The 69,980-nt window shown below is 45.8% G+C and overlaps 5 protein-coding genes, 2 non-coding genes and 1 pseudogene across 11 annotated transcripts in view; 3 read left to right on the plus strand and 5 right to left on the minus strand.

Annotated features, from left to right (window-relative positions):
* Positions 1 to 14,225: 14,225 nt before the first annotated feature.
* On the minus strand, positions 14,226 to 17,320 carry LOC100191979 (uncharacterized). The gene is made up of 2 exons (NM_001137403.1): positions 17,181 to 17,320; positions 14,226 to 15,818 (listed from the first exon to the last, which is right to left on the minus strand). Exon 2 carries the CDS (start codon positions 15,795 to 15,797, stop codon positions 14,514 to 14,516), a length of 1,284 nt encoding a protein of 427 aa, NP_001130875.1. The 5' UTR covers positions 15,798 to 15,818; positions 17,181 to 17,320; the 3' UTR covers positions 14,226 to 14,513.
* An 11,755-nt stretch (positions 17,321 to 29,075) lies between these two features.
* Positions 29,076 to 29,156, minus strand: TRNAL-AAG (transfer RNA leucine (anticodon AAG)). The gene has a single exon. It is a non-coding gene; the product is annotated as a tRNA-Leu (tRNA).
* Positions 29,157 to 31,403: 2,247 nt separating this feature from the next.
* Positions 31,404 to 31,484, minus strand: TRNAL-AAG (transfer RNA leucine (anticodon AAG)). The gene has a single exon. It is a non-coding gene; the product is annotated as a tRNA-Leu (tRNA).
* A 49-nt stretch (positions 31,485 to 31,533) lies between these two features.
* Positions 31,534 to 33,258, plus strand: LOC100285350 (FK506 binding protein). The gene is made up of 8 exons (NM_001158242.2): positions 31,534 to 31,674; positions 31,785 to 31,964; positions 32,060 to 32,094; positions 32,208 to 32,301; positions 32,414 to 32,474; positions 32,582 to 32,627; positions 32,705 to 32,775; positions 32,879 to 33,258. Exons 1-8 carry the CDS (start codon positions 31,622 to 31,624, stop codon positions 32,954 to 32,956), a joined length of 618 nt encoding a protein of 205 aa, NP_001151714.1. The 5' UTR covers positions 31,534 to 31,621; the 3' UTR covers positions 32,957 to 33,258.
* Positions 33,259 to 33,640: 382 nt separating this feature from the next.
* LOC100192505 (50S ribosomal protein L7/L12-like) lies at positions 33,641 to 35,399 on the plus strand. The gene is made up of 2 exons (NM_001137725.2): positions 33,641 to 33,794; positions 34,418 to 35,399. The coding sequence occupies exon 2, from the start codon at positions 34,461 to 34,463 to the stop codon at positions 35,034 to 35,036; it is 576 nt and encodes a 191-aa protein (NP_001131197.2). The 5' UTR covers positions 33,641 to 33,794; positions 34,418 to 34,460; the 3' UTR covers positions 35,037 to 35,399.
* Positions 35,399 to 36,927, minus strand: LOC100193252 (uncharacterized). Of its 2 annotated transcripts, XM_008678314.3 has the most exons (2): positions 36,795 to 36,927; positions 35,399 to 36,664 (listed from the first exon to the last, which is right to left on the minus strand). In XM_008678314.3, exon 2 carries the CDS (start codon positions 36,505 to 36,507, stop codon positions 35,578 to 35,580), a length of 930 nt encoding a protein of 309 aa, XP_008676536.1. In that variant the 5' UTR covers positions 36,508 to 36,664; positions 36,795 to 36,927; the 3' UTR covers positions 35,399 to 35,577. The 2 variants fall into 2 exon arrangements, with proteins under 2 accessions (XP_008676536.1, NP_001131873.1); NM_001138401.1 differs by lacking the exon at positions 36,795 to 36,927 and having other exon boundaries at positions 35,400 to 36,713.
* A 10,944-nt stretch (positions 36,928 to 47,871) lies between these two features.
* On the plus strand, positions 47,872 to 53,432 carry LOC103655997 (subtilisin-like protease SBT5.3; annotated as a pseudogene).
* Positions 53,433 to 65,326: 11,894 nt separating this feature from the next.
* LOC103654835 (protein DNA-DAMAGE INDUCIBLE 1) overlaps positions 65,327 to 69,980 on the minus strand; it is a 6,413-nt gene continuing 1,759 nt past the window's right edge. The window contains exons 5-16 of one of the 4 annotated variants that reach the window (XR_004857978.1): positions 69,930 to 69,980; positions 69,516 to 69,581; positions 69,068 to 69,130; positions 68,900 to 68,944; positions 68,547 to 68,608; positions 66,903 to 66,996; positions 66,490 to 66,582; positions 66,342 to 66,411; positions 66,129 to 66,202; positions 65,980 to 66,034; positions 65,819 to 65,890; positions 65,327 to 65,715 (exon numbers count right to left, since the gene is read on the minus strand). The exon at positions 69,930 to 69,980 is cut by the window's right edge and continues 66 nt beyond it. Coding sequence is in view for 2 of the 4 variants with exons in the window: in XM_008681657.4 (XP_008679879.1) it covers positions 65,587 to 65,718; positions 65,819 to 65,844; positions 65,980 to 66,034; positions 66,129 to 66,202; positions 66,342 to 66,411; positions 66,490 to 66,582; positions 66,903 to 66,996; positions 68,547 to 68,608; positions 68,900 to 68,944; positions 69,068 to 69,130; positions 69,516 to 69,581; positions 69,930 to 69,980 (831 nt within the window). In the remaining 2 variants the exon portion in view is untranslated. Of the gene's footprint in view, positions 65,719 to 65,818; positions 65,891 to 65,979; positions 66,035 to 66,128; positions 66,203 to 66,341; positions 66,412 to 66,489; positions 66,583 to 66,902; positions 66,997 to 68,546; positions 68,609 to 68,899; positions 68,945 to 69,067; positions 69,131 to 69,515; positions 69,582 to 69,929 lie in introns of all 4 variants that reach the window. The other 3 variants (XR_004857979.1, XM_008681658.4, XM_008681657.4) reach the window with 3 other exon arrangements.

Consider the following 69,980-nt stretch of genomic DNA (forward strand, 5'->3'; position numbering starts at 1 on the left):
CGAGCTTCCCGGTGCCGCCATTAATGGCGCACAGCGCCGCCGAGGGGACGCTACGGCGGGGCAGTACTGGCGAGGACGCTGGTCAAGGGGAGGAGGACGGAGCGGTGCCAAACTTCCCTGTGCGGCGAGGAGACGGCGATGAAGAGACGGCGGTGAAGGACGGCGGTGAAGGGACGGCGGGGCGTCGTATGCGGGGAGGATGACGAAGCGGCTGACTGGTGGGGCCGGTCTGCCAGTGAGAGAGGTCCGCGCGCGCGAGAGAGGGGCGGGGCGCTGACGGGCGGGGTCGGGCTGTCAGCGGGCAGGAGTGGCGCGCGGTTTGGGCCGCCTGGGCCGGAAAGAGAGGGGAGGGAGGCGGGCGCGCGCGAGCTGGGCTGGAAGTCGGCCCAGCCGCGAGAGGGGAGAGGGATTTCCTTTTTCTTTTCTTTTTCTAATTATTTCCTTTTTCTTTTCTACTTTTGTGTCATTTTGTTTCTTTTTCTCTTAACAAAAATTCTCTAAATGAACTTGGTGATACATGTGGTCTATGTGAGGTGCTTCAAATCAGTTTAAGTATATGCAAATGATTGGGTGACCTAGGGGTAGGGTTAGGGAGAAGAATAAAACCAAAGGGGGGATTAGGGGGGGTTAGGGTTTCAAACCTGGGTTGGGATTTTGGGATGTTACAAACCTACCCCACTTAAAAGAATCTCGCCCTCGAGATTTAGACTGGGCTTGAGAAAAGGTAAGGGTATTCCTTCCTCAGAGAGTCCTCACTTTCCCAGGTGGCTTCCTCTTCCCCATCCCTGCTCCACTGAACCTTACAGAGCTTCACTTCTGAATTGCGGGTCCTTCTGACTGCTGAGTCGAGAATCTTCACTGGCTTTTCCCGGTACTGGAGATCTTTTTGAATCTGAATTGCTTCTGCCTCGATACGGGTTTCTGGTACTTTTAGACATTTGCGGAGTTGAGACACATGGAACACATTGTGAATATCTGACATGGATTCTGGTAGCTCAAGACGGTATGCCACAGGTCCTATTCGGGAAATGACAGGGTAAGGACCGACGAAACGGGGTGCTAGCTTTCCTTTCATCTGAAACCTTTTGACACCACGCATCGGGGAAACTTTGAGATAAACAAAATCTCCTTCCTCAAATCTGAGCTCCCTTCGCCTATTGTCCGCGTAACTCTTCTGTCGACTCTGAGCTTCTAGTAACCTTCTGCGGATCAAGGCAACTTTTTCTTCGGCTTCTTTAACAAAGTCGGGTCCTTCTAATGTTCTTTCCCCTACATTGGACCACATTAGGGGAGTCTGGCATTTTCTTCCATACAGCGCTTCGAATGGTGACATTTTGATGCTGGACTGATGGCTGTTGTTGTATGAGAACTCGGCGTATGGTAAACTAGACTCCCAATCTCTGTCGAAGGCTAAAAACGCAGACTCTGAGTAAATCTTCAAGGACCTTGTTGACTCTTTCCGTTTGACCATCTGACTGGGGGTGATAAGCAGTGCTGAAATCCAGTTTGGTGCCTAATGCTTGCTGAAGGCCCTTCCAAAATTTTGAAGTGAACTGCGTTCCTCTATCTGATACTATCTTCCGTGGAATGCCATGCAGCCTGACTATCTCCTTAAGGTATAATCGGGCGAGGGCTGCTCCTCCAAAAGTGGTCTTTACTGGAATGAAATGGGCCACCTTGGTGAGGCGGTCGATGATTACCCATATGGAGTCATTTCCTCTTTGTGATCTGGGCAGTCCGGTGACGAAATCCATGCCTATTTCTTCCCACTTCCATTCGGGTATTGGGAGGGGTTGAAGCAGGCCTGCAGGCTTCTGATGTTCGGTCTTTGTTCGCTGGCAGGTGTCACATCGGGCCACATACTGTGCTATCTCCCTTTTCATCCCTTTCCACCAATACCTGGTCTTAAGGTCTAAGTACATCTTGGTGGTCCCTGGGTGGATAGAGTAAGCTGAGTTGTGGGCTTCATCGAGCAGGGTCTCTCGTGTTTCTCCTACTGGCACGCACAGGCGATCCTTGAACCAGAGGGCTCCTTGATTATCTGTCCTGAGGTCCGGGAGTTGCTCCTTTCGTGCTCTTTCCATAAGCTTGGTTGTTTCTGTGTCCAGGCGTTGGGCCTTGCATATGAGATCTTCTAGATTTGGCTTGACTTCCAGGCTACCGTTGTCTCCCAGACATGCATTTAGCTGAGCTGATTCTTTCTTCCAATCTTCCAGAAAGTTTGCTCCTTTAACCCCGAAGGGTTTTCTGCTGAGGGCATCTGCTACCACGTTGGCCTTTCCGGGGTGGTAGTGGATTTCGAGGTCATAGTCTTTGATCAATTTGAGCCACCTTCTTTGACGGAGGTTGAGGTCCGGCTGCGTGAAGATGTACTTTAGACTCTTGTGATCAGTGAAGATGTGGCATTTGTTCCCAATCAGATAATGCCTCCAAATTTTTAGGGCGTGCACTATGGCTGCCAATTCCAGATCGTGGGTAGGATAGTTCTGCTCGTGCGGCTTGAGCAACCGGGATGCATAAGCAATGACTTTCTCATTTTGCATTAAGACACATCCTAAGCCTTGCTTGGAAGCATCACAAAAGATGACGAAATCCTGGTGTATGTCTGGTAGGGTCAGGACTGGTGCAGTTGTAAGTTTCTCCTTGATGATTTGGAAACTTTCTTCACATTTGGGAGTCCATACAAACTTATTGTCCTTTTTGAGGAGTTCCGTCATGGGCTTTGCTATGCTGGAGAATCCTTTGATGAAGCGGCGATAATACCCTGCCATTCCCAGAAAGCTTCGAACTTCACTGACGTTGGATGGTTGCTTCCAATTTGAAACAGCTTCTACCTTAGATGGGTCCACTTCTATCCCTTCAGCAGTCAAGATATGCCCTAGGAAGGCTATCTTTTCTAACCAGAACTCACATTTGCTGAGCTTAGCATAAAGTTGATGTGCTCTGAGTCTTCCGAGGACGGTTCGAAGGTGCTGCTCGTGGTCCTTGCGACTCTTGGAATAGATGAGGATGTCGTCGATAAAAACCACGACAAACTTATCCAATTCTTCCATAAATACCTTATTCATGAGGTTCATGAAAAAGGCGGGTGCGTTGGTAAGTCCAAAAGGCATTACTGTGAATTCATATTGCCCGTATCTGGTGACGAATGCAGTTTTCTGAATGTCTGCTTCCTTAATCCTGAGTTGGTGATATCCTGACCTGAGATCTATCTTGGAGAAGTACTTGGCTCCTTGCAGTTGGTCGAATAGATCATCGATCCGGGGAAGAGGGTACTTATTCTTGATTGTAACCTCGTTCAAGGACCGATAATCAATACACATCCTCATACTCCCATCCTTTTTGGTAACGAAAAGAACGGGTGCTCCCCAGGGAGACGAACTGGGACAGATGTACCCTTTTTGTTGTAGTTCTGAAATCTGAAGCTTCAATTCTGCCAACTCAGTGGGGGCCATGCGGTATGGTCTCTTTGCGATGGGTGCGGTGCCGGGAATGAGATCTATATAGAACTCTACTTCTCTTTCTGGTGGCATCCCGGGTAACTCTTCTGGGAATACATCTTCAAACTCCTTGATTACAGACATGCTTTCTACTGCCAGATTAAATATCATTGGATCATTTGCGGGCGGTTGGGCTTGACAGGAAACTGCCTTTCCTTGGTGATCTATGAGAAGAATAGTCTTGCTTGCGCAGCTGATAACACCCTTGTGCCTAGCTAGCCAATCCATTCCTAGAATTACATCAATTCCTTGGGATGGCAAGATGGTTAAGTCTGCCAGGAACACTACCCCACTTAAAAGAATTCTGACCTGGGAACACCTGAGTTTGCACAGGAGGTCTGATCCCGGGGTTTGGGTGACCAAGGGGATAGCTAGAGGTGTAGAGGGTATGCCATGCTTTTCCACAAACTTAGCGGCTATAAATGAATGGGATGCTCCTGAATCAAAAAGCACAGAAGCGGGAGTAAATTCGACTAGGAACTCACCGAGCACTACTCCCGGGGCTTGCTGGGCTTCCTGAGCGTCGACGTGGTTGACCCGGGCCCTGCCCTGGTACTGAGCCCTGCTCTATTGGCTGCTGGAAGGAAACGCCTTGGGGGTGGGTGCTAATGGAACCTTGGGGCCATTCACCGAGTTGGAGTAAGTTGGTCCTGGTGCCTTCAACTAGGGGCAGTTGTTCTTGAAATGATTGGGGTCCCCGCAGTGCCAACAGGCATTTGCAGGCGGCTGGTTGCTTGCAACGGAGGGTGCCTGATGGGAGCTCTGACTCTGCTGACTGAAGCGTGATGGAGAGGGTCCAGATTGTTTATGAAAGCTTGGACCCCTGGGTGGGAGCCCAAAGGGTCGAGCTCTCTGGTGACGTTCTTGCTGTTGTGCTCGGAGGACCTGGAACTTCCTCTTGATGTGCCCTTTTTCTTCCTCTTTTGCTCTCTCCACTTGAATAGCTTTGTTGGAAAGGTGAGAGAAGCTGTGGAAGTCCTGGCTGGCGAGGATGGTCTTAAGCTCGGGTCTTAACCCTCTCAGAAAACGAGCCATCTTTCTGGCCTCGGTGCTGACATCCTCGGGCGCGTAGCGGGCCAACTCTGTGAACTTGTGCACATATTCACTGACCGTTCTTCCGCCTTGGGTTAGCTCCCGGAACTCATCCTCCTTGAGTTGAACTATCCCCTGGGGTACGTGGTGCTCACGGAAGGCTGCTTCAAATTCTGCCCATGTAGCGTCTCTGATGGCCTCACTGAAAGTATCCCACCATGCTAAAGCCATTCCTGAAAGTTGATGAGCTGCCAGCTGAATACGTTGATTCTCAGGACAAGCGATGGCGTCCAACTTCCTCTTGATTGTGCGAAGCCAGTCATCCGCATCGAGGGGATTGCTGGACCCCGCGAACGTGGGCGGCTTCAGTCTCAGGAATTCTCCCATCCTGTCCTGGGGCCTTCCACCGCCTGGGCGCTGGTTTTCCAGGCTTCGAGTGAGGACTTCAATGAGTCTGGTTTGATTGGCCAGAATTTGGGCTAGGTCTAGTGGTAGTTCTGGAGGTGCGGGGAGGTGGGTCTCACCCCCTTCTCCGCCAGCCTCTCCCTCAGCTCCTAGGGGAAGTCTTGCTCCAATCCCGGAGGCGGTAGGCGTGGTTCTATCCGAAGCCATCTGCCATGGGAAGAGAGTCACTATTATGCACATGCCATTTTTTTAACTAGTTATTTTATTCATTACATCAAGCCATTACATTACATAGCATACCACTACCACAAGCTTGTCACACACGAGTGCTACCTAGGGTACCCCTGAAATCTTTCTCTAAAGTGTCCCCAAATTCCTTGAGAAGGTCATCAAGGCTGGCCAGGGACATGTCCTCGGTGTCGGACTGGTTTCTGGGAGGGTTTTCTTCCTGCTGCTCAGTCTGACATCCTTGGCTTTTGGTCTTCTTGCGGGTTTTCCTTGCGGGGGCGAGCTTCTTCAGTACCTTGTCGTAGTCCATTTTGAGGGTGCGGTAGGCTTCACGGGTGTTGGTCTCTTCGCCTTCAGCTAACGAGAGGCTCTCTTGGAGGGACGCTTTTTCTTCTGACAGTTCCCTGACTTTCTGCTCCAGACTTTCCACCTGGGAGGTTAGGGAGGTGCAGTGGAGGGCGAGGTCATCATATTGGTTATCAAGGGTATGAAGATATCCAGCCATGTAGACAATGGTGGGATCATTCTCAATAGGATCTCCTCCTGATAGGGCCTGAAGTCTTTTCCTCCAGGTGGGGGTATTCTTGTTGCTGGGTGGAAAGTAGCGAAGGGGGGTCTCAATGATTACTTTGTTGTAGTTCTGGCACAGCTGTCGGAGGGCTTTTCGGGCGACATTTTGGCAAGCATCTAGGAAATGGACTCCGGTAAAAGTGACTTGGAAGGAACGTTGGTTGGGATAGCTTTGGCTTTCCCCCAGGTAGACTGCCATAGAGCATCTTATCATTCCGCCCTCGAAATGTTCCGTCCAGACGTATTCCGGCTTCTTGCGGATTCCCATGCGGAGCGCACAGCTTCGCAAGAGGCGGGGGAACCCTTCCACTTCTGAGCAGTAGGATGACTTAATGGCCAGAGAGTCTTCCATCTGGAATAGGAAAAGAAGGGTCTTGTTAAAACCGGGGAAGGGAAGGAAAAAATTTTCCTGAGGTAAGGGGTATTTTCTTTCTAAGGTAAGTTTTAGGGTCAGGGCTGCGACCTACGGCCAGTCCTATGGGCTCTGATACCACCTGAGGCGTCCCGATCCTTTGGGACTCAAATGTGATACAATTACTAGTCCCAGGAGGCTAGTAAACACATTCCTTACTTCAAATAGTACAGAGTTTAGATAAATTTATTACAATACCGGGGTACAAGCTCGAGAGAGCCAAATAGAGAAGCGTAGTAGGAAAATACACTAGCCCAAGCCACAGGCAGAACTGGGTGCAGACACAGCCCCCTTTAATCAAGCATAGCATAAAAGAAGTCCTCGGCTGCTGAAAAACATAAATAAATCTGGGTGAATACACTAGGTATTCCGCAAGCCCACCCCGCTCCCGTATAGAGAAAGAGACCTATGATGTACATGCTCAATTTGGTGGAGTTGTAGTCACTCATCATTTTCTTAGAGAGAGGCAGTTGCTTGAAGGTTTTCCCATGATATTATAAGTAACCAAAAACTCAACCACCACTGAGCTTCCCGCTCCAGTGACTTTGTTTCTTCCTCAAAACCCATTTAAACACACCATTTTACCTTGTTAAGAAATTTAGAGAAAAAGTTCTAATTGTCATACCATACCAGACCCATCCATACCAGTGGACACGGACTATTCGAATAGATTTCAACTCTGCGCAGAGGGGTACACTTTACCCACTAGCCCGGTTTCTGCGATCTCACCGTCGCGAGACCCGAATGCCGGATCTCTTTCCTTACTCGTGCATCCTAACCTTAACGGTTATCCGGAAGGAGTCAGGCCACCACCATGCCCAAACCGGACAAAACTTTCCCCCTCCTTATCCTCCCGGTGCTCCCCAGCCTTCTTAACCCTGGGGTCGGACCACACGAGTTCGGATTGAGTGACTGCCCACACAGTCTCGAGTGGTTGTACGACAAAGGAGTACAGGTAGTGAAAATGACAAACCGGTCCTTATATGAGGGGACAATCCTTCTGCTCACGCCTAAACCAGCTGAGCCAACACCTTAGGCCCTCCCCTAAACCAGGGAGTCCCTGATCATCCCACTCCCAGGGTGATGAGGGTGAGCACCCTTCATCGCGAAACTTTTCAAGAAGAGACTTTATTAGGGGAAACACTTTGCCCTTCTTTCCAAACCACATTACGTACCCAGAAAGTATATGATAATGCGGGCCATCTCTCACTCACAATGCAATATTTTCCCGTGATTCCCGGCCTAGGCAGTAGTAGAGAGAATAGGTAATTTATGCATCAAGGGAAGGATGGACTTGCCTTCGTCGAAGCTTTCCTGGCACAGAAGTCCTACTTCCGGAAGTTCGGGCTCTGGTCCCTCTTCCGGGGCTACGGGTTCCGGATCAACGATCCCCGCTTCTTCTAGGAAAACAGGCAATAAAACAATACATCAACAGGGATTTACAAATTATAGTGTGTCATTTTCTAACATTAATGTTGTATGAGATCTTTAGAAATTATTTGGATAATTTTTGGTGCATAAAATATTGAAGAATACTAATTAAGTGGAAAAAGGGGTAGAAAAGAAAAAGGAGAAAGAATTTCCCCCTAACTGGGCCGGGGGCATGAATTTTGGCCCACCCCGGGCGCGAGCGCGCGCGCTGAGGCGCTTTCGGCCCAGCGGCGGCCCACGAGCGGGGGAACGGCGCGGCCGTGGGAGGGGGTGACGGCGTTGCGCGGGGCCCGCTTGTCAGCGAGAGGGGGGGGAGAAAGAACGGCGTTACGGCTGACGGGGGGGTGAACCGGCCGTCCGCGGGGGAGGACCGGCCGCCGGTGAGCTCGGCGGCGGTTCGCCGCCGGTGGCCCGGTTCTAGGACAATGCGCAGGTGACTTAGCACGGGGAGGGGATGGCGGACCTAGAGGTGGGCTTAATTTGGTCAGAGGAGGTCGGGAGGGGGCTGCCCGCGGGGAGGTGGCGGAGCTTCGCGGCGGGGTTGCCGCCGGTGAGCTCTGGGCGAGCCGTCGAGGTGGGGGAGGGGTGTATTGTGTTCGCGGCGAGGTGAGGAAGCTGCTAGGCTAACTCAATTGCTTGCTGGGCTAACCGAGAGGGAGAGAGAAGAGGGGGATGGACTCACCGGAGAGGGGGAAGATGGCGGCGCTTCGCGGCTTGGGCTCGGGCGAGGGGAGGAGGGTGGTGGTCGAGGCTGGTGCGAGGAAGAAGGGGCTCGGGGCGAGCTTTTTATAGGCGCGCGGGGGCGAGGGGAGCGGTGGAGCTCCCTGACTCCGGCGAGCTTCCCGGTGCCGCCATTAATGGCGCACAGCGCCGCCGAGGGGACGCTACGGCGGGGCAGTACTGGCGAGGACGCTGGTCAAGGGGAGGAGGACGGAGCGGTGCCAAACTTCCCTGTGCGGCGAGGAGACGGCGATGAAGAGACGGCGGTGAAGGACGGCGGTGAAGGGACGGCGGGGCGTCGTATGCGGGGAGGATGACGAAGCGGCTGACTGGTGGGGCCGGTCTGCCAGTGAGAGAGGTCCGCGCGCGCGAGAGAGGGGCGGGGCGCTGACGGGCGGGGTCGGGCTGTCAGCGGGCAGGAGTGGCGCGCGGTTTGGGCCGCCTGGGCCGGAAAGAGAGGGGAGGGAGGCGGGCGCGCGCGAGCTGGGCTGGAAGTCGGCCCAGCCGCGAGAGGGGAGAGGGATTTCCTTTTTCTTTTCTTTTTCTAATTATTTCCTTTTTCTTTTCTACTTTTGTGTCATTTTGTTTCTTTTTCTCTTAACAAAAATTCTCTAAATGAACTTGGTGATACATGTGGTCTATGTGAGGTGCTTCAAATCAGTTTAAGTATATGCAAATGATTGGGTGACCTAGGGGTAGGGTTAGGGAGAAGAATAAAACCAAAGGGGGGATTAGGGGGGGGTTAGGGTTTCAAACCTGGGTTGGGATTTTGGGATGTTACAGTTAGGTGGTCTGAGTAGCACTCCTCAGGTCCTGGGTTCGACTCCCCGTGGGAGCGAATTTCAGACTGTGGTTTAAAAAATCCCCTCGTCTGTCCCACGCCAAAGCACAGGTCTAAGGCTCAGCCCCAGCTGTGGTCGTTCTCACTTGGGCTTCGATGCCGCTGTGTATGGGTGGGGTAGGGATTCGGGGGTTTTCTTGACCTGTGTGAGAAGGTCTTCTTCTTAATACAGTGCCCGGGGGCTGTCTTACCCCCCGCAGGTCAAGTTTTTTTTACCACAAATCAGCTTTCCCCAATTTGATGGTCACCACCCCAAGATGTGGAAAGCTAAGTGCGAGTCTTATTTTGAGGTGTTTAACACTCCTAGTACGCTTTGGGTCAAACTTGCTTCTATGCACTTTGTGGGATCAACAGCTTTTTGGTGGCAATCAGTAGATCCAGGGGCTCGTCCTCCTTCTTGGCGGGAACTCTGTTCAGCAGTCTGTGCTCGTTTTGAGCGCGATCAGCACAATCATCTCATCCGTCAGTTTTTCCATATTAAACAAACTGATAGCGTGTCAGAGTATGTAGATGAGTTTGATTCCTTGATGCATCAGATTTTAGCACACGACCCCCTTTTCAATACTTCTGCAATTGTTAATCGTTTCGTGGATGGTTTACGTTCAGACATTAAAACTGTTGTATTCATTCATCGCCCGTTGGATTTGGATATTGTCGTCTCTCTCGCTTTGTTGCAGGAGGAATTGCTGACACCAAATATCATGACCAATTCCCAAAAGAGCTCTGATCAAGCGACAGCTAAGCAACACAACCGTTTCCAGTAGGGTGTGCCTGAACAGTCTAAACAGCACTCTGATCAAAGTAAAGCGACAGCTCTAATGGCGTATCGTCGTGCTAAAGGCCTGTGCTACAAATGTGGTTTACGATGGAGCCAAACTCACAAGTGTAGCACCACGGTACCCCTTCACATGGTGGAGGAATTGTGGCAATTGGTTAGTCCTTCTGATTCAGTGGATGAACAACAACCTTTGCAAGATGAGTCGAATCAAGACCTTATGATTCTGTCAGTTAATGCAGTTCTTGGCACTGAGGCCCTGAAAATAGTAAAACTTCTAGCCACAATTTTCGCAAAAAAGGTAATCATGTTGGTTGATTCTGGAAGTTCGTCCTCCTTTATTTCTGACCGATTAGCAAAAGCACACCCAGCTCTAATTACCTTGCCTGCTCCTGTTCAAGTGAGAGTTGCCAACGACCAAGTTATTTCCTGTACTCAAGAACTGCCTAAATGCAAAATCCAAATCCAAGGCCACTGTTTCCACATTGATCTGAAGGTGCTACCTCTGAACTGCTATGATATCATCTTGGGTATGGACTGGTTATCTTCACATAGTCCCATGCAGATACATTGGCAGCACCAATGGTTGGCTTTTCAAGCTGAACATAAGAATGTGGTATTACAGGGAATAGTTTCTGATAATTCTACCTTGCAACCAATTTCAGTCCCTCAGCTATTTCATCTGCAACAGCACGAGCAGCTATGGTGTGTTCTCCACTTGCAGGCAGTGGATCAAATGGACTCATCACCACCTCAGAGCGCTCTCTCGGTGGAAATTCAGAGTTTAATTCAGGAGTTCGCCTCCCTGTTTGACAAACCAAGTGGTCTTCCTCCCCCCAGATCCCATTGTCACAATATTCCTCTTATTCAGGGAGCTACACCATTTCGGTTACGTCCATATCGCTACAACCCTGCTCAAAAAGATGAAATAGAGCGCCAAGTGGCAGGCCTTCTCCAATCAGGAATGATACAACCGAGCAGCAGTCCATTCACATCACCAATCATTTTAGCTCGTAAAAAGACTGGAGACTGGAGACTATGTGTCGATTACAGACGACTCAATGCCCTCACAGTGAAGAACAAATACCCGTTGCCGGTAATAGATGAACTTTTGGATGAGCTTCACGGGGCTGTCTGGTTCACAAGTCTGGATTTGAGCTCAGGATATCACCAAATCCGAATTGCACCTCAAGATATTCACAAAACTGCCTTCCAAACTCACAATGGACATTATGAATACAAGGTCATGCCTTATGGTGTCACGGGTGGTCTCGCAACTTTTCAATTGGCAATGAATTCAGTGTTGTCCCCATTTCTCAGAAAGTGTGTAGTCATTTTTATTGACGACATACTAATCTACAGCTCAACTTGGACTGAACATTTGCACCAGTTAAGAGCAGTGTTCACTACCTTGGACCAGCATCATTTTAAAGTCAAACTTTCTAAGTGCTCTTTTGCTCAAACTCAGCTGCATTACCTGGGACACGTTATCAGCCAACAGGGTGTCGCTACAGACCCGGCTAAAGTGTCGGTCATTCAGTCCTGGTCGTCTCCTAAATCAGCCAAGGACATCTGCAGTTTTTTAGGCCTCGCAGGTTACTAAAGAAAGTTTGTAGCGAACTTTGGCATCCTAAGTCGACCCCTGACCAACCTATTAAAAAAGGGACAAGTGTTTGTGTGGCATTCAGAACATGAGCAAGCTTTTTTGGCATTAAAACAAGTTTTAATCAGTGCACCCGTGTTAGCTCTACCGGACTTCTCTCAGCAATTCGAGATTGAGACAAATGCGAGTGACAATGGAATTGGGGCTGTCTTACACCAGGCTGGTCATCCCATTGCATTTGTCAGTAAGGCTCTCGGTCCTCGTCATCAAGCACTGTCCACATATGAGAAGGAATGTTTAGCTATATTGATGGCAGTCGAGCACTGGAGATCCTACCTTATTAACATTGAGTTCATCATCCGAACTGACCACAAAAGCCTAATCCATTTGGATGACCAACGTCTTACCACTCCTTGCCTCCTTGGCAACAAAAAGCCCTGACCAAGTTGCTGGGCCTGCGTTACAAAATCAGCTATAAACAGGGACACACCAACAGAGTTGCCGATGCTCTATCTCGACTTCCTCATGACCAACTTTGTTCTGTCACTACTGTCCAACCTACTTGGTTGTCAAAAGTTGCTGATTCCTATGCTAATTATTTAGATATTGCACCAATTCTGAAATTGTTGGCAGCTCAGACTCCTTCCAATCACTACAGCCTGCACAATGGATTAATTATGTACAAGGACAGAGTGGTGCTCCCTGCACAATCTGAATTTCCCCAGAAAATATTCTCAAATTTCCACGACACACCAATTGGAGGTCATTCTAGATTCTTGGTAACCTACCAAAAGATCGAGAGGTTATTTAGCTGGACTGGTATGAAACAAATGATCAAAACTTGGTGCAGTCATTGTCCAGTCTGTCAGCAAGCTAAAGTTGAAAGAGTAAAATACCCCGGACTTCTCCAACCTCTGCCAATACCTGATGGTGCTTGGAAAATGATCACAATGGATTTTATCGAGGGTCTACCAACGTCTGATCACTCAAATTGCATTATGGTAGTGGTTGACAAATTCTCTAAATATAGTCACTTTGTTTCGCTTCGTCACCCTTTTACAGCATTGGGAGTGGCTCATCACTTCATGGACAACATTTTTAAACTTCATGGATTCCCTTCAACTATAATTACTGATCGTGATCGGATTTTCACCAGTGCATTGTGGAAAGAAATGTTCAAAATTGCAGGTGTGGAATTACGCTTCACAACAGCATATCATCCCCAATCTGATGGTCAAACGGAACGAGTCAATCAATGCCTTGAAACTTACCTTCGCTGTTTTGCTCAAGCGTGTCCTACTAGGTGGAAGAAATGGCTTTCTCTAGCTGAGTTTTGGTACAATACCAGCTATCACTCATCTTTGCAACTCACACCTTTTGAAGTATTGTATGGCTATCCTCCTAGACACTTAGGAGTGGACTTCAGAGCAGCCTGTGATGTTCCTTCTCTGCAAGTTTGGCTCGACGAAAGGAAAGTAGTAGTTCAATTGGTCCAGCAACAGCTAGCTCGTGCACAACTTCGTCAGAAAACACAAGCTGACAAACATCGTACTGAAAGAACCTTTCAGATAGGGGACTGGGTCTATTTAAAACTACAACCGTATGTGCAGGCATCCTTGGTTCGCAGAGCAAATCACAAACTGGCGTTCAAGTTCTTTGGTCCTTACCAAGTCATTGCAAAGATCGGCTCTGTTGCCTACAGGTTAAATCTTCCAGACTCTTGCCACATTCACCCGGTTTTCCATGTATCACTGCTCAAGAAAGCTGTGGGGTCCCATGATCAGGCTAGTTCTCCTCTCCCAGTTCTTTCTGATTTCTTACATGCGCCCGAAAAAGTGTTGCAGCGCAGGATACTTCGCCGTTCGACTGGAGACGTTCCTCAACTGCTGATCCAATGGTCCTCATGGCCAACTGAACTGGCGACATGGGAAGATGAGCTCACAATCAAGCAAAGGTTTCCGGATGCCACAGCTTGGGGACAAGCCGGAATTCAAGGGGAGGAGAATGTCACAGTACCTAAGGAGAACGTCAAGGTGGACAGGCCGACCAGAATTCGGAAGCCCAATAGTAAAGTTAGTGGGCCGGATTGGACCCAGTAGTTATCTCGTTTTTCTTTTTGTGGCTGTTCCGAGATTGAGTGGGGTATTTGAGGTGGGGTTTGGAGTCCGTAAAAAGTGACTTGGAGAAGAAGCTGGCCGGCTACGTCCGGAGAAGAGGCGGCTCGCCGTCGTGTAATAACTCCAGATACTTTTTATACCCTAAAGATCTTCGTGAGAGGATTTTATACCCTAAAGATCTTCGTGAGAGGAGACGAGTGCTGGGAGCGGTGCTCAACTCATCAGCAACCCAGCGGTGATCTTACAGCTTGGCACAGAAGCCAGCAGGGACGCGCGGCAGTGGCAGTTGGAGAAGACGATCCCGGTGCCGGGGCTGTCAGACCACCGGTCTCTCTGCCTCTGAGGCACAGCCAACGGATGCCTCATCATTGAAGTCAGCGAGGGCAAAAAAAAACGGTATCCATGACCAGCTCCGGAAGATCTGCCGGGCGCGGTGCGCCGGCAGTGCTGCTGGTGCTGGCCCTACTTCGGCTTCCCGCCAATGCTGTCCTTCCCACTGTGTGAGCGGAGCAGCATGATGCCACCGAAACAAAATTATGTTCAACTTCAGAGCCTTCAGTTTGTATGGTCTAACATGTCTGGGCAACACTTATACTCGTCCTGTTTGTTTACAAATTGCGACGCACACATACAGATACAGTTTATACAAGTACGAAGCAAACTACCACCAGACATTTACCAAAAGAGGGGTTATAGTCAAAGCCACCCCTTGATCTTGACATTTATTGATTGATTTCCTCTTGTATTCCCCGCCCCATTGCCATGGTTGCTTCCAGTGGTACCATAGCAATGAGCAAGTACAGCATTGCACCCACCTACAGAAAAAATTACAGCTGCTGTACAGTCTAGAGGGTAATCCATAGGCCATGCCAGGCGCTCCTAGATTGCTCTATGTTTCGATATCTTCCACTGCATGTTTGTCGTCCTCTTCGTTCTCTTGAAGGACTGCTCAAGGTCAGCTGAGGACCATCCGGTGAGACCAGAAGACCGTCCGCGGCTTGCCGAGGATGACCCTGCGCCACGGAAAGATGGCCCAGGGTCCGCCATGGACGGTTCAGCCAGACGAGAGCGGTCACCATATGACGCAGTCGAGCTCACCAGGCCTGTCGCGGCAGGCGCAAAGCTCTCCACAAACATGCCACAGGATATCAAAGTCTCACCGGAAGGCATGTTGATGTATGAAACCGTACCGTCCTGAAGATCTACGCAGAGGAGTCTCTTCTGGTTGCCGAAGAAGACCTTCGTCTTGAGCTGGAAAAACGGGCTTATGCCCAGATGCGTCAGGGGGATGATAGTCTGCAAGTGGATCCAGTCTTCACCAGCCAAGTCCGCTACCCAAATATCTGACACTATATTGCTAGATCCATCGGAATGTGTCGACAACAAACGGAGCTTTCCTTCCCCCTCGAATAGTTCCAACTTGTGGCTTTTTACAGCATCTGGGATGGCAATTTTTGAGAACCTCTCGTCTGTCAGGTTGAGCGTCAGGATTTCTCGAGACGAATAGGAGGAAGCCTCATCGAGAAGTAGCCAATACATGCCATCTTTAACAATGACTGCCTTCGTTGCCACTAGGAGCTCTGCAGATTCATGTATTGTCCTCCACGACGGTGTGCCAATAGTGCAGATTTCAAATGTCAAGAACCGCACATGGTGACGGATAGAGACCACCTTGTACTGTTTTGTGGAGTGCACGAATCCAACAAAATATTCAGAGTAAAGAGACCGTGACTTGAGTGCTGAATCTGGGAGCCTCAAATGCTTCCTTGTTGTGGGATTCAAGACCTCAGCATCGCCTTTTATATCATAGGCACACACCAAGCCGTTGCAGGGGGCTGACATGTTAAACCTACTTGAGAACACGAGCTCCACACTTCTGAAATTCATTGTGGCAGGATCGAATGTGTACATGTGGACTAGGCCATGATCAAGCGAGGTGAAACAAGCAATGGACTGGTGGTAGCGGCAAGCATTATTCAGGTGACGGTCCATAAAACTATGTTCTTCAACGCACTCTAGCCAGAACTTGCACACACTGCGGAGCTTGACAACATCCCTGCCAGGAAGAAAAGCAAGGATAACCCCTTGGGCATCTTGAGGAATGAATACTCGAGATCCCGTCACTTCATTCTGCTTATCAAGATCATCACTATTACAGTCCATGCTTAGGATGCAACTACAATTCTGTGCAAGGTAAAGGTTTTGTCAGTAATCACTATGCAACAAAAATAGCAAGACAGGGCTTGCCGATACAAAATTGTACTGAAATAAAAATATGACCTTTAGTATCCAACATAAATGTTTCCAGTTGAGCAATTAACATCATAATGGAATGGTTTAGGTACTGCTATGCGAATTCATTCATAAATGACTGGAAGTAAATGTACAGCACATATACAGAATCAAATGGGCACCAGTATGTTCTAATCTAACTAACATCAAAACCATTATGCTCCCACTTTAATGAAGTAATAAGGACTTTTATACTTGTGTCCTTCCAGAAATGGATATTGAGTACTACAGATGCAAGGCTCTATGAATCACAACAGGAAGAGAGACCCATTCATAGAGGAAAACAGTACTAGGCTACTCTGATAAGAGATTAAATAATTATGTATCGAAATCAATTCACCTTAGAGGTGGAAATGGTGAAAGGTGAACAAACATATCAAATTCACAAGTTCTAAATAAAAAAAAGGAAAACACGACACTCAAAGCATGGTATGCAACCAATATGCTTCGCTATCCCTCCTTACCATTTACAATGCACTATCAATCATTCGATGTTAGATATTAAACCCATCCAACCTTATCTCCAATTTTAGATCAGTGGACTACATCAAGGACAAATCAGCATTTTTTGAAAGCAAATACTTGCTATTTTAGCTTCCATCATGTATGCTAGTGTCCATCTCTCGTGCAGTTTTAATTCACCGTTCAATTCTACTCCAACTCCAAGTTAGCGATGCATTCCCTATATCTACATAGAAGTAGGAAAGTCCTAATGAAGTTTTCTCCCAATGAAAAAAGACTGCAGCGATAGCCTTTGCTTCACAAGTTGATAATAGAGGTTCAAGACTACGATCAATTCCGTCATCAGGATAACACTATGCAATTCCAATTCCATTGAGAGATAATTCTTATTCCCCATGATATATGCAGCCACCGGATCTAAACTGTTCGCCTATGGGTCTGACTAGAATGGTACCAATCATACCACGAACATCACACATCAACCAATGACACAAAGATCTGCCACTTTGTGGTTTGTGCTGCCAACCAAACTCCATTTCGCATGATATTTCAACGTGATCCCAGAGCATCTTCCCAGCGAAAAGCAGGGGCGGACCCAGTAAATAACATGGGTGTACATATGTACACACTAAATATATTTTTTTTTTGCAAAGTAGTCGAAGTTAATAGCCGTGATACATGCATATGCACTTGTAATTAGATCAGATCCGAATACATATAGACAAATAGTAAGTTAGGGTTTGGGTGCAGCGTCTCGCACAGCATGAAGGGGAGACTAAGGGGAGGGCGTACCTTCTCGTGCTCGGCGCCGGCGAAGGGGGGGCAGGAAGACCTGGGCACCGTAGGCGGCAGCGACGGCCGCCCCGGCGTCGCCACGAGAGAGAGAAAGAAATAAGCTGGGGGCGGCGATGGACGAAGAAAAAAAAGCAGACTGCACCGCTGCAGCGTACAGGCAGCTCGGGCCCGTGTATGGAAAATAGATGGACCCCTAGATGTCATTAGATTTTATACTATCTCTTATATGTTATTGAATGATATTTAGAAGATATTTTTTTATGTATATGACATAGAGATCTAAGGTCACATAACAACCCGATAAAAACTATATGAGCTATAATTATAGATGGAGACTCTAAACTTTAGAGTCAAAAAAAATTAAAGATCACTATAATTACGCTCTATTTCTGTTTAATTTAACTAAAATTGATTAAGAGCAAAAAAAATTGTGAAAATACAATTAGATCGTGATCTATTATAACCTATAGCCATATTTAAATTTTTTAAGTAACTCTCGATTTAGAATTTGGATGGTAAAGTAACAAAACTTAACTTTTAACAGTTTTATTTCACAATTCACGTGTCTACAAATTTAAATGTTGGTATTATAAAACAAGGTGCTTTCGAGGAAGTTTCACTCAATATTCTGACTTGTGAGGATGACAAAAACGTTATCGGTGGAGTTTTAATCAATTTCCAATATGCTGAAAAACGGTGCACGCTGTTCATCTCATCTCTCTTCTCGTATTTTTTGTGTAGCGTTGTTTTATTTTTACTAGTGCGTCACCTCATTAAATATAAATAATAATTTTAATAAAACTAGAATAAAATATTTGTAGCCAGCTGTCCTTTTTTATGGGCAATCATATGTATTCTCTACAAAAACTAGTAATAACTAATAACGTGAATTTCCCATGTCGAGAAAAAATGATAGGTTCATATGAGATTCAAAATAAGCAATGAAAATTCCATACGAATTTTAAAATGACTGACACTATATGGTTATGTGGTTCCATATGTTAATTGAAATGCCCAATTTAATGTCAAGAGGTACTGTGAATAGGTTCTACAAACTTTTTAACAAATAATAGTATTTAAAATATAATATTTAGCACACACAAGTAAACCTGGGCTTAGCAGGCCATTGGGTTGCGCTCATAATTTACAGCCCCGAAATTTTGCTTAGGGACAATTTGGATCTCAGTAGTTAAGTTAAATGTAACTAAAGTTTAGCAAACATAAAGAACTAAAAGTGACTAAAATGATATAAAAATATCCTTTCAACTATTTTTAGCTTATGAGGAGATTTAGTCTGTTAGTTTTAGCTCATGTAACCGAGCAGACCCTAGTTAGATTTGCTGATGTTTGAGGATTCATTGACTGACTTGATCTTGATTGATGATCCATCAACATGTGGCTTTACATGAAAGTCAGTGTAGTTGGTTTTTAACGGCTTGCCAAGCTATTGAGCAAAATCCAGCTTAATCAAGTGCATATATTAACTTAGATATTTATATTGAGCTTGCAGTGTTGGGGACTTGTTCTCAAATGCTATGAATTAAGAACAAGGCAACATAGAATGTTAAATGATACTGTCCTTCGTCCGCGAAGCATTATACCTTTGAGGATAATGGATCTTAGACGAAGGTTGATAAGCGTCTTATTACGAAGTTGAACCTTCGTAATAAATTTTCAATAAACGTTGTAGAATAATGCAAAGTAAAAGGTAAGAATGAATAAATGATCCACAGATGCATTATATAATATTCACTTAATATATTGAATCATAAAATACAATGATACCTATGCCTTGACAAAGGTTGTATTCCGAGAAATGCGATTGCAAAAATGTCAGAAAAAGCGTGAACAGTAACGGAATACTGTTCACTATTTATAGGCACAGGACGCAGCCTGTGAGGAATTACAAGTATGCCCCTTATAAGAACTTACAACGTTGACTCAGACCTTTATGGACTAAAAGGTCATTCTATCTTTAAGTCGGTTTGTAATGCCGAAGCTCTGCGAAAAGGCACCTTCGGCTATCTTGTGCGAACAGCTTCATCCGAGGATCACTTCTTTCTATAAGACCTTCGGCGACGAAGCATAGACCCAACAGTAGCCCCTTTCGCGGTGCTAGATCGTTTTTCGTAACGAGCTTGATCCGTGAAAAAAGTTTCTTAAGCTTCAGAGCGCCGAAGGTCTCAAAAAACACCTTCCCTGAGCTCGTTGTCGAGAAACGATTGGATTTCCCTGCGCGCAGCGGCCCCACCTTGCAGAGTTACTGTTCGGTCACTGCGGTCCACCGTACAGCGAGTGCGAGCGGGTGTCCGCCTGGTGTAAAACTCCTGGCGCTTCACCTTCTTACCTGCGGCACTATATAAACAGACGAGTAGGTGTGAAGTTACCACAGCATTTACTGTTATTTGCACTGTTTTGCTGCCAAAATTTTTAACCATCGCCGAAGCTTGTTTGTCAGATTTGAACGAAGCTCCATCTTGAAGCCTGCTTCGGAGAAAAAAGTATCAAAGTTTCACAAGTTCATAATTAAATGGCCAGAGTTCGCTCTACAGCTAGGGTTGAGCGTGAGGGGGACGAAACTGAAGCTTCGGAGACTGTGCCCATCTCCGAAGCGATGCAGCGCTCCGGACTGGTGACTGCGGAAGAAATGCCTGCTGCCGAAGCAAACCCGACAGCTGCCGAAGGAGAAGGGAACATTGAAGAAACCGACTCCGAAGATGACTACCGTATTGCCATGCCCAGCAAACCCAGCCACCTAGACTTCGGAAAATCGACTGTTTCAAAGGTTGATCTCGCCAAGATGGTGAAAGCAGGTTTTTTCAGTGAAGATCAGAAGAAGCTACTTCGCTTCGGGGGAGAAGAGACCACCCCGAAGCCAGAGAAGGACGAGGTTGTCATCTTCAAAAGCTTTTTAAAGGCTGGGCTAAGATTCCCTGTTCACGAGATTGTTGCGGAGATATTGAAGAGGTTTGGCATCTACCTTCACCAGTTAACTCCTAACGCTATCGTTAGGCTTAGCGTTTATATTTGGGCCCTCCGAAGCCAAGCAGTGGAGCCTTTTGCTGACAGTTTCTGTCGAGTTCATGAATTGCATTATCAAACAAAGGCCAGAAAAGATGGGCTTCATGAAAACTTCGGTTGCTACAATTTTGCCTACCGGAAAACCGCAAAGTTTCCTGTAATCAGCTACCGAAGCAAATGGCCGGCAGGCTGGAAATCAGAATGGTTCTATGTCAAGGTTGATGAGGACAAGGAGAAGCTTGTGCAAAGTCCACTCGAGCTAACTTTCGGAGAAACCCGACCCCACTGCAACATGACACCAGAGGGTCAAACTCAACGGGCAATGGATGAATTCAGAATCATTGCAGAGCATATTGGTACCAGGGATCTGGTTCAAGAATTCTTAGCATTCAAAGTCTTCCCTACTCTGAAAAAATGGGAAATGCCAAAGTTAAAGGGGGAGAAGAAGGAAGGGGATCTTGTCCGGCTTCCTTACCACTTCAAATTCAAGAAATATTTTAAGAAGCCCTGCCAAGAGTGGCTGGATACAGTTGAGGTGATGTCTAATGAAATTCTTGGAAATTATTCGAAAAAAGAAGATCAACTGATGACAGCAGCCTTCGGCACCCGTCCGAAGCGAAGGCTGAACCGAGTGCTTGATGCACTGGGTTTCGAATATCCTGATTATGCGCAGCTGAACAAGGGTGCTGAGGGCCAGAGAAGAAAAAGAGCGGCCGAAGCTTTAAACAAGGATGAAGAACAACCACCAAAAAAGAAGAAAATTGTCAAGAGAAAAATATCAACTCCAAAGCGAAAACTATCCGAAGAAGAGGGGACCCCCACACCACCTTCTACTAGCGACGTGGAGGAAATTCTAAAGGTAATGACTGAACCCATGCCCACGAAGCTAAGTCCATTAGGGCCTCGACTGACGAAGCTTTTTCAAAAGGTGGCGGAGCCGGAAAAAACGAAGATAGCCAAAGCGAAAAGGCAAAGAATTATTGCCGTAACAGAAGTTATTGACAAGACGCCACCGAGGGCGTCAATTCAGAAAACACCAGCTGTTGAGGGCACAGAAAATGTCGAAGTCGCACCTTCGGAGGTCGCGGCTACCGAAGCCGCTACAGCCGAAGATGCAAACTTAGAATCTACTATTGAAGACATCAACAAAATTTTAACAGACATGGCTGCAGAAGAAGCTGCCACCACTGCTGAAGAAACCATGGCCACAGTGCCTGGGAAAGGGAAAGAAATAGCCGAAGACACTTCGGACGACGAAGCCTACTCATTTCAAAATTTAGTCGGGCAAAAACTGTCGAAGGCCGAAAAAGAAGAGCTTAAGGAATACGCCAAATCTTGCGGATACAAGCCAGGAGCTCTTCTATTTGGAGGCATTGATGATGAAAAACTGGGCTGCATCCAGGACTCAGCTGGGGCTAAGGTCATCGGTACTCTATCAAAGAGTATCGGTTTTCCGAAACTAGAGACAGACATCAGCCGCTACCGACGACAACATATCGTCGGCAGCTTATTTTATTCAAATTTCAAGGTAAACATCCTTCTCTCTAACTTCTATTGTTTTTTAATAATGGCAATATTCTTTAACGAAGGTTGTTTATTTGCAGAGCATGCTTCTAAGCAAAGCTTTGAGGATGCAGCAAGATCTAGAAGATAAGAAGCACGAAGCTATAATTGAAAATTTAGAGAGCAAGATAAAAGAACAATCAGCTATTATTGAAAAGAAAGACTTCGAACTTCAATCAACCGAAGGCTTGCTGGCAGAGACTGAAGCCAAAGTAGCAGAATTGAATTCGAAGCTTCTCTGCCAATCAAAACAATTTGAACAAGAGAAGCTAGAACTTGATTCGAAACTTGAAGCCGAAGTCCAAGCCAACTCAAATTTGAAGAAATCATTAACAAGCCTTCAGGATAAATGTTTGAATTTTAGCAACAATTGTATCCAACAACTAAAGAAGATCTTTTACTCAGTTGGAGCCAGCAGCGGGAAATTTACCCCTTCGGATGAAGATTTACCAAAAGCCTTCGATCATATCGAAGCTGAAATTGAAGAACTTGACGAAGTTATAGCTGGGCACGGTGACTTCTGTGCCTGGGTAGCTTCTCGGGGTACTACTGCAGCATTCCTGAAGGCTGGCTGCGAGCATGGAAAGATTGTCAACAGGCCCAACTTCGCCCTGTCTCCATCAATTCTCGACGACATTCCTGACCTCGCCCGGAGCATCTCAAATAGATTCATAAAAATGATATGGACAAAAGGCGGGCGAGAGAAGGCTGGGGACGAAGCTCGAAGTCATCTTGAACCAGTAAGAAATCATACTTTGTACTTACCTTCTCCTTCACACTTGATTTTTACTCGGGATACCTTGATTCATGTAGGATGACGAAGCTGAAGGTGATACTTAAAGGATATGCCGCCGAAGCAGAAACCTGACGAAGATTAATAGGAGTAGACTAGAAAAAACTCAGGAGAATTTGTAACAACTTTTTGTAAATACAATTAATCTATTCTCAAGGAACTTTGTTCATACCTTGTAATATATTCTTACCCTTTTATTGAGACGCTTTGATGTGGACGAAATCAGTATTTTGAGCCGAAGGCGAAAAAACACCTTCCCTTCTTTTCGTACACAACGAAGCATAAAAGACCATTTCTTCTTTTTGCCAAAGCTTTTCTTTTTTGTACATGACGAAACATAAAAGACCGCTTCTTCCTCTTGCCGAAGCTTTTTCTTTTTTGTACATAACGGAACATAAAAGACCACTTCTTCCTTTTGCCGAAGCAACCACTTAGGAACACAAATGCTATGAATGAATGCTTATGAATGCAAATGCTATGATGTAATGTGCGAATGAATGTCCAAAGCATATAACCGAAGCCACACTCAACCATTATTTCCTTGGAATCAACCACACATCAGCTCTGCATTCCCTTAGGAACGACTTTGGAGCTTCCTCGTCTTTTACTTAGACGGTATAAACTCTGCATTCCCTTAGGAACGTCTTTGGAGTTTCTTCGCCTTTTACTTAGGCGGTATAAGCTCTGCATTCCCTTAGGAACGTCTTTGGAGCTTCTTCGTCTTTTACTTAGACGGTATAAACTCTGCATTCCCTTAGGAACGTCTTTGGAGTTTCTTCGCCTTTTACTTAGGCGGTATAAGCTCTGCATTCCCTTAGGAACGTCTTTGGAGCTTCTTCGTCTTTTACTTAGACGGTACCAGCGTTGACTTTTCGCTGAGAGCTCTGCATCCCCTTAGGGACGTCTTTGGAGCTTCTTCTCTTTTTTCTTTTTCAGTTTCTGCACTCGATGGTGCGTTCTCAGCTGTTACATTTACATTTTTTGGGGGATTTTGCTCTTATAAGACTAAAAAAGGAAATTACACATGATGGCCCCATTAAAAACCTTTCTCCCCCTTCGGAAAGGAAAAGGGTGCCATGAAAAAGAAAAGAAAAAACATAAAAAAAATTACATCATGTTATACATAGTATCGCCGAAGCTCATCCGCATTCCAAGACCTTGGAATTTCGTTGCCATCCATGTCCTTCAATCTGTACGATCCAGGCCTTGACGAAGATACTACTAAGAATGGTCCTTCCCATTTCAACTGTAGCTTACCCACTGTATCTGGGTTAGCCACTCTCCGAAGCACCAAGTGTCCCGGCTCAATATTTTTTAGCCGGACTTTTCTATCTCGCCATTTAACTGTTTCAGCCTGATATTTATTGATATTCTCCACGGCCTGAAGCCTGATCCCTTCTAAAGCATCCTTTTCCACAAGGCAAGCATCTTCGGGACCTGATTCTGCCGAAGCTACTACTCTTATTGATCCAGCTTTTGCTTCCTCCGGAGTTATTGCTTCGTCACCGAATAATAATTTGAATGGGGTAAAGCCTGTAGACCTTGATGTTGTTGTATTGTGGCTCCACACCACTTTGATTAACTGATCTGGCCACTTTCCCCTGGGTTGATTGAAGATTAACTTCATTATTCCTGTCATTATAATGCCGTTGGCCCTTTCAACGAGCCCATTTGACTCCGGATGCCTGACTGATGCAAAATGGATCTTCGTTCCAATTTGATCACAGAAATTTCTGAAAGCTTCGGAGTCAAACTGCGTTCCATTATCTACAGTGATTGCCTTCGGTACCCCGAAGCGACAGACAATATTCTGCCAGAAAAACTTTTGGACAGTGGCCGAAGTTATTGTGGCCAATGGCTTCGCCTCAATCCACTTGGAAAAATACTCCACAGCCACTATAACATATTTTAGATTCCCTTGAGCCGGTGGTAATGGACCCAACAAGTCAAGGCCCCACCTTTGCAATGGCCAGATGGGTTGTATCAGCTGTGTCAAAGACGAAGGTTGTTTTTGATCTCTTGCACATTTCTGACAACCTTCGCACTTTTGCACTAACTCCGCCGCATCCGAAGCTGCCTTCGGCCAATAAAACCCTTGGCGGAAGACTTTCCCAAGTAATGGCCTGGATCCGATGTGGGATCCACACAGGCCTGCATGTATCTCTTTCATCAACTCTATACCTTCGGCTCTAGATAAGCACTTGAGCAGCGGAGCGCAAACTCCATGTTTGTATAATTCCCCTTCTATCATGACATACGGACGAGCTCTTGCCTCTATTCTTTTATTGTAAGCTTCGTCATCTGAAAGGAACTTACCCTGAAGGTAAGAGATTATTTCAGTTCTCCAATCTTCGCTGTAAACAGGAGATATGTTGAGGACTGCTCTTTCAAGGAGCTCCACTGAAGGTGCCTTTATTGTTTCGAAGAACACATCCGAAGGTAACGGCAGCCCCTGTGCCGCAGACTTAGCTAGCAAATCAGCATGCTCATTTTGTCCTCGAGGAATATTCTTGACAGAGAATCCTTCGAAGGATGCTTCGATCCTTCGGACCGTATCTAGATATTTTTCAAGCTTCGGATCTTTAGCCTTGCAACTTTTGTCAACATGACCCGAAACCACCTGGGAATCAGTTTTAAGAATTGCCCTTCTGATTCCCATTGCCTTTAATTTCCGAAGGCCCAGAAGCAGGGCTTCGTACTCAGCAATATTGTTCGTGCAGCTGAAATCAAGTCTTGCTGCATAACAAGTTTTGACCTTGGATGGTGAAACCAACACAGCAGCTGCACCTGCTCCGAAGATTCCCCAAGAGCCATCACAAAACACTGTCCACACTTCGGCATCTTTATTTGCTTCTTCATCCTGAGCCCCTGGCGTCCAGTCGGCAATGAAATCTGCCAATGCTTGAGACTGGATCGAAGATCTATGCACATAATCAATGTAAAATTCGTTGAGCTCTGCAGCCCATTTCCCAATCCGTCCAGTAGCTTCTCTATTTCTCATTATATCCTTCAACGGCTGCGAAGAAGGAACAATGATATTGTATGCCTGAAAATAATGCCGAAGCTTCCTGGATGCCATTAAAACGGCATATAATACCTTCTCCAGCTCTGTATAATTTTTCTTTGAGACACTAAGGACCTCAGATACAAAATACACTGGAACTTGCTTCTTGAGCTGGCCATAAAGCTTCTCCTGGACAAGCGCCACACTTACTGCTGAGTGCGAAGCTGCCACATATAACAACAGAGGAGCCCCTGGCGTTGGCGGAGTTAATGTTGTGAGATCTATCAAGTATTGCTTCAACTCTTCGAAGGCTTTTTGTTGACTTGGGCCCCATTGAAAGACTTCGGCTGACTTCAGCACCTCGAAAAATGGTAAGTTTCTTTCTGCTGATCTGGATATAAATCTGTTGAGAGATGCCAGCCTTCCTGTCAATCTTTGGGCCCCTTTTCTTGTAGTTGGTGGCTCCATTCGAAGTATAGCTTCGATTTTATTTGGATTAGCTTCGATTCCCTTTGTTGAAACCAAGCATCCAAGAAATTTACCCTTCTTTACTCCGAAGACACATTTCTCTGGATTCAGCTTCAAACCAGCTTGTCTGAAGCTGGCGAAGGTCTCCTGCAGATCAACAATATGATTTTCCTGCTTCGTGCTTTTGACGATAATGTCATCAACATAGGTCAACACATTTCTGCCTATTCGAGACTGAAGAACCTTCGCAGTCATTCTGCTGAAACTTCCTCCAGCGTTTTTGAGCCCCTCAGGCATCCGAAGATAGCAATACGTGCCACTTGGAGTTATGAAGCTAGTTTTCGGCTCATCTTCCTTTTTCATCCAGATTTGATGATATCCTGAGTAACAGTCCAAGAGACTCATGAGCTCTGAAGAAGCTGCTGCATCGACTAGAGAGTCTATCCTTGGCAACGGGAATTCGTCCTTCGGACAAGCCTTGTTGAGATCTGTGAAATCGATACACATTCTCCACTTGCCATTGGCCTTCTTCACCATAACAGTGTTAGCTAGCCACTCTGGATACTTCACTTCTCTGATAACTCCTGCACTGAGGAGTCTTTTTACTTCATTGCGAGCCCCTTCGGCCTTGTCATCAGACATTTTCCGAAGCCTCTGCTTTCGGGGTCTGAAGGATGGGTCAACATTGAGCGAATGTTCAATAACATCCCGATTTACTCCACAGAGATCATTAGCCGACCATGCAAAAACATCTTTGTTGTTGAATAAAAACCTTATCAAGGTTTTCTCCTGGTCTTCAGATAATTGCGAGCCCAACAGCACCTTCTGCTCTGCTATGTCCTCACACAATAGCATGGGCTTCGGCTGATCTGCTGAAGCTGCCTTCTCCCTTCTGAATTTGTACTGTTCACAAGCTTCAGTTCCATCTATATTATGGATTGCCTTGGAGTCGGTCCAGCTTCCTTCGGCCCTTCTAGCAGCTTCCTGGCTTCCATGGATAGCAATAGGCCCTTGGTCCGAAGGTATCTTCATGCAAAGATAGGCAGGATGAAGGATTGCTTCGAAGGCATTAAGAGTACCACGACCAATAATTGCATTGTAAGGATATTCCATGTCAACAATGTCAAACACAACTTGCTCAGTTCTAGTGTTGTTGATGAATCCGAAGGTTACTGACATGGTGATCTTGCCCAGTGCTACAATCTGTCTTCCTCCGAAGCCACAAAGAGGATGTGTAGCATCATGAATCTTATCTTCTGGCTCTTGCATTTGTCTGAAGGCTTTAGCAAATATGATGTCAGCTGCACTGCCTGTATCGACCAAGACATTGTGAACCAGAAATCCTTTGATAACACAAGAGATAACCATGGCATCGTTGTGTGGGTAATCTTTGAGCTGAAGGTCCTCTTGAGAGAAGGTAATAGGAATGTGAGACCATCTTGATTTGATGAAGGGTCCTTGCACCCCAACATGCTGTACTCTTCTCTGCGCTTCCTTCTTCTGCTTCTTGTTAGCTGGCTCTGAGGACGAGCCACCTGTGATCGGGAGCACCAGCTTCGGGTCCGAAGCAACTCCAGCTTGATTGTTGAACGAAGCCATCAGCTCAGAAAAGTGGAAGTGAGTTCACCGGAGGTGGGCGCCAATGTTGGGGACTTGTTCTCAAATGCTATGAATTAAGAACAAGGCAACATAGAATGTTAAATGATACTGTCCTTCGTCCGCGAAGCATTATACCTTTGAGGATAATGGATCTTAGACGAAGGTTGATAAGCGTCTTATTACGAAGTTGAACCTTCGTAATAAATTTTCAATAAACGTTGTAGAATAATGCAAAGTAAAAGGTAAGAATGAATAAATGATCCACAGATGCATTATATAATATTCACTTAATATATTGAATCATAAAATACAATGATACCTATGCCTTGACAAAGGTTGTATTCCGAGAAATGCGATTGCAAAAATGTCAGAAAAAGCGTGAACAGTAACGGAATACTGTTCACTATTTATAGGCACAGGACGCAGCCTGTGAGGAATTACAAGTATGCCCCTTATAAGAACTTACAACGTTGACTCAGACCTTTATGGACTAAAAGGTCATTCTATCTTTAAGTCGGTTTGTAATGCCGAAGCTCTGCGAAAAGGCACCTTCGGCTATCTTGTGCGAACAGCTTCATCCGAGGATCACTTCTTTCTATAAGACCTTCGGCGACGAAGCATAGACCCAACATGCAGGTTTGTGATGTTTTTTCTCTAAGACCCACATTAGTTATTTTTTGAGGACAAACTATTAATTAAATGAGATCGATGACTAATCAAATATAAACAACATACCATAATGTAGCATGTACATTATATTTAAATGATATGATTAGGCGAACAATATTTTAGTTTCACGGGCATGTTTACTACTCTTTTTAAAGGATTGCATTCCTAGAGATGACAACTATAACGAGAGACGTTTTTTACGAAGTAACATGTTGAGGGATGCCTTAACTACAGGGAAATAGGTGGTAACTAAAATCAAAGAAGAAAATTACTAGAGGTCATATGAGAAATCCTTTTTAAAGAATTATATTCGTAGAAGTCATATATGCAAGGAGAATCAAAATTAGTATATAGAAAAACTTTTAAAGAATTACGTTCCTAAAAGTCATACCTACAAGGAGAAACAAAAAAAATAGTATATAGAAAATCTTTTAAAGAATTACGTTCATAGAAGTCATACCTACAAGGAGAAACAAAATTAGTATCTAAAATAAAAAGGTATATATTCCTGAAGGCCATATTAGGAGAAAACCCTATCCTGGAGGTCATATAAAAAAACTACAACGGAGGCCATATATAGGGGAAAACTCTATCCTGAATGTCATATACGAAAAAAATACAAAATGTCTTGAAAAACTCTATCCAGAAGGTCATACATGAAGAAAAAAAATTACTTCATGGAAAAAACTATAGCCTGAAGGTCATATATGAGAAAAAAAAATACAGAATGGCTTGAAAAACTATGCAGACGGTATATGAAAAAAACAAAATATTTTGATGAGAGTGGGATTTGAACCCACGCCCTTTCGGACCAGAACCTTAATCTGGCGCCTTAGACCAACTCGGCCATCTCATCGTGTTGGGTAAAACGTTCACGTACATTTATGTGTTTAAAGTCACGTCTCCTATTGTGCGAATGCATCGTTGTCCCTTTTCATCCTCCGGAACCGAGTTGGAGGTGGTAACGGGCCATTTAATTTAGTCTAGCAAATTTAAGGATCGAGTCAAGTTAGGACCGGATCATAAAACAATATAATTTTGAACTAACAAAATTAAGGGCCTTGTTAGTTTGTGAAGCAAGTATTAGGATCATGATCCATTACCGCCTGTCACACTATACCGTTCCTCAAAGCAAAGCTGCAAGAATAGAGTCCGCGTCGCTCACCTCACTCACAAGTCACCGGTCCATTCCGGTGCTCTGCCCCGTCTACATTGTAACGCGTAATGCCATCCGCTCCTCCAATCAAGACGAGAAAAAAAAAACCGTCTTCAATTTTCATAATCTATCTTGGTTCCGTTCCGGGAGCCCGTTGAACCACATGCCGGCGTCCATCGGACCCGAAGAAGAAGATCCGGCCGGCGCACCGCAGCAGGGCTCCGTATCTGAAGGCGACCTGCGCACTCTCCAGGCGGAGGGCAGTCTCAGACCTGGCGGTTAATCTCGGCGCCGTGGCCCTCTCCACGCCCACGCCAGCGCGAGCAGAGCAGCCTGACGTCGCGGCGGCACGAGTCGTCGTTGTCGTCGCAGACATACAGATTTCTCCGGTGGCCACACACAATATTATTTAAAACATAATATATAGCACACACAAGTTAACCCCCGAGTTAGCAAGTTTAGGGTTGCACTCATAATTTACAACGCCAAAATTTTGTTTATGCCACATTTAGATATAGATATTGAAGCAAAGAATTGAGAATTGAAATCAGATTTCCTAAATTTTATTGTTTGTTACACATGAAATTGCGATTTGAAATCAGAAACCTAATTCTCTGAAATTAGACTATAACTAGAAACTCTCTCTCTCCCAATACAAAGTCTCATCTCTCGGTATTGCGTGAAATTAGACCACACAATTCCAAACTATAATTATGTGATATCGAAACAATATAATTGAAATTACATCTCATTTTAATACCATGTCTAATTTGATATTCAAACCAATTCAATTCCATCCTCTACAATATCGACTTCCAAACAGAGCATTAGAGACAATTTGGATCTCAGTAACTAAGGAAAAAGTGGCTAAAGTTTAATCAATCCAGAAGTTAAAGATTCAAACAGGAACAACTAAAATTGACTAAAATGATGAGAAAAAAATCCTTCCAGTCATTTTTAGCTTATAAGTAGGAGCTAAAATTTAGTCAGCTTGTTTTAGCTCATGCAATGAGCAGGCCATAGTTAGATTTGCTGATGGTGGGGGATTCATTGATTGACTTGATCTTGATTGCCTTTACATGAAAGTCACTGAAGTTGGTTTTTAATATCTTGCCACGCTATTGAGCTAAATCCAGCTTACTCAAGTGCCTATCTTAACCTAGCTATTTATATTGAGCTTGTAGGTTTGTGATGTTTTTTCTCTCTAAGACCCACATTAGTTATTTATTCAGGATAAACTATTAATTAAATGAGATCAATGACTAATCATATAGAAAAAACATACCATAATCTAGCATTTACATTATATTTAAATATTTTAGTTATTTAAAGGATAACATTCCTAGAGATGATAACTACAAGGAAAAACGTTCTTTTTTTTACGAAGTAACAAGATGAGGGATGGCTTAACTATATAGGAGAAAACGTGGTAACTAAAATCAAAGAAGAGTATTCCTAAAGGTCATACGAAAAATCTTTTAAAGAATTATATTCCTAGAAGTCATCTGTACAAGGAGCAACAAAATCAGTATATAGAAAATCTTTTAAAGAATTACGTTCCTAGAAGCCATACCATACCTATAAGGAGAAACAAAATTAGTATCTAAAATAAAAAAGAATATTCCTGAAGGCCATATCAGGAAAAAACCGTATCCTGGAGGTCATATATAAAAAAAGTACAAAATGACTTTTATAGGGAATATTTCTGGAGGCCATATATAGGGAAAAATTCCATCCTGAAGGTCATATATGAAAAAAAAATACAAAACAGCTTGAAAAACTCTATCCAGAAGGTCGTACATGAAGAAAAAAACAAATTGACTTGACGGGAAACTGTAGCCTGAAGGTCGTATATGAAAAAAATACAGGATTTAGCCTGAACCCTGAAGGAGTGAAGGTCGTATATGAAAAAAAAACAGAGTGGTTTGAAAAAATAACAAAAAAATTTGACGAGAGTGGGATTTGAACCCACGCCCTTTCGGACCAGAACCTTAATCTGGCGCCTTAGACCAACTCGGCCATCTCGTCATCTTGCTTATTGTTTTTACATAAATGTTTTGTTGTATGCATCACTTCATTTGTAAAAGTATCGTTATCCCTTTACCTTCTCTCCAGCCCCACGCACAGGTTATGCAGTTCCTCAGAGGTTCCTGGAAGCTGCAACAATGGAGCTCAAGTCACTCGCCAATCCATTCCCGTACGCTTCCCCGTCTCCAATGTAATGCGGAACGCCGTCTCCACCTACAGTCAACATAAGAAAAAAAATCGAGTTCAGTTATCATAATTTTAATGTCGTGATGGTCCCGTTCCGGGAGCTCTTTGCATCAGATGCCGGCGTCCACCGGACCCGAAGAAGAAGATCCGGCCGGCGCGCCGCAGCAGGGCTCCGTATCTGAAGTCGACCTGCGCGCTCTCCAGGCGGAGGGCGGTCTCAGACATGGCGGTTGTCGGCGCAGTGGCCCTCTCCACGCCCACGCCGGCGCTAGCAGAGCAGCCTGACGTCACCAGGTAATGCGTCGTCGTCGTCGTCGCAGACATACAGATTTCTCCGGTGGCCACTTGCAACCACCTGACCTGCTGCTTCCGTTTCTCGAAGCTTTCAGGTACCGGAAGGTGGGGAGTGGAGTCATACTCGAAGGTATCGGTAGCGGTCGCAGAGACATACATGTTTCTCGCGGTTTTGAGCTGTGTTTCTGAATTCTGATGGCTCATGGAACGAACTGCGCTCGCTTCTTGATCTGAACTCTGAAGATGTCGTCGAGGGGGAGGGGCCCGAGGCGCGGGAGGGCGACCTGGTGCAGTTCAACTACGTGTGCCGCCGCGCGAACGGCTACTTCGTGCACAGGTGCGTGGTGGAGTTCCCAGATAGACGCCATAGCGTTGCTGTTCGGCGCGTCCAGTGGTATCCGGTGGTCTCAGTCTAGCTCACCGTGGTTTTCCTCTCTGCCGCAACTCAGCACGGTGGACCAGTTCAGCGGCGAGAGCAGGCCGGTGACGCTCGCGCTCGGCGGTGAAGAGGTCACAAGCTTCACTCCTGAATTTCTCTACCCACCCCACATTCTTCAGGCGTATAGATACCCTCTAGGTGCAGTTGTTTCTAGCTCTGTGAATTTGTTTGTGTTCAGATGATCCGAGGCCTGAGAGACGTCCTGATTGGGATGAAGTCCGGAGGTAATTTTGGACACCAGCTTAGCTCCTAGTCTGTTCAGTTTTTTTCATGATTGATGACTTGGTGTTGCGCTGTGCAGGCAAGAGGAGGGCTCTGATCCCTCCTGAAGCAGGCTACGTCAGCGAGACACTGAAGCCCATACCGGAGGAGGTGCAGTGCAGTTCTGCAGTTCTGATGCGTCTCTATCTATAACGACACGGCTGGCTCACCGTCGCTCTTTCTGCTTCTTCTTCTTCTTGGTTCCGAGTTGCAGTTTGGACCGAGGCGAAGCCTGCTGTCCCACGCCAAGGAGCCGCTGGTGTTCGAGGTTCAGTTGCTCAAGGTCCTGTGATGCTGCGTTCATGGTGCCATCGTCGTGGCCAGTTCGTTGTGAACTTAAATGTTCTTCCTTTGGAAACGAAATGCCGTTCACTTCAGAATGGTTCTGCTCTGGAATGGAAAAGCGAATGGTTTTTTTTTTTGTGTGGATTTCCTCATGACCATTTGCAGATACTGCCGAAAACCTGTCACTCGGCATAGATGTTCGTGGCACTGCAGCAGCCAGCAGCAGCAGCCGAATGTCTCCAGTGCTGGGGCCTGGAATGGATTTCCTACTTCTTAATTTAAGGCTCTCTTTTATATTGATAGTTTGATTTAATTTTTGTATCTCTGCTCTAGAGCAGCAGTTCTTAAATTAGGGGATCTTAAATAGTCACTGACATTTGAGACCCACTTGTCATGGTTGGATACTCTACCAACACACAGACGAACCGGAGCCACCATCGCGCGAGCTCTGACAGCTGAATTGAGGGGAGGGTTTCATTTCAGACATGAAAATGACTTTGTTTTCTTCCTACCAGTAGTTGTTTGCTTGAAAATTACTACGTATTAAATACTCAAACTAACCGCAGATATTTATTACAAGAAAAAGAGAAACAGAAAGTAGAAAATAAGGAAAACGGGCTGGTTATTTGCCACGGCCCACGAGTGCTCCTATCCGTACCTATTACTTCCAGGCTGGGCCTACTGGGCGCTGGCCGATCGAGTCCGCCTACGTCTCCCGTCGTTCACCTCCCGGCTCCCAGTCCCACTGCCTCTCTCGCTCTCTCGTGGCTTCCTGGCGGCGACTGGGCGAGCGCCGCCGCCCTCTTCGTCGGGCCCGCCCTTCACCGGCGACGTGCATCCCTCCGGTACGCCCTTCCGGTCTCTTCCCTCCCCGCTCTGTCCGAAACCGAGTAACCCAAACCCTAAACCTTAATCTCCGTGTATTGGGATCTGACGCAGTCGTATACGTACGTTTTGTATACACGCAGAAACTTCGTTTTTTTTTTGAGAAAAAAACTTTATCGGTTGCACATATGTCCACAGATGTCCTGTACTGGATCATCCCGTGCTCGTGAATAGATGACCTTGGGCAGTTTCGCTGTATTTGTTGCTCTCGCTGCACTGCATATCGGTGTGCTCCCGGTGCAGATTACAGAAAGTCAGAAACTGGGAGGTTGGGAAAAGGATGGGGAAATTTTGATATGAAAGAGATACATTTCTGGCGCAAGTTATTAACTTATTATGCTATTTATTGGTTTAAATGAGATACCTTAAAAACTTGTAAAATGGCGACTCCGATCCGGAACGTCACCTAGCGCTAGCAGTACTGGCTTTGTGACTTATATGTAGCTGATCCCTTTAAACTACCATGCCTATACATGCTTATATATGCATGCTACGAGATGTTCATGGATTCAGGGTGCAATCTGATCTGGAAGTTTTTCTTCAAAGTCTCATTTTGTACTGATTCTTGCTTGTTATGGTGCAGGAGAAGAATATTGCGCTCACATAACTGAATAACTGATATTAGGATGAGTCTCTGTACAATAGCACGACGGCTATGTCTTTCAAAACCATCCTCTGGCAGTCGTCTTTCAGCAATTTGGGCTCATCTATACAGCACTGAGGCTGCAAAGGACATGGGTGCTAAGAAGTACAAGTACCCCGATGTATACGACCCCTACGGGCCTATGCCGCCGCCTTCGGAGAAAGTCGTGGAACTAGCTGATCGCATCGCTGCTCTCCCTCCCGAGGAGATCAAACAGATTGCTCCAGCCCTTCTCCTCAGACTGAACCAGGAGCCGCCACAGGCGGTATCTGGCCAGGGTTTCGGTTTCGGTGCCCAGGTCGGCTCTGGGGCAGGTTCTGGAAAGGCTGAGAAGAAAGCCGAGAAGACAGTCTTCGACGTCAGGTTGGAGAAGTTCGACGCTGCTGCGAAGATCAAGATCATCAAGGAGATCAGGACGTTTACGGATCTGGGGCTGAAGGAGGCCAAGGAGCTGGTGGAGAAGGCCCCAGTCGTTCTGAAGCAATCGCTCACAAAGGAGGAAGCGGAAGCGATCATAGCAAAGATAAAGGCAGCTGGCGGTGTTGCTGTGATGGAGTGAATGATAGATGATCATCTAGACATCACGCCTTCTTTTTTGTTTCATATTTTTGTTGCCATGTTCAGGTATTTGAGATTGCACATTGCAGTGCCACTGTGCAGATGGAGGAAATAGACTAGTTCACAGCTACGTTGGTAACAAGGGAGAGATGGAGAGTAGAGATTAGTTGCTATGATGATAGTCATGACTTGTTCTAGAATAAGCAGTTCTTTGGGCTCTACACAGCTTTTCTGGTGGAGTGAATGTATGTGGCCATCAGGGCCAACGATATGAATCTTGTGCTCTTGTTGTATCTGCTATGAGTTATAAACACTTCGCAGTTGCTTACGTACCTGATATCTTACGTCAGTTCCATTGCAGTGTAAAAAGAAAGTTGTATATCTTGTGTGCTTGGATTAAATTTCCAGTGACAGAAACTTGGATTGACGAAGTGTTCCTGGTTACAAATTTGTAAAGCTGGATACGCTTTCAATGTCATTCACATCAACAGATCAGTAGCGCGAGGACAAGATCATTGCCTTGCCCTTCAAATTTCACCGCCTCATTCCGTCCTCCATGCCTGAAGGAAGAAGCAGAAGTCAGTCCCGTCACCCTGGATGGCGTTCCCTCCGCTGTCCTCTTGGATCTCCGGCGGTGCGCCGGGCTTGAAGACGAAGACTGCCTGCGTGCCCGGCCCGGCGAAGAGCCAGTCGTGCACGTCCCAGATGACCTGCACCGGCTCCTCGTCGACGAGCAGCGTCTCATTGCCCCGGAACTTCCACTGAAGGCTCTTGACATGCAGCAGCACGGAGCCGTCCACCGTGATCCACATCTCCGGGTCCCTGCTGGAGCCCGCGGCGGCGAGCGCGTACTCGATGACGATCTCATGCTCCTTGCTCCTCCTGGCGTCGAGCCGCGCGCGCGCCGCGAAGCTGCGGCGGCCGAACACGCTCTCCCGGCGGCACACCAGCACGGCGTCCTCCAGCGACGGGCGGGCCTTGGTCCGCTTGTACGCGTCCTTCTTGCAGTCGCCGAGCAGGAGGACGACCTCGTCGTTGCTGACCAGCGCGACGTAGTAGCCGCCGGCAGGCTCCGGGCTGCTGCCCGCCGCCGCGAACTTGGCCGAGCGCAGGTCCCAGAACATGTCGACGCGGTCGCCGCCGCCCACGTCGAGCGCCTTGCCGCCCTTCTTGCTCCAGAACGGCCACGGCTTCAGCTCCACCCTGTGGGTGACCGGCCCGTCGCCGTCGCCCGGCCGTTCGATGGAGACGGTGAAGGACTGGTTGATGAGGCTCTTGCTCCAGACGGCGGTGACGTGGCGCGCGGCGCCGTTGATCTTGGCGAGGAACACCGACACCGTGGAGCACTGCGCCGCCGCGGCGCCCGCCGTCCTGCCGGTGGCGGAGTCGTCGAAGGACGTCGCGGCATTGCTGCACCCGACGCGCTCCTCCATCTTCCTGTACGGCTCGCAGGATTTGGATCGCTTGTGCATGATCAAAAATCAATCTCCCGAATCGCTACGGATTATTAGGAATAAGATCAACCGCGTTAGCATGCAGCGTTCGCCCCACGTTCGTCTTCGCGTTCGTCAAGCATGCTGGGAGATTGGATCAAGAACTAGGCTCCTCCATATGCTCGATCCTCATGGGCTGCATGCGTGGGCACGAACGGCATGAATGAATGGGCAATTAGAAAAACAATAAACGAAACGCGAACATGAAATGAATCCAGAATCCGAGAAAAGAAAAATGGCTGGACAACTCGACGTGGTGAACATACATTCATGTCCTTTCGCAATCTTTTTTTAGAACGAGAGAACTCCTGTTTGGGCGCGAGAAAGAAGGTTGACGGAAAAGAAGAAATGACCAGGGAGGCAGGGATACAGAACAACGCGGTCACCTCAAATTAGCTGCATTTTCTTTTTCTTTTCTTGATATATTTATTACATTTTACATGTGGGAACTGGACTAACTCCAATTACGTGCTGCCTTGTCAGTCGGCTGCAACTATTTATAGGCAGCAGTAGTTTGTACGGATTTCAAGTTTTGAGGCTCATGCGCACTACAAAACAGAAATGAATTGTTGTCGACGATTTAATACCAAATAATAAAAAACTACCTGGTCTCTCTCTAGAGGGTGAACGGTTTGTGACCAGAGAGACAATCCGTAACCTCGCTGCAGTAGTGGGTCTCATTTGCTCGTGTGCCAGATAGTCTGCGATCTAGGTCGTACGGTCCGAGCGTGCGCAGAGGGTCTTCTTGTGAAAAAACCTAAAACTCGTCTCTTGGGAGGGACCTCATCGAGGAGAAAAGTTTCAGACGGTGCTCTTTGATCGGCTGGTCATCCGGAACATCCCTAGACGGTGTAGAGTCGCCTAGAGGTGAAGTAATAGGTCGAGGAAAACTAATCCTAGGGCTAAACTAAGTTTAGATTACTAATGCTCCTAATGAATAAGAAGGTAAATTTGGTAAATATATTTGATTGGATTGATTGGGGGTGTTCTTAATCGGTCATACCTCTTTATATTTATAGGTGAGGAGGTCTGCACCTGTTCCTAGGTGTTCCCAAGGATAGGTTAAGATAACCACGCATGGATAAGTACTCTAGCCCGAGTTAATCTAATCGCGGGCGCGGACCGTCCGAGCCACATGGCCGAACAATCCTGAAAGGGAAATGTGTCTTTGGGCCATTTCTAAGTATTTTGGTGATTTAGTGTCCAACACAAGTGCCTAAGTGTTGATCTATGCAAAGTGGTGAACAAAGTGCAAATCAAGTCAAAAGGTATGTTTCTAGACTTAGTACATTGTTTTATGGACTGATGAATTGTGTCTAAGTGCTGGAAACAGGAGAAATCAAATTGGAAAAGAGATGGCTTTGTTCAGCCAAAGTCTGCTCAGTCTGGGTGCACCGGACTGTCCGGTCGTGCACCGGACAGTGTCCGGTGCGCCAGGCAGACTCAGGCGAACTTGCTGCTCTCGGGAAGTAATCAACGGCGTACGGCTAAAATTCACCGGACTGTCCGGTGTGCACCGGACTGTCCGGTGAGCCAACGGTCGGCTGCACGATCTACGAGACACGTGGTCGAGCCAACGGTCGGGAGGGGGCACCGGACTGTCCGGTGTGCACCGGACAGTGTCCGGTGCGCGAACGGCTCCCAGGCGCCAACGGTCGGCTACGCCACAGAAGGAAAGAAATCCGAACCGGACAGTGTCCAGTGGTGCACCGGACTGTCCGGTGCGCCAGGAGACAGAAGGCAAGAATTGCCTTCCCAGATTGCTCTCAACGGCTCCTAGCTGCCTTGGGGCTATAAAAGGGACCCTTAGGCGCATGGAGGAGCACACCAAGCATCCTTTGAGCATTGTTGATCACTCACACTCCATTCTTGCGCACTTGTTCGACATTCTTAGTGATTTGAGCTCCGTTCTAGTGTGAAACTTGTGATAGTCTCTTGAGCTCAAGTCTGGGTCTTGTGTGTGCGTATTTGCTGTGATCTTTGTGTCTTGTGTGAGTTGCTCATCCCTCCCTTACTCCGTGCTTGAAAGGGAAATGTGCCCTTGGGCCATTTCTAAGTATTTTGGTGATTGAGTGTCAACACAAGTGCTTAAATGTGTAAATATGCCCATAGATGAACAATGTGCAAATCACAAGTTAAGGTATGTTTCTAAGCCTTAGTACATTGGTTTTGTGTACTAATATATTTGTCTAAGTGTTAGAAACAGATAGAAGAAGAGAAGAGAAGACTTGGCTGTGTACAGCCAAGGGGCTGCTTTGGTCTGGGGCACCGGACTGTCCGGTGGTGCACCGGACAGTGTCCGGTGGTGCACCGGACAGTGTCCGGTGCGCCAGGCTGCCTCGGCCGAAGAGGCCGCTCTCGGGTTTTTCTCCGGCGACTTCGGCTAAAATTCACCGGACTGTCCGGTGTGCACCGGACTGTCCGGTGAGCTAACGGTCGGCCGAGCCAACGGTCGGCCGCGCGATCGGCGCGCGACACGTGGCCGAGCCAACGGTCGGAAGGAAGCACCGGACTGTCCGGTGTGCACCGGACTGTCCGGTGCGCCAGATCTGCAACGGTCGGCAACGGTTGGCTTCGCTTTTTATGGAAACAAATCGGGCACCGGACAGTGTCCGGTGTGCACCGGACTGTCCGGTGCGCCACGAGACAGAAGGCAAAGATGGCCTTCCAGATTTGTTCCCAACGGCTCCTAGCTGCCTTGGGGCTATAAAAGGGACCCCTTGGCGCATGGAGGAGAAAACCAAGCATTCCTTGAGCATTCTTGATCACTCACACATCAATCTCGCGCACTTGTTCGACATTCTAGTGATTTGAGCTCCGTTCTAGTGTGCTAGTCTTTAGAGCTCAAGTCTGGGTCTTGTGTGTGCGTATTCGCTGTGATCTTTGTGTCGTGTGTGAGTTGCTAATCCCTCCCTTGCTCTGTGATTCTCTGTGAACATCTTTTGTAAGGGCGAGAGGCTCCAAGTTGTGGAGATTCCTCGCAAACGGGATTGAGAAAAGAAAAGCAAGAACACCGTGGTATTCAAGTTGATCATTGGATCACTTGAGAGGAGTTGAGTGCAACTCTCGTCCGTTGGGACGCCACAACGTGGAGTAGGCAAGTTTTGTACTTGGCCGAACCACGGGATAACCACTGTGTCATCTCTGTGATTGGATTCTTGTGGTTATTGTGTTTTGACTCCTCTCTAGCCACTTGGCCATACTTGTGCTAACCATTAACAAATGTTTGTGGCTTAAGTTTTGAAGTTTTACAGGATCACCTATTCACCCCCCCCTCTAGGTGCTCTCAATTGGTATCGGAGCCGTTCTCTTCAAGAAAGGGACTAACCGCCCGAAGAGATGGATCCTAAGGGGAAGGGAATTGTGATCAACGACAAGGAGAAGGAGTCCTTCGTCAACGAGCCAAGGGATGACAAGTCCAATGACTCGGGCTCGGGCCACAAGCGAAAAGATGGGAAGAAGAAGAAGACAAGACGCATCAAGGAGATCGTCTACTACGACAGCGATGAGTCCTCTTCTTCCCAAAAGGACGACGACCACGACTACAAAAAGACGGTCAATTCGAACTTTTCATTTGATTATTCTCGTATTCAACATAGTTCGAATTCGCATTTGCTTTCCATTCCTCTTGGCAAACCCCCACACTTTGATGGGGAGGACTACGGATTTTGGAGTCACAAAATGCGTAGTCACTTATTCTCTCTCCATCCAAGCATATGGGAGATTGTGGAGAATGGAATGAAATTTGATAGCTCGGATAGCCCTATGCTTATAAATGAACAAATTCATAGAAATGCACAAGCTACTACTGTTCTCTTAGCATCTTTGTGCAGGGAAGAATACAATAAGGTGAGTGGCTTGGACAATGCCAAGCAGATATGGGACACCCTCAAGATCTCTCACGAGGGGAACGACATCACCATGCTCACCAAGATGGAGTTGGTGGAGGGCGAGCTTGGACGATTCGCCATGATAAGGGGAGAGGAGCCAACTCAAACCTACAACCGGCTCAAGACCCTTATCAACAAAATAAGGAGCTACGGAAGCACGCGTTGGACGGATCACGACGTCGTCCGCCTAATGCTCAGGTCCTTTACCGTTCTTGATCCTCATCTCGTGAACAATATTCGTGAGAATCCCAGGTACACGATGATGACGCCCGAGGAAGTGCTTGGAAAATTCGTGAGCGGGCGGATGATGATCAAGGAGGCAAGATACGTTGACGACGCATTGAACGGTCCACTCCACGAGCCTCAACCCATTGCTCTAAAGGCAACGAGGAGCAAGGAGTCGCTTCCTAGCAAGGTGGCGCAAATTGAGGCGGCTGGTCTTAATGAAGAAGAAATGGCCCTCATTATCAAGAGATTCAAGACGGTGCTAAAGGGTCGCAATGGACAGCCGAGCAAGACTAAGACCAAGGGGAAGCGATCATGCTTCAAATGCGGTAAGCTTGGTCATTTTATTGCTAACTGTCCCGATAATGATAGTGACCAGGAAAAAGGAAACAAGAGGGAAAAGAAGAAGCATTACAAGAAGGCAAAGGGCGAGGCGCATCTAGGCAAGGAGTGGGACTCGGATTGCTCCTCGTCCGACTCCGACAATGAAGGACTCGCCGCCACCGCCTTCAACAAATCGGCTCTCTTCCCCAACGAGCATCACACTTGCCTCATGGCAAGGGAAAAGAAGGTAATCACTCGTAATGCTAATACTTATGATTCTTCTAGTGATGATGAATCTAGTGAGGATGAAATTGATTACTCTAGTTTATTCAAGGGATTGGATAGAACTAAGATAGCTAAGATTAATGAGTTGATTGATGCCTTAAATGAAAAGGATAGAACCTTAGAGAAACAAGAAGATCTCTTATATGAAGAACATGATAAATTTGTTAGTGCTCAAAATTCACTTGCTCTAGAAGTTAAAAGAAATGGAATACTTTCTTGTGAACTTTCTACTTGTAATGAAACCATTTCTTCTTTAAAAGGTGAAATTAAAGATTTAACTACTAAACTAGAAGTAGCAAGTAACTCGTATGTTGAAAATATTACAATTTGCACTAGGTGTAAGGATTTTGATGTTAATGCTTGTAGTGAACACTTAGTTTCCATTTCAAAATTAAGTGATGAAGTGGCTAGTCTTAATGCTCAACTTAAGACTAGCAAAAGTGATTTTGAAAAACTAAAATTTGCTAGGGATGCCTACACGGTTGGTAGACACCCCTCAATTAAGGATGGACTTGGCTTCAAGAGGGAAGCCAAGAACTTAACAAGCCATAAGGCTCCCATTCCCGCCAAGGAGAAAGGGAAGGCCCCTATGGCTACTAGTGCTAAGAGGAACCATGCCTTTTTGTATCATGAAAGAAGACATACTAGAAATGATGTTTTTGATTCACATGCTTATGACTCTTATGCTATGACTGCTTCTAGTTCTCATGGTATGCATGATAGAAGAAATGTTGTTCACCAAATGCCTAGGAAAAATGTAGTTTATAATGCTCCTAGGAAAGTAGTAAATGAATTTTCTACAATATATCATGCTTTGAATGCTTCCTTTGCAATTTGTAGAAAGAATAGAAAGATAATTGCTAGGAAGTTAGGGGCTAAATGCAAAGGTGATAAAACTTGCATTTGGGTCCCTAAGAAGATTTGTGCTAACCTTGTAGGACCCAACATGAGTTGGGTACCTAAGACCCAAGCCTAAATTTGCCTTGCAGGTTTATGCATCCGGGGGTTCAAGCTGGATTATCGACAGCGGATGCACAAACCATATGACGGGGGAGAAGAAAATGTTCACCTCCTACGTCAAGAATAAAGATTCCCAAGATTCAATCATATTCGGTGATGGGAATCAAGGCAAGGTAAAAGGGTTAGGTAAAATTGCAATTTCCAATGAGCATTCTATTTCCAATGTGTTTTTAGTAGAGTCTCTTGGTTACAATTTACTATCTGTTAGTCAATTGTGCAGCATGGGGTATAATTGTCTATTCACTAATGTAGATGTGTCTGTCTTTAGAAGAAGTGATGGTTCACTAGCTTTTAAGGGTGTATTAGACGGCAAACTTTATTTAGTAGATTTTGCAAAAGAAGAGGCCGGTCTAGATGCATGCTTAATAGCTAAGACTAGCATGGGCTGGCTGTGGCATCGCCGCTTAGCACATGTGGGGATGAAGAACCTTCACAAGCTTCTAAAGGGAGAACACGTGATAGGGCTAACTAATGTTCAATTCGAAAAAGATAGACCTTGTGCAGCTTGTCAAGCAGGGAAACAGGTGGGAAGCTCTCATCACACCAAAAATGTGATGACGACATCAAGACCCTTGGAGATGCTGCATATGGACCTTTTTGGACCCGTCGCCTATCTGAGCATAGGAGGAAGTAAGTATGGTTTAGTTATTGTTGATGACTTTTCCCGCTTCACTTGGGTGTTCTTTTTGCAGGATAAGTCTGAAACCCAAGGGACCCTCAAGCGCTTCCTCAGGAGGGCTCAAAATGAGTTTGAGCTCAAAGCGAAAAAGATAAGGAGCGACAACGGGTCCGAGTTCAAGAACCTTCAAGTGGAGGAGTTCCTTGAAGAGGAAGGGATCAAGCACGAGTTCTCCGCTCCCTACACACCACAGCAAAATGGTGTGGTAGAGAGGAAGAACAGGACGCTCATCGACATGGCGAGGACGATGCTAGGAGAGTTCAAGACTCCCGAGTGCTTTTGGACGGAAGCCGTGAACACGGCTTGCCACGCCATCAACAGGGTCTACCTTCATCGCCTCCTCAAGAAGACGTCGTATGAGCTACTAACCGGTAACAAACCCAATGTATCGTACTTTCGTGTATTTGGGAGTAAATGCTACATTCTAGTGAAGAAGGGCAGAAATTCTAAGTTTGCTCCCAAAGCTGTAGAAGGGTTTTTGTTAGGTTATGACTCAAATACAAAGGCGTATAGAGTCTTCAACAAATCATCGGGTTTGGTTGAAGTCTCTAGCGACGTTGTATTTGATGAGACTAATGGCTCTCCAAGAGAGCAAGTTGTTGATTGTGATGATGTAGATGAAGAAGATGTTCCGACGGCCGCTATACGAACCATGGCGATTGGAGAAGTACGGCCACAGGAACAAGATGAACGAGATCAACCTTCTTCCTCAACTATGGTGCATCCCCCAACCAAAGATGACGAACAGGTACCTCAAGTGGAGGCGCTTGATCAAGGGGGAGCACAAGATGATCAAGTGATGGAGGAAGAAGCGCAACCGGCACCTCCAACCCAAGTTCGAGCGATGATTCAAAGGGATCATCCCGTCGATCAAATTCTGGGTGACATTAGCAAGGGAGTAACTACTCGATCTCGATTAGTTAATTTTTGTGAGCATTACTCCTTTGTCTCTTCTATTGAGCCTTTCAGGGTAGAAGAAGCCTTGCTAGATCCGGACTGGGTGTTGGCCATGCAAGAGGAGTTAAACAACTTCAAGCGCAATGAAGTTTGGACACTGGTGCCTCGTCCCAAGCAAAATGTTGTGGGAACCAAGTGGGTGTTCCGCAACAAACAGGACGAGCACGGGGTGGTGACGAGGAACAAGGCTCGACTTGTGGCAAAAGGTTATGCCCAAGTCGCAGGTTTGGACTTTGAGGAGACTTTTGCTCCTGTGGCTAGGCTAGAATCAATTCGTATCTTGCTAGCATATGCCGCTCACCATTCTTTCAGGTTGTTCCAAATGGATGTGAAGAGCGCTTTCCTCAACGGGCCAATCAAGGAGGAGGTGTACGTGGAGCAACCCCCTGGCTTCGAGGATGAACGGTACCCCGACCATGTGTGTAAGCTCTCTAAGGCGCTCTATGGACTTAAGCAAGCCCCAAGAGCATGGTATGAATGCCTTAGAGATTTCTTAATTGCTAATGCTTTCAAGGTTGGGAAAGCCGATCCAACTCTTTTTACTAAGACTTGTGATGGTGATTTGTTTGTGTGCCAAATTTATGTCGATGACATAATATTTGGTTCTACTAACCAAAAGTCTTGTGAAGAGTTTAGCAGGGTGATGACGCAGAAATTCGAGATGTCGATGATGGGCGAGTTGAACTACTTCCTTGGGTTCCAAGTGAAGCAACTCAAGGACGGCACCTTCATCTCCCAAACGAAGTACACGCAAGATCTGCTAAAGCGGTTTGGGATGAAGGACGCCAAGCCCGCAAAGACTCCGATGGGGACCGACGGACACACCGACCTCAACAAAGGAGGTAAGTCTGTTGATCAAAAAGCATACCGGTCAATGATAGGTTCTTTGCTTTACTTATGTGCTAGTAGACCGGATATTATGCTTAGCGTATGCATGTGTGCTAGATTTCAATCCGATCCTAAGGAATGTCACTTAGTGGCGGTGAAGCGAATTCTTAGATATTTGGTTGCTACGCCTTGCTTCGGGCTCTGGTATCCAAAGGGGTCTACCTTTGACTTAGTTGGATACTCAGACTCCGACTATGCTGGATGTAAGGTCGATAGGAAGAGTACATCGGGGACGTGCCAATTCTTAGGAAGGTCCCTGGTGTCATGGAACTCTAAGAAACAAACATCCGTTGCCCTATCCACCGCTGAGGCCGAGTACGTTGCCGCAGGTCAGTGTTGCGCGCAACTACTTTGGATGAGGCAAACCCTCCGGGACTTTGGCTACAATCTGAGCAAAGTCCCACTCCTATGTGACAATGAGAGTGCTATCCGCATGGCGGAGAATCCTGTTGAGCACAGCCGCACAAAGCACATAGACATCCGGCATCACTTTTTGAGAGACCACCAGCAAAAGGGAGATATCGAAGTGTTTCATGTTAGCACCGAGAACCAGCTAGCCGATATCTTTACCAAGCCTCTAGATGAGAAGACCTTTTGCAGGCTGCGTAGTGAGCTAAATGTCTTAGATTCGCGGAACTTGGATTGAATTGTAGCATACATGTGTTTATGCCTCTGATCATGTTCATTCTGCATTTTGCTGTTTATTGTGGTGCTCAAGTTGTACAAACACTCCCTGGACCTCACAAGTCCGTTGCAAAGTGATGCACAGTTGTAGGGGGAGATGTGTTACAACTTGACCTTTTGAGACTAACCATATGCTTGAGTTTGTTTGACTTAGTCTCGAAGGAGAATTGAAAGGGAAAAGGTGGACTTGGACCATGAAAGACTTCCACTGCACTCCGATGAGAGGGTAACTAATTCCAAGTTCATCTCATGAACTCTTATTGCCATTTGATCTTAATTGAAGATTTTTGTGAGGCAATGGGGTTAAAGGGCCAAGATTGATCCCATTTTGGTGCTTGATGCCAAAGGGGGAGAAAATAAAGGCCAAAGTGATAAATGGATCAGCTACCACTTGAGAGATTTTGAAAACAGTAGAATAGAGCTTTTTGTTTTAGCAAAACTCTTTTATTGTGTCTCTTTTGCGCTTCTTGTAGGGAGAAGTGTTGATTATGGGAAATAGGGGGAGTTTTTGAAATCTTTGGTCAAATTTCTTTGGAATGACTCTCTTTATGCTTCAACATGTGTGTTTGACTTAGAGATAGAGATTTGAATTTGATTTGCAAAAACAAACCAAGTGGTGGCAAAGGATTATCCATATATGCCAAAATTGAATCAAAACCAATTTGAGTTTCTATTTGAAGTGATTTTGCACTTGTTCTAGTTGCTTTATGTTGTGTTGGCATAAATCACCAAAAAGGGGGAGATTGAAAGGGAAATGTGCCCTTGGGCCATTTCTAAGTATTTTGGTGATTGAGTGTCAACACAAGTGCTTAAATGTGTAAATATGCCCATAGATGAACAATGTGCAAATCACAAGTTAAGGTATGTTTCTAAGCCTTAGTACATTGGTTTTGTGTACTAATATATTTGTCTAAGTGTTAGAAACAGATAGAAGAAGAGAAGAGAAGACTTGGCTGTGTACAGCCAAGGGGCTGCTTTGGTCTGGGGCACCGGACTGTCCGGTGGTGCACCGGACAGTGTCCGGTGGTGCACCGGACAGTGTCCGGTGCGCCAGGCTGCCTCGGCCGAAGAGGCCGCTCTCGGGTTTTTCTCCGGCGACTTCGGCTAAAATTCACCGGACTGTCCGGTGTGCACCGGACTGTCCGGTGAGCTAACGGTCGGCCGGGCCAACGGTCGGCCGCGCGATCGGCGCGCGACACGTGGCCGAGCCAACGGTCGGAAGGAAGCACCGGACTGTCCGGTGTGCACCGGACTGTCCGGTGCGCCAGATCTGCAACGGTCGGCAACGGTTGGCTTCGCTTTTTATGGAAACAAATCGGGCACCGGACAGTGTCCGGTGTGCACCGGACTGTCCGGTGCGCCACGAGACAGAAGGCAAAGATGGCCTTCCAGATTTGTTCCCAACGGCTCCTAGCTGCCTTGGGGCTATAAAAGGGACCCCTTGGCGCATGGAGGAGAAAACCAAGCATTCCTTGAGCATTCTTGATCACTCACACATCAATCTCGCGCACTTGTTCGACATTCTAGTGATTTGAGCTCCGTTCTAGTGTGCTAGTCTTTAGAGCTCAAGTCTGGGTCTTGTGTGTGCGTATTCGCTGTGATCTTTGTGTCGTGTGTGAGTTGCTAATCCCTCCCTTGCTCTGTGATTCTCTGTGAACATCTTTTGTAAGGGCGAGAGGCTCCAAGTTGTGGAGATTCCTCGCAAACGGGATTGAGAAAAGAAAAGCAAGAACACCGTGGTATTCAAGTTGATCATTGGATCACTTGAGAGGAGTTGAGTGCAACTCTCGTCCGTTGGGACGCCACAACGTGGAGTAGGCAAGTTTTGTACTTGGCCGAACCACGGGATAACCACTGTGTCATCTCTGTGATTGGATTCTTGTGGTTATTGTGTTTTGACTCCTCTCTAGCCACTTGGCCATACTTGTGCTAACCATTAACAAATGTTTGTGGCTTAAGTTTTGAAGTTTTACAGGATCACCTATTCACCCCCCCCCTCTAGGTGCTCTCAGTGCTTCTTTGTGAATTTCAAGTGTAAGGGCGAGAGGCTCCAAAGTGTGGAGATTCCTCGCAAACGGGATATAGTAAAGCAAGCAAAACACCGTGGTATTCAAGTGGGTCTTTGGACCGCTTGAGAGGGGTTGATTGCAACCCTCGTCCGTTGGGACGCCACAACGTGGAGTAGGCAAGCATTGGTCTTGGCCGAACCACGGGATAAACCACTGTGACATCTCTGTGATTGATCTCTTGTGGTTATTGTGTTTTGTTGAGACTCCTCTCTAGCCACTTGGCATTATTGTGCTAACGCCTAATCAAGTTTTTGTGGATTAAGTTTCAAAGTTCACAGGATCACCTATTCACCCCCCCCTCTAGGTGCTCTCAAATCCGACCATGCCCAGGTAACAAATATGGTGCTCAACAAATATCCCTACCTTTTGGTGGAGTTTGGTGAACCAAAAGCATCTGATGCTACTAGGCTCTTTCGGGAAACAATATATTCTGCAACTTGTCTTGTTCTTGACATATAAACTTCTAGCCTGATGTAAGCCACCGACTCTTGTGATCAAATAACATAACTATTTGATAGAACTCTAATGCATAGAGGCCGTTTTAGGATTGCATCCTCTTCGGTCATATCTACCTGGTCAATATGACAATAGGTAAAAACTTATGGTGCCCCCAGGCCGAATAAGAAAATGGATTGAGCAAGTAATACAGATTCATTGTCGTACCACCCCACTTTGAGTAGGACAACACATCGGTGATGAGTTGACTGAAAAGTACCATGACATCCATGGAGGTGGATGAACAGGTGACCTCGTGTCGGTCTTTCGAACCTCGCTCTGACAATTAAATTTAATGTGCGCATTCCGGGCTCCTGATGGTGTGCGCGGTGGGCAGAAGATTTATACTGGTTCTAACAGAACATCCCTACATCTAGACATCAGTGGCTTGCACTCCTGGCACCATTGATGATCAAAACTCGTAGTAGAGGTTACAAACGGGCGAGAGAGGAAGAGATACTTCCAAGTCTCTTATTATGGTGGAGATAGAGCTAAAGGCTAAAGAGTGGAGTCCTAACTAAGTACCTGGCTTGGCGGCGGAGCTCTGGCCTCTGGGTCCTCGTTGGTGCGTCCTCCTTCTGTTCGTCGGTCCGTCGTCTTCGCGTCTAGGGTTCGTCTGTTCGTCTAGGGGCCAACATCTTCCTTTTATAGGCCAAGGAGGGGTCGGCCAGCGGTGTCTTCCTTAGGAAGGAGTCATCGAATGATGGTAAAACCAAGCGTTCTACCCGGGGTGAAGCCACGCACGCCCGTTGTCCCCGGGATCACCTAGTTGCGGCGTATTCTTTATCGCGGACGACGTGGACAACATGGCCCGAGTGCCATTGTTTGGACTACGTCGACCCTTGGCCTTAGTAGCCTCGGGGCACCACACTCTCCTCCCTGACTTTTGTGAGCGCTCTCCTCCTTCTCATCCCCTCCACACTCATATGACTCTCCAGCCAAACAAAAAAGGGAGTGGTTCCGTTTTGCTTGCAAACACATAATAGAATGGCTCCATTATCAAAAACTCAAATGAAGTCGCTCCATTCTAGTTTACTCCTCAATCAAGCACACTCTTAGGGGTGTTTGAATGCACTGAGTCAATAGTTAGTCGACTAAAAAATTATTATTAGAATTAGCTATCTAACTATTAGCTAATTTACTAAAATAGATAATAGCTGAACTATTGTCTATACTGTTTCAGCTAATTTTAGCAGTTTATTATTAGCTCTGCATATCCAAACGCTGCATATTCAGAAATAGGCAGCTCTAACTGAAGCAAAACAAAACGATGGCACACCAGTTAAAGCGTGGTTAACTCTGCAATGTCCTTCGTATCTTAAGATCAAGAGTTCTTCATGTCGGCCGGCGTGCGCGTGCTTCCAGGAAGCTGATCGGCGCGCGCTACTTCACCAAGAAGGGCTACGCGGCGGCCGGGGGCGCGCGGAACGCGTCGACGGAGTGCCCCCGCGACACGTACGGGCACGGTAGGCATACGCTGTCCACGGCGGGGGGCTCGCCGGTGCCCGGCACGTCGGTGTTCGGGCTCGGCAACGGCACGGCGACCGGCGGCGCCCTGCGCGCGCGCGTGGCGGGGCTACCGCATGTGCTTCCCGCCCGTGAACGGCAGCGAGTGCTTCGACGCGGACATCCTGGCGGCGTTCGACGCCGCCATCCACTACGGCGTGCACGGTGCACGTGCTGTCGCTCTACCTCGGCGGCGAGCCCTCCTCGGGCTACCTGGACGACGGCGATGCCGTCGGCTCCTTCCACGCCGCCCGCCGCGGCGTCGCCGTCGTCTGTTCCGCCGGTAACTCGTTACTCGGCCCCCGCGCTTGCCACCGCCTCCAACCTCGCGCCGTGGATCCTCACCTCGGGCGCCAGCACCATGGACCGCGAGTTCCCGTCCTACGTCGTCTCTTCGACGACCACACCAAGGCAGTAGGATCTCCCCTCGCTAGGCCACCGCACGGCGGCATCACGAAGAACAAGGCACGCACGCACGCCTCACGCTCACCAGAATCGTTTCTTGCAAGTGAGTATATATTTTTGCTTATTGTCCATCGATCGATCGATTGCCCGCGCAGGGGCAGAGCCTGTCGATGACGACGCTGCCGGAGAAGACCTCGTACCCGTTGATCGATTCGGTGAAGGCTGCAGCTGCCAATGCAACCGCTAAGGAGTAAGGACGCGTACGTGCCTGACAGTCTCCAAACGAAGGCGAAGGGCAAAATCGCGGTGTGCCTACGTGGGATCAACCGCCGGGTGGCCAAGGGAGAGGCGGTGAAGCAGGCCGGCGGCGTCGGGATGGTGCTCGCCAACGACGCAGCACGGGCAACGAGATCATCTCCGACGCGCACGTGCTCCCGGCCACATAGATCAAGTACAGCGACGGCCTGCTCCTCTACTCCTACCTCAACGCCACCAAGTAAGCATCCTGCCGCTCAAAGTATCTCGCCGTGAGGCACGAGGAGGGGGCATTGGCGCATTGCATTGACGTTGTTGCTGCCCGTCACCTGCCAGGAAGCCGACCGGCTTCATCACGAGGCCAGCGACTGTCCTTGGCACGAAGCCGGCGTCGTTCATGGCCGCCTTCTCGTCGCAGGGGGCCAACACCATCACCCCCGAGATCCTCAAGATTCTTGACTGATCGATCCATCCGCTCTCGTTCGGCGGACGTACGGCTTGCATTGATCCATGTTTCTCGTGTGTGTTGCAGGCTTGCAGCCCGACATCACGGCGCCCGGGGTGAGCGTGATCGCCGCGTGGACCCGCGCCAACTCGCCGACGGACCTCGCCTTCGATCGGCGGCGCGTGGCCTTCAACTCGGAGTCCGGGCGTCCGGCACGTCCATGTCGTACCCGCACGTCTCCGGCGTCGTCGGTCTCCTCCGCACGCTCCACCCGGAATGGAGCCCCGCCGCCATCAAGTCGGCCGTCATGACCACAGGTAAGCCGCACTGTGCATGCCGCGCCGACCGCCGTTTCACGATGGACGGACGTACGCTGACCGCCGTTTCGTCATTTTGTGAATACGCAGCGACCGAGATGGACGACAGGGGAGAGCTCATCCTGAACGCGTCGTCCCTGCCGTCGAGTCCCTTCGGCTACGGCGCCGGCCGCGCCATGAACCCGGGCCTCGTCTACGACGTCGGCGACGCGGACTACCCCGGCTTCCTCTGCGCGCTCAAGTACAACGCCACGGCGATAGCCACGTTCAACGGCGCGCCCTACACGTGCCCCAGCGAGGCTTCCCGGCGCGTCGCGGACCTCAACTACCCGTCCATCACCGTCGTCAACGTCACCGCGGCGGGCGCCACGGCGCAGGACCGGCACGTACGTCCTTCATTGCCGAGCCCGCTGGCATCGCCGTCGTGGTGACCCCTTCGGTGCTCAATTTCAGCGCCAAGTGGGAGGAGAAAGGGTTCGAGGTGCAGTTCACGGTGAAGAACGCCGCGCTCGCCAAGGACTACTCGTTCGGAGCGCTCGTCTGGACGAACGGGAGGCAGTTCGTGAGGTCAAGGCGTCAGCTTTGATTAGTTGAGCTCATGGTGTAGGGTTTTGGGAAGCATGTGTAGGGTTTTGGGAGCCTCTGATTCAATAGATTATAATTATACAAGTAAGCTGTTTCTATTCCGTGACAAAAAAGCCTAATATTGAATTCTCGTTGTTTAATAGTGCGTTTGGTTGCAATGACAGGACGAAATAGGATGAGATAATTCCTTAAATAAGTTTGTTTGATTTAGAGTCAAGAGTCGGAACAGGACTATCCCAGTGTTGTCTCCAATTATCCCTCAAAATTAAAGAGACGAGAGAGGATACCAAAAGATGTTCATGTCCTGGTTGTTCCGTAACCAAACGCACCCTAAAAAACTAGTAAAACCCTTCTGAACTCCGAAAAAGATACACGTTCAACTTAATTTTAATTTTAAACTTTCCACGTTGTAACCCAACTTTAACTAGTGAAACTTCTCACTACTAGTCTACTACACTCTCTCAGGTCATCATTCAAAATTGATGGGCACAGTAAATGTGGTTTGTCTTTTTTGCTAGTTCTTTCTCACTAAGAGAAACTCCCAATAATCCTAATCCAATCCTTAATTTATGGAAAAGTTAAAAAAACAATCGTCCAACAGTTCCCTATTCTTTTGCATGCGAAAAACATCCCCTCCGCCGCGAAAAAATCGTCGACGCATCTCCTCCCAATCCTCCGTATTTTCTCCTTCCCGCGTGATAATCTGCCTTCGCGCGTGCCTCTTTCTCGCGCCTCCTCACGCCTCCTGCTCATCGCGTCGATTTGTCCTCTGGCGACCAACGACAATAGCCACAACCACAGCTATGGCGAGAGAGACCGTATGGGCGTGGCACCAAGCTAGAAGCCTCAATGTTTAGACCATCTTTAGGTGGGCTTTCCAACTTAGTATAACTTCTCACAGTGGGTTTTGGTTCTATCGTGAGAAAAGTTGTTTTCTAATGTGAAAATGCAACTTTCTGCTATAAAAGAAATAATGGTTTGATACCCCTTAACCGTGTTTTCAATGGCCACATAGAGATGGAGAACTAGAAAAAAATCACTTAGTATTGGTTGTGACAAAATAATGTTCCTCATCACGCGCTTCCGCAGGAAGCCTTCCGCCCACTTAACGCCCGAAGCGCCCGTCAGTTGGCTTCGGTTCGAAGCCGCGCCCACTTCGCTAGGGTTGTAGCCCACGCGACGCTCCTCCGCCGCCGCGAAGCCATCGCGCCGCCGCCGCGAACCCATCGCACCGGCAGCTCTCCAGCTCTCCACCAGCGCCGGCAGCTCTCCACCAGCGCCGCTCCGATTTCGCCCCCTTCACGCCCCTCGTCTCCTCCTCCCGTTGTCCAGATGCGAACGGCACCGCGGCCGCCGCCGCCGTCGCTTGCCCCAGCTGCGGAGATGCGTTCCCGTCCGAGGTCGCCGTCTCCGAGCACCTCGACGGCTGCCTCGCGTCGGCAGGGGGCGCCCGCGCGCGCTTCCGCGTACCTCGCCGCCGACCCGGCCCCGCCCGCGGCCTCCGTGGAGGTGGTCAAACGCCTGCTGGGCAACCTGCTGCGGGAGCCCGAGAACGACAAGTTCAGGCGGGTGAGGCTGAGCAACCCGCGGATCAAAGAGGCGGTGGCGGACAGGGAAGGCGGGATGGCGCTCTTGGAGGCCGTCGGGTTCAGGGTCAGAGATGAGGGCGGAGAACCCTTCGCCGTGATGAACGAAGTGCCCAGGGACGCAAGGCTCAATGGGATCAGGAGGGTCGTCCTCCTGCTCGAGGGGGCACACCCCTCTGCGCCTCCAGTGAAGGCAGAGGTTGAAGCCAAGGAGAGCTGCAGTAATGTGGCTGATCTGCAGGACGGTGCTAAGAATATTGATCGGCAGGTAACAACAGGGTTCAGTTGATAATAAGGCCTTTAATGTGCTTGTTCCAGCGTTAATTGGTTGGCTAACACAAAGCTTTCACTCCCATCAATCAGCACAGTTTGGTTGTTTGGTTTACTTATTATGTCATGACATTTTTACATGAACTGTCAATTTTATGCTTGTTTCGTTGCGCTTTTAGCTTCATTAGGACTTAATAGATAATATGTAGTTATGACATATTTCCCCTTTTCAACTATTATCTCAAAAAATGATGTCACCATAAACATAGAACATTGCAAGATTGTAAAGGCATGTACCCGTAAGATTGTATGTATTACCAAATGTGTAACCATTTCTTGAGGTATTAGTCGCGTTTAATGACCACTAACAAGTCCATTACCTCTGCTGACAATGACCCAGTTCGACTTGAGATTAAAAAGCAGTTGCAGCAAGTTATGGATGATGGATCACCTGAAGGCAGCCAACTACATTTGTTTACCACTCATCTATTGATTGAGAAAAAGTATAGAGATGTTTTTGCAAACTTGCAGACAAAAGAAGGAAGGATCGCTTGGCTTCGCAATGCTTACGAGATAGATCTTAAAAAGTGCACTTAGCTGCTGGCCGTCCGACAACAGAGCCTTATGTCCAGATATTCGAGTTGAACTTGTATTTCAATAATCAGAGTTGTCAGCTTGTGAACAATGTGAATATGTGAACTTTCTGTCTCCTGTGAATAGTGAATATATGTGGCTTGTAAACTGTGGTTGTACATTATTATGTGACTTATAAACTGTGGTTACGTATGAATATGTCTCTGTTGTTTGTGTGCATGCAAATGTGTGACCCTGCTGCACACACATATGATAATGAAATGGATGACACAGATGCAGAATTGGTGAGCAAAGAAGTATTCAACTATACACACTCTTCGCTACGCAATGTTATAGAGCGATCGTTTGGGGTGCTTAAAATGTAGTGGAGAGTTCTATTAAGTCTCCCTTCTTTTTCGCTTACCAAACAATCCAAGATAATTATTGCTTATATGACATTGCATAACTTCATTAGAGAGAGTGCTCTACACGATAGAGACTTTGATGAACTAGGACCTAATAGCATCAGTCATGATGTACCTTTAGGTGAGAGTAGTAGTAGCACATCTGATGAGTTAGACATGAGTGCTTTTCGAGATGCAATTGCTAATGCATTAGTGTCGTAGTTAAGTATGTCAATGTAACGGTACTTATGATGTAATCAACTCCACTAATTAATGTGTAATGACCTTTTCTTCGTTATGGGTTTCATTTTATCGTTTGTTCGAACAAAATCTGTAATATGAGAATCTGATTATCCAAACACGTAGATTCTCACGAACAACTTTTCTGCACAGCTGGCGAACCAAACACCTAAATTCTAACCACCAGCTTTTCCCAACAGCCAGCTTTTCCCCACAGCCAGCTTTTCAGATAAGCTGGTCAGAAAAAAGCCGAACCAAACACGCCCTATGGTTTCTCAAGGCCGATTGCTACCCGTTGATACCGTACCATCCAGGGGCTGGTCACACACACGCCCACCCTAATAGCCCACCCTAATAGGTCGCTCGCCTGACAAGATTATTGGACCTAGCAACTCTCACTAAAAATATTGTTTTACTAGGTTCGTGGGGAGTCATATTGGGGAGATGAGGCTGTTTCCTTGTTCCAACAGTGCCTACTCCTCCTTCCCCATGTGTGGCAACTCATGACTTTCCATCCAGCTAAATTGAGGCCTTGCCAACAGAACAAAACCCAAGAGGAAATCCGTCGCGAATCCACCAATGTGAGCAAAGTTGTCAACGTGAGGTAGTATCCCAATAGCCAAATTGAGTGCAATAATAAACAACAGTGTTATTATAGCTGCTGCCTACAAGAGCAAATTAAGTAGATGAGCTAAGCGATTATCAATCAACTGGATAAAATAAAATGTTATTCATTTATTGCTTATACTGGCCTTGTTGGAGTATATAGTCCAGTTCATGAGTAGTTCAGAAAGCATGGATCCCAACAGGCCAAATAGAGCTCCAGAAGCACCAACGGAGATGTAGCTGTTCCGTAGGAAGAGAAACCAGACAGTAGGTATATTGCACCAATGCGAACTTGCAAGCAGGAAAAACAGTGTCAGTGAAATGACCATGAAGGACGAATGGTTGGAACACTTAACTGAAATGAATGGTTGGATCGATATTGGTGTACCATGAAAATGATTTTAAAAGCTTACCAAATCCAAATTGCTGCTCAAGGCGGATTCCAATAAACAACAAACTTAGGACAAAAGTCAAACCAAAGGGCTGAATCTAAGGGATGTTATAGAGAGAGTAACATTGATTGAAGGATGCAAACATATTAAAGTGTTAGCGATCGAGATCTTCGGAAAATGGCAGTAGTGTCTCCAAAGAAGTTTAGAGAACTAAAATTTTTTGTGGTCTTCTTTCGGCCACAAGAACAATATTAGTTTTTCTCAGAACCTATAGGAATATCTAAATGATCTTGAGTACACAACCACAATCTCTATTAGGTCCAATAGGAAACATGTGAATTAGCATAGAGCGCAAAATGAAAACTTGGGAGAAAAATCATGTCTTGCTTATAATGGATCTCAGCTTCTTGGAGCTGTTGTTTAAGAGTTGTTACTTGTAGTTCCAGCTCACGCTGCTGCGACGATCCCCTAAATACTTCCTGAAAGTGCCCCATTGTATCTCCCTCACAGAAGCATATTGTTCCTGAAAAAGGAAAAAATCATGTCAAAATTGTCTCCAACAAATTTTGAAGAGAGAAATATTATAATGATTTAATTCGCCTAGTTCCTGAGTCAGATAATGCTAGAAGTATTGAGCACAAGGCATTATAGAAGGTGCCCCTTTATTTCCAATATTATAACAAATTGGGACATGTTAACATATATTGTTTCTCAATAATTGAAATAGGAGGTTATATAAGGAAAACCAAGACACATAAATTTCATCTCTAAATAATAGGAGGTTATATTTACCCCTAATCTAAAAAAGAAGGAAATTATATTTGTCGATCCCTTATTTGCTCAGTAATAACAATAAGGCTTCAAAATAGAGCAATAAAACATCAGCAATATATTTAATAATACCAGTTACATGATTTGCTATGGTAGAGCAATACAACATCCCTTATGGTAGCTTTCCTTTCTTTCGCTTATTTAGGAACTCTGAGTGAAGACGACTGAGGAGGATGGAATCAGAGGTTCTTCTAGTGTGCTCATTCTCAGGTTTTGCATCAACATCCACATCTGGCAAGCCAAATTCATCAGCTGCATGGACAAATCGCCCAAGAAGCATGTCAACATCAAAATCGAATAACAGCTAAATAGAAAAAAATGATGGACTGTAATCATCTCCTCACAAAAAAGGAAGCAAAGTAGACAGTAGCAATACTAAGTGCAGCACCAAGAACCACATTCATCTCCACTGTCTCAAAAACAATGAGCCTGTCCACTTGACATCCCAGGTCTAGAGCACCAGCCTGAGCCTAGGCAAAGAGCGTCTAGAGCCTCCCAGACCATTTTCATCTCCCTATACACCCTATACACCCAATCCTTGATTCCAGTGAGAATGTCTTTTGTAATAGAACCATAGATCCACCCAATCCGCGGTGCACCATATTAAAGACTTAAAATGAATAAACATTTCTTTTTCTTCAATTCAACAAATATATCATTTCCAAGAATGAAGTAGATATTTATCACAAAAAACAAAAGGTTTACATGCAAACCAGACAAGGAAACATCAATTCATATCTCAACATTTCTTAGCAAGTAATAGCACAAGCATCAACAACACTGATGTTACAAAGTTATAACTACATGAGTCATTACCTCAGTTCCCAGACAGTTTTGTCCTCATAGCCATAGCTGATGACATGAATAGCTTCTTTCAGAAGAGACTCTAGAGTTGCAGATTGTGGAACACCACCATATTCCATCAGAGTAGAGACTACAAAAACACTGGACTGGCCAGATCTCTTCTCCAGTCCCATTTGAGACATAATCAGCTAAAATCTCTTCTCCGGACTCATTTGAGACATAATCAACTATTTCTCATCATTAAATTGAGAACCTATGAAGACTATGAAGTGCAAGGTAAAAGTTCAAGGATAAAAGAAAGTTAACTCTACTTGTCTATGGTACCTTAGATTTACAACAGATACGATGAATAAATGGACAACTGAGGGGTTGTGGCAAAAAATAAGAAATATTGAATGCACATCTACTCGAATTAAACACATAACTCAATGATACCTTCAATCCCTTCCTCTACATCTTCAAGGTTAAATACTTGTACAGAACTCGATGATACCTTCAATCACGAAGCAGCAGCCTGCAAAGGTCCAATACAATTGAATCAAACCTCAACTAAGGAACAAAATGGGTAGGACCTACACATCTGTAAATACATATTTACACTACAGTCCAACAAGAAATAAACAAAGGGAAAAGGCAACAGAAACCTAAAGTTAAAAATATATAAGGGAAACTGAAAAAAGAGACAATCAGTATTCCAGTTGAATTTGCACATTTAGAACAACACCATATCACTTTTACATGAATCCTTGAGGCCTTCAGGCTTCAGGAGAAGAATGCTAAAACTATTAGAAACCAGAAGCACAATGAAGCAAGTCCCTCCACACAAATTCGAACCAGTCGTGACGTAGAAGCTCCACTCCCCAGGAGTGTTGAAAAAAACCAAACTCGTACTACAACACGGTCAATGGAGTTTTGAATGGCCGTATACCAATAAAATTCTTGAAGCAATGAAGTTCTTGACTAATAAAAACAACGAATATGTGTGATGTCCCTAAATTTTAGCCAAAATCATACATAAAGCAGAGTATTTTCAGTTATCAGTTGGTCTGTAATAAACTACTAACACAGGTGCCTATATTGGGGGGCCATCTTCAACATAGTACCTCGAATCAAAGCAACTTCAAATATACCAACGACTGTAAGATGTTCAAATCTTTCCTCCACCATAAGCTAGTACTAACCTAATTCACTACTGAATCCAAGTCGTTGAGAACAACATAAACAGAAGTATGAAGAATAGAGTTGACACACCTTTGGTATTGTGGACGTCTACACTACTGTCTTATGAAGTAGTAAAGATTGAAGCTTGCATAGTACATCTACAGATAACAGGTTTACAAATAACAATAGCACAAGGAATTGAAGGTTACAAAATTAAATATTAGAATATTACCTTGAAGCTTAGGAGTGGGGACTACGTGCCTGTGTCAGGTGGGAGCGCTAAAGAATGGGGAGACGCGCTCGCTGGGCAGTCGCTCGCCAGCTCATTGCTGAATCGCTGACGCAGTGACACCGAGCCGCTAAGGACCCGTCATTTGGACCCGTGAAGCAGGCTGCAGCTGGCCAGCTTCTCGTTACAGATTAGTTTAGATGTGAAGCCAAGACAGACAAATAAGACCAGAAGAAACACACACGAAGAAACTTAGGCATCATCACAGATTAGTTCAGATATGAAGCAAAGACAAAGACAAATAAGAACAGAAGCAACACACACACAAATAAACTAAGGCATCATCAGAGAAGAATTTTTGTTTTTAGTAGAAAAAAATATGATGCTAAATACTATAAGGGAAAGGACAAAACAGTGTTGTTGCAATACCTACATAACATTGTCAATCATAGTATTTGAAGTATAAGTGCTTGACTTCAGCCTAATTCTGAATTTGATGATTCTAGTTAGGGTCTTTCATGAAATGGTAAAGATGAATCAATCGATCATGTGGGCCAAGATTCTTCTCTTCCTCTGGGATTTGTTCCAAAATTGTCAGATGCAATGTTATGCAAGACAACTTTACATAAGTATCACAGATGAATCTTCATAAATATAATTGTATTTTTCAGTAGAATAGATAGAAGGGTCAACATCAAGAAAGATGAAATGATACAAACCTCCTCAGCTCGTAATGTCCAGTACTATTCATTTATGTTCTGTATCTTCTCATGAGGTGGAATGATCCGTAGAAATGTCATCCTAACAATGCCAAATTTAAGGTAAAATATAACATTAATTTTAGAAGTTCAGAAATCTAGCATTAGAAAGAGCTAGGACTTTTAATGTAGGAAATACTTCACATAAACCATGCACGAACCTTATAAATCTTGTGGTAAAATACTTCAAGCAAGCGGATCTCAACATTAGGATTAGATAGTTCAACTTGTTGAACATGCTTCAACCTAAAGAAAAAAATTATGCAGTAAATATGTATCATCATTATGCAGCAAATCAATGAGGAAGAAGGGAAGCATCACCCAGTTGCTTACTGATGGGGTGGAGTGCGTTAATGGGCGGGTTGGCGATGGTAATCCTCCTCTATCAGCACGATAGCCAACAACCCATGGGTTTGTAATTTGGAAGCCATGTTAGCTTACTGATAGCTAAATATCAGTTGTAACTTGCGAGAGGATCACAATGACAAAGAACAGAGCATTGTTAGCAGAAGCAAGATTAATCCAATTGCATATAGAGCACATATTAAAATTCACAAAATACTATCCATTTCCTTACTCTATTTATCCATCTAATAAAACTCAAGCAAGACAAAAAAAAGTGTGAACCGCAGTAGGAAAGTATCTTTTTTCAATTGGCATACACATAGGTTCCATAATCAGTACCGTGAAGTATCATTTTAATTTTGTACAAATGTGATAAGTTGATTGAGACGTAATAATGAAATCAATGTAAGTATCATTATTATGTTAGTATGTTATACTTGGTAAACCAAATTTAGAGTAGATGTGTCAGGTAGACTATTGCAAAGTAAAGAGAGATAGGATGGCAGCAACAAAAACAAGGGTGGCATTCACAGAGTATTCAATGGGATCAAGCCAGGATGCAAGCCCGAAAAACACCTCAGTTTATTAGTAATACGTTCCAAATCATGACAAGTTGACAATGAGATACATGAAGCAAATCTTCATCTCTTTTCCACAAATGAAGGTTTCTGCCTACACTCAGTACTACCAAACCCAAGGAGTGGGAAGTTTCTGAACCCTGAAGCTTCCAAGAAGTTATATTTGCAGGGAATTTGAACAAAATGGAAGCGACAAGGAGACTTTTCGTGTCCTAGCAGTCCTCGCAAATTTCTAACCATGGTTATGTTTCCATAGCAGAAGGTATCAACTTTTAAGGTGAAATAGATAAAGCCTAGCTCTTCCTTGTGTAGTACCCTTGCGCTGATTAATCCAACCACAGAATCAACTCATCCTCATCTATTTTGCTAAATTTTAACTGGAAGAAGACAAATCGAATCAATGGAACGAGTAGAAACCCTTTGGGGCTCTTACCTGTGGAGAGCCACTGTAATCGGAAAAGCTCGGGAGCTCGCTGCACGCCTTCTCTTCGTCGAGGCCGTACTTTTCAAGGGGGCTCGAAGGGCAAGGACTCCCTACCAGAATCATCTAGCGGCAAAACATCAGTGAGCGGATCTAGAAAAATTACAGCGACAAAAACATATTTACCCCAACAAAAGAAACCAAAAACATAGGACCACCTTCCCGGAGGCGTCGTAGGCCGCGACGTGGTCGGCGACGACGGCGAGGTCCGCGAGCGGGGCGGGCCCGTTCTAAATAGTAATTTGGTGAGATTTATGTCATATCAATGTGTATGTAAGAATGCTGAAACTAAAAAATATCAGACGGGTCAATCTTTTATGAGTTACTCAGAGAAAAAAAACATACCTTTTCAATCCCTGACCCATCAAAGTGTGGCCAGTGCAAATGCCCTGGGTCTCTACTCTCACCACACCCTTCTTGAATGTGAAGTACTCTGGATGAAGTACGGCAGTGAAGCTCACAGGATCATGAAGGAAAATTCCTGAACAGAAAGCGACTTTCTGTCAGAAGCGTGGTTCTTCTCATATTTGATGGTAATTGGCAAAAGCATATAACAGTAGTATATTATTAATTTCAAATACCATGAAAACCATCAGAATTGGCATGCCAATCTCTGTAGAACTTGCACATCTCATATAAGAACGCTGCATGCTTCCCTTTCAAGTTGTTTTTGTAATAATGTATTATCTTTTTTTCTTTAACAGGAAAATGCATCCATGACAGTAACACCATAGTTTTATTAGGAAATTTCAGCTGAATCATGGTCGAAAAAATGAAATCTAAATGGTATGGGCATGCTAAGAATAACCTAAATGGTATGGGCATGATTACTTTACCTAACAATACATGATAAAAAAATAACAATTCAGCTGATTCATGGTTGGAACAAAACCAAGGATTACAGAGTTCACACACCTTAAGTGGGGAAATCAACCAGAACTGTGCCTCGTAATGCTGATCTATCGAAGTTCCTTTTGCAGCTTCAATTAGCAAAGTTCAACTGCTAGAAGAACTGAAATAGAGAAGAAAAAAGTATTTAGCTACATAAGACGCTTCCCCTCATGCCCTCACAGAAAATTTCAGATTTACATATTCTTCCTAGATCTGCCAGCCAGCGCATTAGATAACTACAAGAAGTTTCAGAATAGAAGTTAACAACTTCCATTCTTTATATTAATTTATATCCCTGCTACTAAGTAGCCTAATAAAATTGGTTTTCATCGGTTCAGTTTATACAAAATCACGTATTTCAGTTAACCTCAACTGCAAATGTTGTTTAATTCAAACAAAATGAACTGCAAATGTCTCACTAAATAAATAGGAATCCTTGATTTCCACAAGTGGCTTCAGGATCTCCTCGACTCGGATCACGATGTACAAGGAACGGAGGATGTGAACGCCCACGTTCTTACAGATGCACGTAAATAGCTAATAAGAAACGACAAGTAATCAACAAAACAAAAAATCTTTTTAACGAACCTTGTTCTTTATAATTTTTGCATATAATAAATCTAATGAAATGATCATTAGAGGCACTGTACTTATTGCTTATTGCTGGGACATAAATCATCCTGAGTTCCTCACTTGTAATCAGAACTACTATTTAGAAACGTAGTGAGAAAAACGACTTATTAATTATCACCGTTGGAAATAGATCACAGTTGTTATAAAATTAGATACAAAATGGTGATAGTGGAATGCACTTGTACACAACTTATTTTCATTGGTTCAGTTTATACAAAATAAACAGCAAAGTAATCAGCAAAAATTCTTCTCTATTATGTTTACTAATCGAACCTTGCAGTTAAATTTTTCTCTATTATTTTTGCATATAATAAATCTAATGAAATGACCATTAGAGGCACTGTACTTATTGCTCGGACATAAATCATCCTGAGGTCCTCACCTGTAATTAGAACTACTATCTAGAATCGTAGTGAAAAAATGAACAACCCATACCAACATTATCCACCTCCATTACCCAATTGAAATAAAGAAAACATCCACCTAGGTTTCAGTATGAAAAAATGGAAAACGTAGAATTGAGAAGCACATGATTAAGTGTGACGGTGAGGTTTGCGACGTGATTTTGGGCTACTGACTATGACGATGCTGATTCTAAATTCAATAAAACAAACAATGACTCAAGAAAGATAGACGATCTGAAATTGATCTAGTTGTGTCAAACTTTAAGCCCTGAGAGAGGTCAGAGTTCATTCCTGTTTTTTATGACGGTATGACACCAGAACACAACTATTGATGGAAGATGCAAATAAAAAAGCTATCACTGAGAGAGCGCCATTAATAGTACTGGACATTGCAAATCCCCTTTACTACTGCGAGAGCACCACTAATAGTAAAGTACTGGATCTTGCGTGCTACTAAAGGATGGGCAGCGTACCTGGCTGTAGTCTTCCAGGAGAGCGTCGAGAAGGATGGAGGTTGGTGCTTTGCCAACCCTCTCCATAGTTGTGCCCCGAGTCACAGTCATATAAACGAGGCATAGACCCTAAGCATCATAATCAACCTATCAGTCTCGAGTTCGATCTCTTTACATGTAAAAAAGAGGCATCTTCACAACTGTGTCAAAACTGTTTGTCAGGTATGAGTTCCACTTTTCTCTAGATTAGTTGATCAATCTGATGCCCCTCCTGAAAAGCTATCACCATGCCTAGGCTAATGAAATATGTTAGGCTGTACACAATGGTTTGAAGAAACAACAGCTCCTACTTTCAGTTATCATCCAGTATAATCAGTGAAGGTAACTAAAACAAGGAGTTTGCATCATCATCACCAATAATCTCTGCACGAGCAAACTCCATTCCTGAAGTGGTGAAATCTGTTCACGTCCCTCACAACAATCTCCCGATCTGTGAATTTGGAGATGAACTTGGTGACTGAATGACAGTCCTCACAAAGCCTGAGATTCTTTGTGATCCTTATTGGATCTCAAACTCATGAATCCACAGGAAGCAAACACATGAACCTCCTTGTTGGATCTCCAAATCTTCATCAAGAATGTGTAGATCAGGTCGCTAGAACCGGGACCGGGTAGATCCGTACTCTACACGGATGGAGCCTGTCCAGGGGAACGAGGGGCAGAGGGAGGATGCAAGGAAGGCACTCACTCTCCATCTACGAGAAGACGACGATGCAGAGCGCCCAGATGTCGAAGAAGTCAAACCAAACGGAGGCAGGCAGTGGAGGTGGATGTGCGCGTCTGGACTGGAGTGGCGGAGTCGGCGTGCGATGGAGGAGGCGGAGGCGACAGACAGATTCAAGTCCAGATCGCTTCTACGAGAAGACGACGATGCAGAGCGCCCAGATGTCGAAGAAGTCAAACCAAACGGAGGCAGGCAGTGGAGGTGGATGTGCGCGTCTGGACTGGAGTGGCGGAGTCGGCGTGCGATGGAGGAGGCGGAGGCGACAGACAGATTCAAGTCCAGATCGCTTCTCTTACCAGAGCCACCTCCTCAGCAGGCCGCAGCTACTCCACGGTGACGGCCGCCATGAGAGCCCTCCTCTCCCTCTCCCGTCTCGCCCGACGGCTTCCAGCTTCTCTCAGCCCTGTAAGGGCGCCGACAACATTACTCCTCCGGCACATCCATGCGGACGCCCCTCCGCCACCGCCATCTCATGACTCGACGCCCTTCGTCTCCCGCATCCTCGAATCGGAGCCGTGCCTGACCCCGAACGACGAGTCGGAGCCGGCATCTGATCCGACCCGCGACGAGTTCCTCGCGCGCTTCGTGGCTGCCTTCCGCCCGCAACTGGCGGCTGCCTTCCCCAACCATGACCGTGACGTGCTCGACGAGATGCTCCGCCTCGTCGCGGACGCCGTGCTGTGCCGCCTCACCGGGACCGACCGGGGGGGCGCGCGGCGGTTCGGTGCTAGGCTCCGGCGCGGACAAAGGGCTGCGGCGCGCGGGTGGGTGCGGATTTCGCGGCGGCTGCGGCGTTGCGGCAGCAGAGGTCGGCGGGGCGTGCGGGAGCGGGGGTTTCGTTGGGCAAGGAGCGGGGGCAGTCTACAGATGAGTCTTAATAGTTGTAGAGAAGAGATATTATAAACTATATTAAATTATACTGTTTATAGAGTAAAATTTAAATATAAAGATAGAGTCCTGTAAATTTTATCCCGAGACCGGCCCGCCGCAGCACCGGGCCTGAATTCCCCTGGGCCCCTAGGGCCTAGGCCGGCCACCGACCGCTCTGGCCACTAGGATGGCAGCCCACAGTAGAGCTGCTCCTTCGGCGATGGAGGACCTAGCGGTGCAGACAATGAAGGCGCCCACGCCGACGACAGAACGTGGGAGCCATGGAAACGCTAACATCATCTCTTGAAGCCATAGTTGTTCAACTAATAAATGGCTTTCGGATCTATCACATCTTAGCAGCTTTTCTATAGCCACAGCTCACAATAACTTAAAAAAAATATAGTTCAAATAAATAAACCAAGGAACTGAAAAGTACTACTCAGACCATCTAACAAACTCGGCTAGTCGCACTTTCGCTGGCTCAAATAAACACTCTTAATAAAAAAAAATCTTCACAGTTCTGTCTCCATTCTGGTGTCTATCAGTCTATGTATCAGGTACAGAAAACAAATGTTTGTTCTCAGAAACAAGAGAAAACATAAAACCTCTAAAAGTAAGTCCTTTCACTGGACAAACAGTATCCAAATACTTTAATCACTTTCGTATCAAATATTCAAGTACTCAACCCTGGAAAGGGTTGAGCGAACACAAAGCCAGGAACGGCTGCTCCCACCAGTCTAACCACCAAACAAGAACGCAGCAGCTTGCTCCTCATTCCCGTTGAACAACTTGAGCGCTTGTGTCACCGACGCCCTGTCAAAACCGAGCTCCACAAGCTTCGTGACTTTCGCTTCAAAATCTCCTCCCTGCTGAGAGGAGTTCCAGAGACAGTTAGGATAAAACATAGTTCATTAAGACAACAAACGTGGCCGTCGTGAAAACGATATAGAAGGGTGTTTTTAACTTCACCTGTGGAGGGTTTGCAGCTGGAGCTCCTGCGAGTAAATGAATGGTAGTGGATTTGAAGTTAGTTCACGGTTACTGGTTTCAAATTAGTCCGCGGTTATCGGAAGAGTACAAGTGTTTGGAACAATATAGAAGCAATGATAATAGTGAAAAAAAGCAGTAACCTGGAGGGGTTTGTTGTAGCGCATTGGGAGTACCCTCACGTGTCCTTGATGACTCCTTAATTATTCGAAGCAAATAAAGATATGCCAATGGTAAATACCATAGTTGAAGAAAAAATGAAGTTGCAGCATGTAAAGGTGAGTTTGCTTACTCCAGTTGCTTGGCTGAGAGACCCTAACTTAGACAGTTTCTCTTCATTGCGTATGTGTGCAGGGATGTCTTTCTCTGAAGATACAATGGTAGATTGTTCAGTTAATTCAGTTAGGTCGACTCCAGCAGTTCACTCAAAGTTTACCCGTAAACATTGTTTTGCAATATACTGTACTATAGACTGTACAATGGTAGCCAATGATAATCCACTTACCTTGTAAGAAGGGCACTGAAACTTCGCCACCTCCCACTCTGAGAACATTGTCCTTTAGGTCAATCATGCACTGCATAGGACCATGAAAAGCATGAGGCACAACCATGTCAGATGCATGACCTGGTCCAAAAATTACCCATGCAAGTACCTGATGCTTTCGCAGCATGTCAAGTCCGAATAGGAATTCCATATTAGGAGCATCCAATACGGTGAAAGAACAAGGATAGAATATATTCCCAATCTGCCAAATATGAGCGGTTAGACAATGCATATATTGAACTAAATTGTTTACCAAGAATTTCATAAACATCGAACCTAAAGTATGTTTATTCAAGGTATTTTCACATGCATCTTCAAATATGGGAGTTTGTTTTTCTCCAACCATCTCAAATAAGAAAAAGTTTTTTAAAAAATCTTTTCGTAAGACGGATTTGTAAATAACAGTACAACACACTTCAAATTGCATATATAAAAAGATTGCAGCATGCCTGAAATCATGTTGCAGCCGTTTTCAAATGAAATTTTGTAAAACCAGTGAAAGTAGTGCAGAAATCAACATACCTTTATTGGGGCTACATGTATTCTTCCTAGTATCTCTGATTGACCGACTCCAACAGCAATCCCTCGGAACCGCTGATCAAGAAGCCTCAGCAACCTGCACAATACATTACAATATGTGATATATCTTACATACTCCAGGCTGCATATTTCAGTTTACTGTAAACATAGAATGACTATTTTTCGTTATTTAAACTGTAAAGTTTGCCTACTCCTTCCGTCCCAAATTAAATTAACTTGTAGAGTTGTCCTAAGTCAAACTATTTCAAGTTCAACCAAATTTAGTGCACCAATATTTATGACACCAAATTAGTATCACTAGATACTTCATGAAATATATTTTTGTACAGGTTGTTCGCTTGACTTTAATCCGAAACGGCTTCTACTGTTTCTACAGTGCTTTGCCTTTATGGATTGCAACTGCAGCAGTCCGAACAACTGGCTTTAATCCGAAGCAACAGCCTCGTAATGTACTTATTTGGTGCACATACCCATTCCTATGAAGTTGGTCAAACTTAATAGTTTGGCTAAGGGTGATTCTAGGAATTGATTTATCCTGGGCCGGAGGAAGTACTTGATAAACTAAGAGGCCGTTTGTTACCGCTCCTGGGACAACTCCTGAAGCAGTTTCACAAGAACAACAGCCAAACGGTTAGGGAGGTTGCAGCTCCACATGTGAAGTCCCTTTTTTTCTGCTCACACAAGTCAAAGGTGCCAGGTCGAGCTGAAAAAGTCACCTTCACCCTGCTCTCACTTGTCTCCGTGGGACCTCATGTGAGCACAATCGAATTTGCCCCAGGGGCACACGCGGCGACAGTGAGGGGAGGCGTGGCAACGTGAAGAAGTTGTGCTGGCGTGGGGTCGCTGGAGCTCCTAGCACAGGGCTGCCAGGCGTATGGCCGCCAGGTAGCCAAGGATGGCTAGACACAAGGACAGACCTCCTCGGAATGGAGCGGCTGGGAAAGGATGAGGAGATATAAAAAGAATGAAGGAGAAGAAAAAATAGAGAGAGAGAGAGTAGTAGTAGTATGGTAATTTCATCTTATTTATCTATCAAAAAAACTCGGCCGGTAGGGAAAAGACCGCCCCCACGATATTATATTAAGAAACTCAATCGAAGCCCCGACCGAGAAAGGTCACGAAAGTTAATCCCTCGTGCAACATGAGGGTCCATCCCCTATCGACCAGATCTTTACTCGTGATTTAAGCCCTCCCAGCCCCTATACGAGGATCTGCCCCCATAGGTCAGTCCATCTTGTGTGCACACGACCAGGGGAACCAACGAGTGACATTTTTTAAACCTGAGCCTAAAATTCGCTTCCACTGGGATTCGAACTCAGGACCTAAGGAGTGCTACCCAGACCACCTAACCAACTCGGATAGAGGCCCTTTCGCCTTATTTATCTATCATGAGAAGCTGTTTTACCAAATGGTCTAGAAAAACAGCTTCAAATGCACCAGCAGATCTATTCCAGAACAGCTCCTCCAGCAAAGCTACTTCAATAGTGAAGCAGAGCTATAGCAAACACCCCCTATGATTGGCTGATTGCTACCTAATATTATGTTCTCCATGCTGAAAATCACAAAAACCATGGTGCTGCAAATATAAAATCTAAGCAGCTCAAATCAACTAAATTATAATCATACCCGCAACGTTCAGCGCAACTTTTTGATATGATAGTCGATTGCGCTCCGCTGTCAACAAAAGCCTGCAGATAAAAAGAAAACTTAAGAAAACCTAACCAAAACAATCAGCAGGAAGCAATCAGATATTCTGTAAACTGAAATCATTGATATATCCTAGTAATATAGGTTCATAAAGAGAATTAATATCATGATAGATAAGCCTATCAGATAGATGAACACCAGATTCAATAGAAGTAACCAGCAAAGTATATGCTAGTTTTCTTATATTGAGAATCCCATACAAAAACAATGTTCTAAGAACAGTGAGACTCAACTGATTACAGGAAAAATATATGTATGAAGCAGTTTAATACCTTCAAAGGTACACCATTGACCTCCATATCCACATATAGCATTACCTGGCATGACAACAAAAAATGTCAATGATTAATAAGTACTACAAATAATAAAAAAAATTTGAGTAGGACAATACTCCTTAAGGAGAATTGGCATAAGAGGAAGATCCTGAGAGTAAAACACACCACTCGGGCAAATGCTTCAGGATTGTGCTCTAATGCAGCCTCCCAATTTTCATCTATGCCTTTCTGAAATATTGAAAGATTAACAACAATATCAAATATTTGATCGGAAAATTTTGAACAGGCAAGAACAGAGTTTTTTGCATGCTCAAAACAGAGTTTTTTGCATGCTCAAAACAGGTATATAAAACCCAATTCATGAATCTAGCAGAAATAAGATGCATGACGAAACCTGCTTTTCCTGGAAGCACCTTCCTGCACTACATCCCATTAGCATGCGGATTTGTTGTTTGTTCTTTATTTTTTAGTGTATGTTCAAGCCTCCTTAACACAGTAGATGTTCATGTAGTGATATCCATCAAATATCATTTTACCAATGAGCAATGATATATGAAAGAAAAGAAATGTTGCCATAAGCAACATTTGCTATCCTGAGAAAAGTAATGCCTACCTGCCGGATTGCAGCTTCAATTTTCTTCTGGGCTTCCACATCAAAAGGATCAGCATACAATAAAGCCTGCAAAAAAGGCAAATGTATTAGTTATGTGAACTCACTATCATTGAACAAGTTAGCAACAGAGCGGAGATGGGGGAAAACAAGCCACAGAACATTGATACGTATCAATCCGATAGAACTTGCAAATATGTTTTCAATGACGTAACATACGAAGCAGCAAGGTGATACTTTTTAAAAAGAAAATGCATGCAGTGATTCAACAAAATTTCATGTGAACCACTAAAGATTAAAATCACAAGTGATCTATACTACTCTGTATGAAGTCAATGCACAAAAAATCAGCAATCCCATATTTCATTTGACATGATCTCTTGCTGAGCGAATAAAATTCAACAGAGAGATTCTCACAAGCTCTTCTTCTTGTTTACGTTTTAGTTCTGTTCTTTGTTGGTGGCGGGA

Source organism: Zea mays, chromosome 4 (genome assembly GCF_902167145.1).
Source record: "Zea mays cultivar B73 chromosome 4, Zm-B73-REFERENCE-NAM-5.0, whole genome shotgun sequence".
Classification (NCBI taxonomy): domain Eukaryota; kingdom Viridiplantae; phylum Streptophyta; class Magnoliopsida; order Poales; family Poaceae; genus Zea; species Zea mays.

Bases quoted from the DNA above. Each gene is read 5' to 3' on its own strand.
- LOC100191979 (NM_001137403.1), bottom strand. From the start codon at position 15,797: ATGGACTGTAATAGTGATGATCTTGATAAGCAGAATGAAGTGACGGGA.
- LOC100193252 (XM_008678314.3), bottom strand. From the start codon at position 36,507: ATGCACAAGCGATCCAAATCCTGCGAGCCGTACAGGAAGATGGAGGAG.
- LOC100192505 (NM_001137725.2), top strand. From the start codon at position 34,461: ATGAGTCTCTGTACAATAGCACGACGGCTATGTCTTTCAAAACCATCC.
- LOC100285350 (NM_001158242.2), top strand. From the start codon at position 31,622: ATGGAGCTCAAGTCACTCGCCAATCCATTCCCGTACGCTTCCCCGTCT. The intron at 32,302-32,413 runs GTGCGTGGTGGA...GCCGCAACTCAG, and splicing joins AACGGCTACTTCGTGCACAG to CACGGTGGACCAGTTCAGCG. The intron at 32,475-32,581 runs GTCACAAGCTTC...GTTTGTGTTCAG, and splicing joins TCGCGCTCGGCGGTGAAGAG to ATGATCCGAGGCCTGAGAGA.